At 32.0% G+C, this 68489-nt stretch overlaps 10 protein-coding genes across 17 annotated transcripts; 6 read left to right on the top strand and 4 right to left on the bottom strand.

Annotated features, from left to right (window-relative positions):
• Positions 1-1842: 1842 nt before the first annotated feature.
• Positions 1843-6552, top strand: LOC137821320 (ubiquitin-conjugating enzyme E2 7). Its single transcript, XM_068625887.1, has 6 exons — positions 1843-2261; positions 2377-2479; positions 2906-3003; positions 3083-3183; positions 4658-4735; positions 6189-6552. Exons 1-6 carry the CDS (start codon positions 2219-2221, stop codon positions 6264-6266), a joined length of 501 nt encoding a protein of 166 aa, XP_068481988.1. The 5' UTR covers positions 1843-2218; the 3' UTR covers positions 6267-6552.
• A 1107-nt stretch (positions 6553-7659) lies between these two features.
• DSI-1VOC (dessication-induced 1VOC superfamily protein) lies at positions 7660-8517 on the bottom strand. The gene is made up of 3 exons (XM_068627295.2): positions 8266-8517; positions 8022-8184; positions 7660-7931 (listed from the first exon to the last, which is right to left on the bottom strand). The coding sequence occupies exons 1-3, from the start codon at positions 8388-8390 to the stop codon at positions 7800-7802; spliced, it is 420 nt and encodes a 139-aa protein (XP_068483396.1). The 5' UTR covers positions 8391-8517; the 3' UTR covers positions 7660-7799.
• Positions 8518-9964: 1447 nt separating this feature from the next.
• LOC137821395 (SEC14 cytosolic factor family protein / phosphoglyceride transfer family protein) lies at positions 9965-16656 on the top strand. 2 transcript variants are annotated; one of them, XM_068626004.2, is made up of 7 exons: positions 9965-10290; positions 11532-11916; positions 12446-12594; positions 14486-14581; positions 15251-15507; positions 15611-15831; positions 16079-16656. In XM_068626004.2, exons 2-7 carry the CDS (start codon positions 11557-11559, stop codon positions 16445-16447), a joined length of 1452 nt encoding a protein of 483 aa, XP_068482105.1. In that variant the 5' UTR covers positions 9965-10290; positions 11532-11556; the 3' UTR covers positions 16448-16656. The 2 variants fall into 2 exon arrangements, 1 of the variants encoding a protein (XP_068482105.1); XR_016517148.1 differs by having other exon boundaries at positions 9977-10290; positions 15222-15507.
• Positions 16657-19891: 3235 nt separating this feature from the next.
• On the top strand, positions 19892-25296 carry LOC137821468 (UDP-glucuronic acid decarboxylase 6). Of its 4 annotated transcripts, none has more exons than XM_068626194.2 (13): positions 19892-20068; positions 20639-20730; positions 21457-21543; positions 21651-21738; positions 22512-22603; positions 22884-22948; positions 23034-23122; positions 23597-23674; positions 23764-23857; positions 24065-24131; positions 24225-24288; positions 24364-24404; positions 24690-25296. In XM_068626194.2, the coding sequence occupies exons 2-13, from the start codon at positions 20653-20655 to the stop codon at positions 24873-24875; spliced, it is 1029 nt and encodes a 342-aa protein (XP_068482295.1). In that variant the 5' UTR covers positions 19892-20068; positions 20639-20652; the 3' UTR covers positions 24876-25296. The 4 variants fall into 4 exon arrangements, with proteins under 4 accessions (XP_068482295.1, XP_068482368.1, XP_068482523.1 ...); XM_068626267.2 differs by having other exon boundaries at positions 19901-20064; XM_068626422.2 differs by having other exon boundaries at positions 20008-20243.
• A 1720-nt stretch (positions 25297-27016) lies between these two features.
• Positions 27017-31985, top strand: LOC137821756 (UDP-glucuronic acid decarboxylase 5). Of its 3 annotated transcripts, none has more exons than XM_068626540.2 (13): positions 27017-27329; positions 27745-27859; positions 28340-28426; positions 28508-28595; positions 28947-29038; positions 29291-29355; positions 29460-29548; positions 30427-30504; positions 30616-30709; positions 30976-31042; positions 31128-31191; positions 31266-31306; positions 31522-31985. In XM_068626540.2, the coding sequence occupies exons 2-13, from the start codon at positions 27770-27772 to the stop codon at positions 31705-31707; spliced, it is 1041 nt and encodes a 346-aa protein (XP_068482641.2). In that variant the 5' UTR covers positions 27017-27329; positions 27745-27769; the 3' UTR covers positions 31708-31985. The 3 variants fall into 3 exon arrangements, with proteins under 3 accessions (XP_068482641.2, XP_068482718.2, XP_090153090.1); XM_068626617.2 differs by having other exon boundaries at positions 27133-27322; XM_090296964.1 differs by lacking the exon at positions 27017-27329 and adding an exon at positions 27516-27618.
• A 1716-nt stretch (positions 31986-33701) lies between these two features.
• Positions 33702-38555, top strand: LOC137805897 (K-stimulated pyrophosphate-energized sodium pump protein). Of its 2 annotated transcripts, XM_068605810.2 has the most exons (11): positions 33702-34111; positions 34213-34297; positions 34631-34827; positions 36334-36416; positions 36821-36866; positions 36975-37031; positions 37144-37198; positions 37286-37386; positions 37505-37568; positions 37665-37798; positions 38114-38555. In XM_068605810.2, the coding sequence occupies exons 1-11, from the start codon at positions 34031-34033 to the stop codon at positions 38285-38287; spliced, it is 1077 nt and encodes a 358-aa protein (XP_068461911.2). In that variant the 5' UTR covers positions 33702-34030; the 3' UTR covers positions 38288-38555. The 2 variants fall into 2 exon arrangements, 1 of the variants encoding a protein (XP_068461911.2); XR_016517149.1 differs by lacking the exon at positions 37505-37568.
• Positions 38556-38766: 211 nt separating this feature from the next.
• LOC137806001 (THO complex subunit 4B) lies at positions 38767-42937 on the bottom strand. Its single transcript, XM_068605912.2, has 6 exons — positions 42604-42937; positions 42354-42506; positions 40476-40544; positions 40214-40392; positions 39376-39938; positions 38767-39186 (listed from the first exon to the last, which is right to left on the bottom strand). The coding sequence occupies exons 1-5, from the start codon at positions 42769-42771 to the stop codon at positions 39764-39766; spliced, it is 744 nt and encodes a 247-aa protein (XP_068462013.2). The 5' UTR covers positions 42772-42937; the 3' UTR covers positions 38767-39186; positions 39376-39763.
• A 3639-nt stretch (positions 42938-46576) lies between these two features.
• LOC137822392 (putative histone H2B.1) lies at positions 46577-47304 on the bottom strand. The gene has a single exon (XM_068627304.2). The coding sequence runs from the start codon at positions 47209-47211 to the stop codon at positions 46768-46770; it is 444 nt and encodes a 147-aa protein (XP_068483405.1). The 5' UTR covers positions 47212-47304; the 3' UTR covers positions 46577-46767.
• A 2078-nt stretch (positions 47305-49382) lies between these two features.
• On the bottom strand, positions 49383-52804 carry LOC150023012 (uncharacterized). Its single transcript, XM_090297266.1, has 4 exons — positions 51850-52804; positions 50997-51182; positions 50392-50856; positions 49383-49537 (listed from the first exon to the last, which is right to left on the bottom strand). Exons 1-4 carry the CDS (start codon positions 52802-52804, stop codon positions 49383-49385), a joined length of 1761 nt encoding a protein of 586 aa, XP_090153392.1.
• Positions 52805-67289: 14485 nt separating this feature from the next.
• On the top strand, positions 67290-68010 carry LOC137822465 (putative histone H2B.1). The gene has a single exon (XM_068627378.2). It carries the CDS (start codon positions 67384-67386, stop codon positions 67825-67827), a length of 444 nt encoding a protein of 147 aa, XP_068483479.1. The 5' UTR covers positions 67290-67383; the 3' UTR covers positions 67828-68010.
• Positions 68011-68489: the final 479 nt, after the last annotated feature.

Genomic DNA, 68489 nt, shown 5'->3' on the forward strand with positions numbered 1-68489 from the left:
AAGGGTTCATGATTCTTATTGATTTTCTCTTTATGTGATAAAGAAGTTTAGGTTATTTTTACTATTTTTTTTTTTATCTTTTGTTATGAATGTTGGTTTCCCTTATTTAGCAATTTGCCTTCACTTCTTTACTGTAATACTTAAATCTTTACTTTCTTTAATAAATGTTTTTTATTTTTTTTTTAAAATACTTTCACTAATTTTTCTCTATTCTCTTATTATGAATTCATTATTCTTAAGAGTTTGTTTGTTAGTTTATGATTTTTAATATCACCAAACAAGTTCCTATTATAATTTAAAAGGTCTATACAAAGCATAGTGTTCATCTACATATTAGAAAATCATTTTATTAATGTTTTAAAACATAGATGAAGAATTTACCCATCTCTAATATTTATAATCGAGAAGTTTGTGATGCAAAGTTAATATAAAAATCTGTCTAAAAGGTTTTCTAAAAAAATTATTGTTCTACTAAACATGTTATTAATTAAATTTGTATCAATACAATTTAAATTTAAAAAAGGTATATATGTATGGAAAGAGTTAATTACCAGAAGGTGTGGCAGGGTTAATTATTTTAAGAACATATCAAAAGATTGATTTTGCCTTTCTGTTTGAATTTAATGTTCTTGTTTTTTTTTTATGTAACACATGACCTCAAAAATATCAAAATTGTTATAATTGCAGTAAGTCATTATTCACTTATTGTAACCAGTTTTGGAAAATCTAATTCTCACATTATAAAAAATGCAGAATTTAAATTGAAAAGTGATGAGATAGATAACTTTCTATAATTAAATAGTTAAGGTAGTGTATCCTGAAAAAATACTAGAAAAAGTGACATTTGACAAAACTTTTCTTTAAATGGGGATGAATTTGTACGTATTATAAACAAGACATGTATTATAGATTAGTGTGTGTCAAAAACATGATAGAAATTTAAATTAATCTTTGATAGACTTATTTTTAATTGTATACAAGTATTAAAAAATGTAAACATTTATTCCATAAAATAGATAGTAATTTCATTAAGGAATGACATGTTTTTATTACATTTAAGTGAGTAATATAATCCTAATGAATTAAAAAATATCAAATTGTTTACTTGTTTTATTTGATATTATATACAAAATATTTCTTTAATAATAACCTTAATAACTATCATTTCAAAATAATATATATATATATATATATATATATATATAATGTTTTTTTTATAGCTGAGTAACAATCCAACCGTAGCAAATTTAATTAAAACTTATAATTATGATAAAATTAAACCAGACTCAACCTAAAATAATCCGATCTAATAGGTGGTGAAGGGATTTATAAAATAAATCAAAATTCAATATAATTTAATGAAAATTATTAATTAATTAAATAGTAATAATATTTTATTAATTAAACGTGTATTTTTAAATATTTAAGTGTTCAATTATTAAAAAAAGAGTATATTATTTTAAAAATAATTCTAAAAATATAAAAAAAAGTTGTTTTTGAAATTATATAGTAGAGTTTTTTTTAAAAAACCTATCACTCCATTCCAATTCAATCCAACTAAAACTAAGTCAGATTAAGTTAAATCTAATAAAAAAAAAGCACAAACTCGATCCAATTGACTGTCTACTTTAACAATAGGTATTTTTGTTTAAATTATTTAAAATGTTATTTCACAAAAATAATAATATATTTTTCTAATATATAAAACAGAAAAAAAATCAGTTTTCTATTTTTTGTAACAAACATTTTCAGCCATCATTTCTTTTTTGGCACAAACATTTTGAGTTTTTTTTTATATTGTTTAGAAATGGTAGATTTTGCAACATAGCATTTTGCCTTGATGACACTCCAATCTTTTGTTGAATTAGAATAACTAAAGTAGAGAATTTCTGAGATCAATAAAATAAAATAGAATGTTTTGTTTCCCTCCCAGATTTGCTCCAAGGTAAAATGAGAAATGTGTCTTTCTCCATTTTTTTCTTTTGAACCAAAAAGATTGTAACAGTTGAAAGAGGCATTTGGGCCGGGTTGGGTTAAGCAAAGTATAGATGGGTGGTGGTGAGTTCTAATGATCGCAGGCAGTGTAATCCTGGAAAGACCTGAACCCCCATTCATTCATATTCATTCATAGTTATAAATAATTTCAAATCAATCAAGAGGTGTCGGTTTTGAAAAGATTACACAATCTTTTTCTCTTCTCTTCTTGCCTTCTCCTTCCATGGCATCTCAGGCCAGCCTTCTCCTTCAAAAGCAGCTCAAAGGTATATTTCTATCTCTCTCATGGTTTTCCATTTTTCTTTTGTGAATCCCCACGCAGTAATAGGGCCCTGTTTGGCGTGGATTCTCCGCGATGTTCTGATTGCCCTTTCCTCGCAGATCTTTGCAAAAACCCCGTCGACGGCTTCTCCGCCGGTTTGGTGGACGAAATCAACATTTTTGAATGGAGTGTCACCATAATTGGACCGCCAGATACTCTATAGTAAGCAATCTCCTTTTGATTTTTGTAGTATGCCTTTGCTCTTGAGACTCTCTCAAGCAATTGTTTATAGATTTTCTATTCCAAGTTTGGATATTTGGGTTCTGCTCTGTCTTTTCTTTGGGGTTTGGTTACTGGGCAGGTTTTTTTTTTTTTTCTCTGCCCGAAGATGGTTTTTTTAATTGTTTATTTGATTCGCACTTGGATTGTTTTGTTGATTTAATGACTTCGTTTCTTGTTCCTTGCCTACTCTAATTGCTGAAATTCATTGTGTTTTTTTTTAATTTTTAATTGCTATTTACTACTGGGATTTATCTTTTCATTGTACCTGCAAAATATTCTTTGATGTCATGGGTTTGCTTTCCCTTATTCAGTGTTGGAATTCTACTAACCTTTTTCCCTGTTGTCAATTGGTTGAATTTATTACAGCGAGGGGGGCTTTTTCAATGCTATTATGAGTTTTCCATCCAATTATCCAAATAGTCCACCTTCAGTGAAGTTCTCCTCAGAGATATGGCATCCCAATGGTGAGTTGAGTGCTTTAATTTTTTTTAAATATGTTATTTTACCTTGATACAAACTACATGAAAGCCTTTCAATTTGCAGTATATCCTGATGGTCGGGTTTGCATATCGATTCTTCATCCTCCTGGTGAGGATCCAAATGGTTATGAGCTTGCAAGTGAACGTTGGACACCTGTTCATACAGTATGTGAAAAATATAAATTACTTATCCTTTTTACATCAATGACTTGTTTTGGATATTGACGACTAAGAATCAACTCAGTGGTTAAATTAAAATTTGATACCCCTTATCTTGATTACATTCAAGTCCAGCATGCTCTTGTTTAATGATATAGTTAAAACTAAAACGTGTAAACACTTTCCAGATTGGAAAAACTGGTATGATGCAAATCAATTGTGTTGTTTTTCTCCTTGGGGTTTGCCGACGTTCATATTATTATGCTTATTGCTGGGGAGTTTGCATATCAATTTTGTATTGCGACATTGGCATTACGGGCTAAATCGCTGTTTAAGTAGTTGTCATAAAATGGAGCTCTCCATACGTCTTTCCTCCCCTCTCTTCACCTTCCTTCCCCATCGTGAAAAAAGAGAGGGAGATAATATTAATACCATCAATTGTCAAATAAAGTGCAACATGAAGATTCTGAAAGGATAATTTTTCTAAGCTTTCATTCCATAAATGGAGAATCTAGATGATAAAAGTTCCAATATAACATTCTTAATGTTGGGGATCAGTGTAGTATTAAGATTAATGGAGACACTAGGATTATTGTGTTAGTAGGAAGGAAGAGTGGTAATAGAACATTATAGTCATAAGGACTTATTAATAGAAGGTTCTTGACTTCTTCAATAATGCAAAATCCATTTGAAGCAACCTTTTTGGTTTGAAGCAAACAACTACCATGAAATATTTTAAGTAGAAGTTTGAGTTTTATGTGGGACCATTGAGAGGTATTGATCTAGTACAATAGCTCATGGGCATTTTCTTAATGTGCCGAGGGAGGAAGTGAAGGAAAAAATGGAGTTGCATTTGGCAAGGGATTTCGGAGAAATGATGAACTCCACCTGGATGATTGAGGGAGAAGAATCCAGAACTTACAAATGAAGGATCGAGTCCTACATTTGGAAGTGGAAATACTAGCATAAATTTCCATCTTCTAGACCAATCTCACCTTGGTGGAGGAGCTTATTGAGGCTTTTCAACTTTTCTCATCACTATTGCTATGGTGAGAACAATAGTTGGGTAAGCATTGGGTTGAAACGTATGGGTGGTGAAATCGTATTAACAGTTTGGAAACCACAGTGAAGCCATGCACAAACTCTTGTGTTTGGAGTTGCATCTTTCATGTTTATCATTAGTCTCTGCTGAATATTAGAGTATTCAAAGTTTGGGATTGCTTGAATAACTATGAAGTGAAAGACCAAGATTGAGTCAAGAGCTTTTCAGCTAAAAATGTATCAAACGAAATAACTAAATGTTTGTACATATGTCAAATATTAAATGTGTCAGAACTTATTCATAACTTTGTTGGATGTCCATTCAAAATGGTATTGCATTTTGTTGACCATTAGCAAATTTATGTACTTGTCACTCGTGAAGTTTTAAGTTTTTTTAAATCAAATGTATTAATATTTCAATATATTTGTTATCTTGCAGGTAGAGAGTATAGTGTTGAGTATCATATCAATGCTTTCCAGCCCTAATGATGAATCTCCTGCAAATGTTGAAGCTGCAGTAAGTTTGACCACCGTTTCTTATTTACTAGATTGTTTTACTGTAACCTACTCGTCTTTTCCCATCATATGGTACTTATTTGTATCCTAGTAAAGAAAATGTTAGTATGAATTTCATTAGATGCTGCCGAAGCACAGTTAACTGGTAAATTGCCTTTTATAGTTAGTTATTTCCATATTATTATGGACTGTAAACCAATTGCCTTAGTTTACTTCTGATCCTGTATATGCTATAATTATTTGAGTAGGTATTGATTGAAGCGTCTTTGATAAATGTTCTCCTAGATACTTGAGCTTGATTGCTAGTTGGTGTAAGTGATGAGATACCGAGTTAGAAATTGAATAGGATATAGTCCTCCAATTATTAAGCAGAAATGACCTAAAGAAAGAGTTTTCTTCTCTAAGTATGAACAACTTCCACAAGTTACTAAATAACAGCCACCAAGTCTTGTATTTGTCTACCTCAAGAAATAGGGTTAACAACCACAGGATCAACTCTCCTAATTGGGATTGCTATCTGTCTTCTAAGCACATTTTCAGATGGTCTAGGTGAGATTCTTCCATATTTTCTTCAATAGATGTGGTATTCTAACTACCCCCCAAGGCATTATAGTAATGTCTATCTGTCCAAAAGCAACATTCTCATCTTTGTTACATTGAGTTTATTCTCTTGTTGACTTTCACCCAACATTGTAAACGTTTAAGCTGAAGCAGCACTTTTTTAGTCACATAAAACACTTAGGTTTTTCATCCATCTTCATCTCCATTGTTTTGTATAATTGACCCGAGATATTTAAACTATGTACCTTGTGACAAGGGGGGATCTCCAATTTCCAGTAGTTAATAAGTACAGTGGCCACATGTTAAGATTGAATGTGTGGAAGTCATCCCTCTAATTGTTCTGATCTGAGAAAAATTCTGAACTGTTTTGTATTGTATGATTGATGGACTAAGATATTTAAACTATGTAACTCGTGACAAGGCATGGTCTCCATTTTCTTATTAAGTACAATGGCTAAATATGAAGGTTTAATAGGTTAGTTATCCCTCTGGTCCAAGCAAAATCCTTAATCTTGATGTTCAGACCTGTGAAGCTCAGAAGCCAATAAAATCTGAGTGTTTCTCATAGTTTAGTATGCAATTGTTATGTTTTCCACATTAATAATTGGGATATCAATTTCAATCATTTTCCATATTTGGTTTTGTATTTACCCTGTTATGATGGTTTTCGTGATATCTTTTTTTTACTATAAAAGCTAGCATGTATTTCTGCACTATTCTTAGTCGTTTTTGTTCTGGGAATTTCACATTACCATTGCCAATATGTTTTCTGGTAGAAATGCTTTGCGTGGGGCAACCAAATTCTTTATTTGTGGTGTTTTTTTCCTGTCATCTTGATATATAGTGTGGATTTCTGTTGAGTTTGTTCTGATCTGTATGATATGGTATTGCAGAAGGAGTGGAGAGATAGGAGAGATGATTTCAAGAAAAAGGTGAGCCGATGTGTAAGGAAGTCACAAGAAATGTTGTGATTTGTTGGCGACCCTTCATACTGGTTTTGTGAACTGGAGGACATATAATGTGTAATGGATTGGTTCACCTGTTACTGTTGCTGCGTATAAGAATGGCATTGGAACTTGTCCATATTCCTCCTTTCTTCAGTCCCATGTTCTGTGCATGGCCATTTGTCATAACTTGGAAAACAAACTGTATTCTAAGTGCTCTGGCCGGTCTTTTGACTTCTTTATTGAAAATTTACTTTGTTCATTTGCAGAAGTTTATATTTGGATTTCAAATCTAAAAGGGGTTTATATTTCAGTTTAGGTTCTGCTTCTCCCTATTGTGATTGTTGATTTTGCACTGGCCAGTACTTGGCTCTTAAGAAGTTCAGTTCTGATTGGTTGAATTTGGTTGATTGATAATACATGAATAGCGAAGAAAGTGCTCTTAATGGTGAACATTCTCCCGATTTGTTCTTGGGTAATCCTAAACTAGGAATACGTAATTTTATAACCTCACTATGATTTATCTAGATATTGACCAAAAGAAAAGGTATGGTTCATCAAGACAATTTATACCTACTTCCCGTCTATAGTTTAAGGGTCTAGTGAGTACAAAATGGTAACATTTCAGCGGGAGACGGGGATTTAGTGCTACATTTTGGAATCACTAATCACTGCTCAGTTAGCGAAACATCTGTGTTCGAACGTCGTGTACAGATGGAGTTGTATCTGAAGCATATTCTTGTTACAGGAACTATGGTTTTTATAAATCAATCTAATAACTCATGCAGGATATCTTTAGGTGCAATTGAAGTGAGTGTATAACATAGTTTATATCTGAAATTAGTATCATGGGCTGACTTCTTTAAATTACTCTTTAATGTTGACCATTACCTTTTATATACACCCCAAATTATGGACCCTAAATCATTAGCATTTTCTAGTAATTCAAGAATACTCCCAGTAGGTGTCAAATCACACAATAGCAACACAGAATACTCGAGACCTTCCCTTCGAGCGAGGGAGGTATTATTAGCTTTTTCAAATCAAGTTTTGGGCTTTAGGGGGTTTAGGTAGAGAACCAACCCAAACGGATGTTAAGAAAAACATTAATAAACATTTGTAGTACATTTAACAATGTTGCATATTAAATGTTATAAAATGTCTTACATATTGTCATATGATACGCTGGATCAAATTAATTGGTGTAAATTTGAAGGTTGAAATTGATGAAAATTCATGAACATATATGCAGATACGCTAAGAATAGAAAATGTCATTTGTACTTCCCTTCATTTTCTTTAATTTATTTCCATCGTTTCATCTCTTCTCCATCTTTTGTAAAAAAAATCTATTATCATGTTCAAAATCATATGAATAAAATTTCTGTGAGTTGAACCATTTACAAGGAAGAGTCTGCAAGTGAGAAAAAACCATTTATTGCATGGTTTAGTTGATAGCAATTTTATTCTTTAGTGACCGTAAATACACATATATATAACTAAATTAACGTAAAAGGCATAATATTTCGCAGTTTCTTCTACATAAACAAAGGGAGAAGACTTATTTGGGTGGTTTCACATGGCTTCCCATTCTAACGACGTTGCCGTCAATATCTCTGACGTACCCAACCTTCTGCCCCCACTCCTTTCCCTCAGGCTCCCTCACAGCCACCGCTCCATTCTCCACCGCACGCTGATCCATTCAATCCAAAAATCAATCAACACAAACACATATCATATTAATTTCATATAATGTGTATGGATTAACAAATAATTATGTTACCTTATAAGCAGCATCAACGTCGGAGTAAACAAAACAAACCTCCATGGGTGGCCTTTCTCCACCAGATCCAGAGTTGTGCACCGCACCGGTCAGATTATCGGTCTCGTGCTGGTGAATCGGAGTGAAAGCGATAGTTGTGTTCCCCGTTTCCAACTCTCCCCATCTAAATTCAAATTAATTAAATAAACTCTGCCTCAAATTCGTAATTTAACTCTGCATACGAAGACAATCACAAATATTTAACCTGTGAGACTCGTCTAAGCGACGAACGTCATAGCCGAAGGCTTTGCCATAGAAAGCCACCGAGGCGGCTACGTCTTTCACGTAAACCACCACGTACCCAAAAACCGGTTTCTGATTCGTCGCCATTGTTACTATTTGATGTGATCGAACTCTGTTCAATTTCCCACCCTCGCTCTCGTAGTTTTATTCTCCCAATCTCGTGACTCAATTTTCATGTACGTGGCAATTCATACGAGACCTGCACGTGGAGTTCATGCGCGTTGTCACGTTACACTGAAATTTATTGAAGAACATAAAATTTGTAGATCAGTAGGTAACTTAGCTGAGTTTTTAGTGGAATGGTGAGTCACTTAAACCAGTATAAATGGATTATGCTCCGCCAGAATTCTGAATCAACTGCTATTTTGGAATTGATTAATGATCTGTGGATAGCAAAAACTAGTTCACATATGACAAGAAAATTATAATTTTTTATGATTGATTTTGAGTGTGGTGTGTTTTTGTAACATAATTATTATAAAAATATTAAATTTAATATTGATTTAAAATTTTGTGAAATGCTTCGGTGCAATACTAAATTACATCTATATATGCTATTATAAATATATAATAAGTAATTTTACACAATACAAATATTTGCTTTTTTATCAATACTTTTTTAATTGAAATGGTGGTTGGAACCAAAAAATTATTTAGATTATTTTTCTCATTTCTTAGTCAGATAGTCAGATTATATTTAAGCTTCTCTCATTCTCACAAGTTTCTTACTTCTTCTTATTCGTTTCACTTCTTCTGAGAATTTCTTACTTCTCCTTATTCGTTTCACCTCTTGATCTTTTCGAAGTTTAAATTCAAATAGTACTTACGGAAGACACTTCGACGCTCAAGTCAATAAAGGTATTCAATGCTCGGTTGTCAGAACATTATGTATGATGACGTACTTGAATTTTGGGATGTGTGATATTTATATTATTTTAATGAATCTTTCTTATTGGGTCAAATTAAGGAACTTGACCATGTTTAGGGATACATTATCTAACTTTTGATCATTAATTAACTTCACTGACTCTACTTAAATGTAATTGGATTGATATAAACCATAATATCAGTCGGACTAATAATAGAAACCGAGACCAATGATAGGAACCGAAACATCTCATCAGTCCCTACAAAAATCCTACAAAAATACCTTGCTTAATTTAATGTATTTTTATATATATTTTAGATGTTTATATTAATGGCTAAGGGGATATTGCAAATTAATAAGAAATAAAAAACTATAAAATAATTAAAGTTGTTAGCCACATTTTTTTTATTGTTTTAACTACATTTACGATGCGTGCTGTAAAAAGACCTATATTTACATGCAATTTAAAGGCATTTTAGAGTTTCATTTAGTTTAACATCAAAATCAATTTTACACATTATAGTAACTGTTTTAACATTAATTTATGATTCAATTATTTAAATACATATTTAATCACTATAAAAATGATTTCATTAAATAAACATAAAATATTAAATCAAGTATACCTATTATAATTAATTTGATCTGATCATTTCTTAAAACAACTAATAAATATATTATAATTTAAATAATTTCACTCTAATATTTTTTATTGCACTTAAACAGTAATTATGCAAAATTAAACGATCATGTGATTCACGTCATCAATTATTGATTAATTTAAGTCAAACACAAAAGAGAATCTGCGTTTGGCTTGTCTGATGTCCAAAGATGAAGATCGTCGAGTAACAGATGGACAGACAGTGACGTCTAATTGAACTCATCTCCACCGTCCACGTAGCCACCCAACGTCTGAGAATCAGATTCAGTTGCGCTCCCTCTCCCAAACCAACGATCTTCCACTGCGATGAAAGCAACTCGGAAAGTTAATTAACGAAGAATCATTCGGTGGAAATCGGCGACGAAAGAAGATCAACAACCTTACACCTTCAAAACTCATCACATTACTTTCACTGTATTCCTAATCTCCCAACCTACACATTTACACGTTTCTTTCAGGTGAATCTTCATCACTTTCGGATCGAATTAGCAATTATTCCTGCTTCTATTGCTTCTGTCATATCCTTTGCCTCGATTATTTCTAGCGTCGTTATATATTCACGCATCGTGTTGTTTCTAATTTTAATTTCATACTGTAGTGTTTTTTAAGTTCGCTAATTACAACGCAAATCCGCATTATTTCAATTGAGGCTACTCGTTTTGTCTTTCATGTTTCACGTTTGATATTTTGATTTAAAAAGTTTTGAAGAGTTACTTTGGTGTATTGAATTTGTTAGGAAAATCAGAACTAATTCTCCTTTGTGTAGATACAAAATAGTTACTTGTGTAAGCAGATAATAGAAAATAGAGCAAAATAGAATAATGACATGTTTAAGGTGCGAAAATCTTCTCACTTAAGAAATAAAAACCCACGGGACTTAATCCAGAAAATGCCTACATCATGAAAGTATGATTACAATATTTGTTTCTCACACTCTATGAGTATAATACTCAATCTCACTCAACTAGGATGAAATACAATGCTTCTCTAGCATTTATCATCTTACTAGGATCAAGATATCTTGAAAACACTATCTTCAACTTTCTAGGTTGAATTTCAAAGTTTTCAAGAGAGATACAATTCCAAGACTTTGGAATGTCCATTACTGAATATATTCTGTCCATCATTGAATATATTCAATGGATCAATTACCAATATTCATTAGTCATAGTCTCCCACTAAATTAAGAAGGGATTCCCAACAGGATTTGGGGTAAGTTTCATTGCGGCTATGTAGATGTAGGCTTGCAGCTTGTAAAAAAAAATGTGCAATAATTTCGTGTTCTCTTTTACTATCTAGTGATGAGGATATTGGAACTGGAATGTTCTAGTGTGACAGGTAGATTTCACTCTGAAGATATTTTATCTGATATTAAGCAAAATGTCCTCAAAATGGAATCTATAGGCACTTGTACAATATATAAAGTTTTCTATAAATATTTATAAGTAAGGAAAGTGACAAGGAAAACAAGAATTAATCCTCTCTGTAGAATATAAACTGGTGCATTTAAATTCTATATAGGGTGCAGAGGATCATAGAGATAACTAAGATACGGAATTTGGTTTTATTTTGTAGAGAAATTTAATGTGTTTATCTTTTTATTTTCTTCTTTTACAAGTGTTTTAAAGGAGTTTATCCAAACAAAACGTAATTGTTGCATCTAAAACTGAAGATACTTTTATGTTCTGCTGTGTGCTAGGGAAACTGACATGCCTTAAGTTTACATGGGAGATAGAGTGGATAATTCTACCTCGAGCATGGGAACTAATTCTAAGGAAAGCAGTGTTATCACTGGGAAAAATACATACAAAAACCTTCTGGTTGCATCACGGCCTAAAGGCTTTGCACAGAGAAACTATGAACAACTTGTGTCATTAACCCATGGTGACTTTGGAAGCAGTGTTGTGGGTCGTGCCACTTTTTTTTTACTCAAAGTTGCTGCATTAGAGACCGTGAGGAGGTTCTCCAAGAGTAAATGCCCGTGTGTATGGCGAGGCCTGCAGGGTCTACAAATCCTTGTCTATCCACCTTTCAAATGGATTCAGAGGTGGGCACCCTTCAGGGGTTTGGTGAAGAGCATGCAGGTTTGTGATTACTAATTTCTGAAGGGTTCATAAAAGTTATATTTGAATGTAATTTTAAAGCATTGGAATATGATAGTTCAGAAAAATCATTACTGTAAATGTGAATTAGCTTGGATCATCGTTTTTAAGTTTTAGAAATTGGTTCATATGATCTGTATTTGTATGATTCTAGGAGATATTTTTTTGGGATTTGAGAATACATTTTATTAGTGGCTTCAATGTAACATGTTCATTAGGAAAGTTTCTCAAAGATAATTTTTTTCCTCCTATTTTTGTTTTATATAAAAAAAAAAGGATTGGTATTGCCGCTATAGAGACTATGCATATGGATTTTCTAAGAGCTTCATGCTTTTAGTATTGTGTCACCGTTAGCAATTATAAGATGTAATGTTTGATATTTCCCTAGGCCACCTTTACTATTAAGATAAAGGAGGACCAAATTAAGGAGTTTTCTCTTTCTGTTTTTTTTTTTTTACCAGGTTTAGCTATATTTAAGAAACAGATAGCTACTAAATTTCTCTATTACCAGGTACTTTCAAGACCACTTTTAGTGCTTTCGATTGCAACAGTCTTTACTGATCAACCACAATGTAGTGATGGAACATCCGACTGTGTTTCTGATCCTGATTCTGAAGTATCTGCCGAACAATCTCCTGCACAGCCTATCTTGAATACAAGGTATATGATTAGAAGCTTCATGATGCGAAGCTAGCATCTGAGTTATCACTGACCTTTCTGTTCATAATGCTATAGTAGAGGGTTATTTCTTGTAATGCAGAATTCTCTGACATTAATCTGCTTAAAAGATGATAAAGTTGCAGATATAAATTTAGCTTCACAAATAACTGATAAACAGCAACTAAAGAAAGCGTTGGAGCTATCCTACATTGACTAGATTTGTAATGCCATTCAGAATAGTTTTGTTAATGGTAATAGAATTAGTGACCAGTGGTCATCATTATATTTGCCAGGTTTCATTTAGGTTCCTGATTTTTTAGTTGATTCATTGTAATCCATGCTTCTGAAAGTTATTTGTGGTGATGCGGAAACATTATTCTACAGTTCATAAAATGATTGTTTTAGTGTGAGGTACTAGTGTAGTAGTATGTGAATACAATAACCCATCAGTAAAACTGTTTAAAATGGAAGTTTAATTACGATTCGACAACACTGTTACAACTTCTACAACTTAGAAAATTTTTTTAGCAGATTTTTGTTTCAAACTTGGTGCAGTTTGCAGGATTAATAGTCTAACAATACCTTCTTATTCTATGGGTCTTTTGAGTAAATTTCTTCGTAAGAACTTCTAAAATAGAAAAATATGAAGGAAAAATGAAATTAGTTTTTCCATGAACTAATATTAACATAGGCGCTAATGTGTAGAAGTTTTCTCATGTTAGTTTCTTTAAAAGATGATTTTTAACTCATACATAAGTTAATTTTAGCTTGTGGGGATATTTATTTCATTTTTTCTTGTTATCTTTTTCTAAAAGTGTTTATGGGAACATTTATCCAAGTAGACCCTGTATTTCATTTGGAAAACCAAAGACACGTTTACTTCGTATTAATTCGTGTTTTTATTTTCCATTCTCTTTTAATTTACAAATTTGCCACTTTGTTTTCAAGACATTTCCTGTTTGCAAAGATTTATACAGAAACACTGAAACCAGTTTTATTTATTTATTTTTCTGTTTCCTATACGAATCTTGCAAATTTTTTCCTACCCAGAATTTTCAAAGATAACTTGAACATAAAAACCATGCAGTCTGATTTAGTTGTCGCTTTGCTTTGGACAACTCTGGTTAGACAAAATTGTGTGCACACAACCACAAAGTCGTAGACCTTATAAAATAAGAAATTAGTTTTATCGTTGTTATTTACATATGATGTTTGGGGCTACTCCTTGAAAGTGTTTCCTAAAGTTTGTTGCATTAAAATTATGTGTGCGTATCTTGTATTACTCTTGTTTCAACATGAATGACTTGCTAAGTTCACTGCACTGTGGTTCTACTAATATACAGGGGATGTGACTAGTATGAGAACTGTTTTTATGAGAGTGAGGAGAAAAAATATTAACCTTACAACTATACATAGATGGTAACGGTTAAAGGTTACTTAAAGTCATATAGCTACTTAAAAAAATTTATGTGGCTTTTTAGCTTAATCTTTACTTTCCTTATACATCTAATGAACAATATTTTCCCCTCACTCATAAAATTATGCCTCTCATTTGTTATTTCTCTGTGGCTTTTTATGATCAAATAAAAAGTTTTGGCTGAGAGGCCTCTGATATATTTCTCAGAAAGTAATGTAGGATATTGATGTTATTGAGCCAAACATGTGAAGGACTGTCCCCAAATCAGCTCTTTCAATGTTTCACACGCCATACATATGAATCTCCTACACAATTACTATGTTCTGTTACTAAGTCTTGAGGTGAATAAAATGCTTCTTATGCCCTGCGTGTTTTTCATGATAAATATGAAATTATTATATGGAGCTTTCCATGTCTATAATTCTCCTGTGCAAGTTTCTTTAGTGTTACAAATATTTTTCTTTCCTTTTGCAGTCATTGTGAGATAGATCCTGAAGTTTTAGAATATGAAAACTGGTTGACTCTACTTAATCAAGAGCTGCAAAATCAAGGGATTAGTTTGCCGGAAAGGTATAGATGGTTTCTGTTATGTACTTAAATACACCATTCCAATAAAAAACACTTAAATATGATTCTCACAGAATTCTATTTCAAAACAAGGCTATTTGATGTTCCTACAATGACAGTTATTTTGAAATTTACCTTTTTTCAAAAAGAAAGTTGCACGAGATAAATAATTTATCAGCAATTCAACAATTGTGTTTTGTTTCTTTTCACTAAACTAAACATATATGAAATAATAGGAGTGCTACCTGTACACTCTACTATTGATTAATATTTTTTGAAAACTGAAAAAAAATGAGAGATTTATTAAGATGTGTAATCAACAAAAGATTGTGATTAAAAACAGTGTGTTAGAGAGCATGTTCCTATCATTCCTTTTTTAAATAATCATTAGTAATTGAATAACATTCAATATAATAGCTTTGGATATGCGTGTGCACCAACTTCTTAATTTTATAGTTATTCAATAATTAATAGATCCAGTCATTAACAATGATTGTTAAATTTAGGCCAATTGTTTATGTATTCTCATTCTGATCTTGTATTGTTGTATTTTTTGGGTCAAGTTCTGAAGTTGTGGCCAGCGCAGCCTTATTAGATAGCAATAGCACATTTACTTGCATATTCTTGGTTTCTCCTGTTGCAGCGGACCATGATTTAGTAGTGTTTATGCAGAATCAATGATGATGAGCTCCACAGATTTTACGCAGCTTCTAATAATGACTTTTCATGCTTCCTTACCTCAATCAAGAAGACAATACGGTGGCGGGAGAGTTACCGATTTCTTTCAGGAGAAGAGCTGGAAATGTGGTCAAATATGGTGTTCTGGCATGGATTTGATGTTTTGAACAGACCTTGCCTCATTGTAAGGCTTGGGATAGCTTGTCGCTCTTTGGCGTCTGAAGATAGACTTCAGTTTGCTCAGGCAGTTAGTATGTTTCTCTTTTTGAACATGTTGCATTTCTCTTGTTATATTTGCTCTATTGGTTTCATGCTTTAGGTTTATTTATCTTAAAATCAGTGGCTGTACTTCAGTATCACAGGTAGAATACGGAGTCTTGCACTTGGTAGATGCAGACAACCCTCAAATTGCAGTATTGGTGGACTGTGAAGGGTTATCTCCATTGAGAATTCCCATGAAAGTGATGAGATCTTGTTCCTCCCTTCTGCAAGATTACTTTCCTAATCGACTTGGTTGTTTGTTTGTCATCCGACTGCCAGCAATTGTTCGTGTTATTGCCCAGACTTTTATTCAGGTAAACTTTCCTTTCCATTTATTTTTTAGGCTAAAATAGCAAAGAAAGTAGCAATAGGGAAGGTAGTCATGAAGTTGATGCTCATGTAGTGTATGCAGGCATCGCTTGTTCGACTAAATGCAATTTCATTTATCCTTAGAGCCTCTCAAATCTAGATATAGATTCTCAATTTCTTGTTTCTTAGAAAAAATACCGTTGTAAATTTTTTGCTTTATTTAAATGAACTAATTTATGACTTCGAATCTAGGTTTTAAAGCCAGCTACTAAGAAGAAGTTGAAATTAGGGGGAGAGATGTTTCGGAAAGCACTTTTTGACAATTTTCCGACACCACCATCATATCTTGGAGGAAGATGCACTTGCATGAGATGTTCTAAAATTGGCAACTGGGGTATGCTGCAACCTCATTCAACTGGGACAAGCAGAATTGATAGGGAGCAGGAGATCAGTGACAATGGGGGTTTTCCATCACCGCCGTCTAATGAGTTAGATGACCGCCAAGTCAGCAATTCTGACCAGCTGTTGAAAAAGGCTGTCATAAGTTTTCTAGTATTTTGGGTTTTCATAGCTCTTGGTGCTGGAATTTACGATCCTAGTAGTCGTCATTTAGCCCCATAACCCAAGATTGGCCAAATTAGTTTTGTGTCTCTAGTTGAATAAAATTTTAGAGGACACCTCTAGTTTGAAATTTGGAGCTGGCATTTATCCAAAGCTCCGAACAGTAAAGGTGAACTGTTTCAGGTTCTTTAGACAATGCAGTTATGCCTTGAACAACTACATTGTAAAATCCTTTTTTTAGTTTTATAGACTTTGTTTGATCCTCTCAATGCAGTTAGTGATGAATGCAGGTGGGGGATCTTGACAGCAGCACTCACATCAAAATAAATTTAGACACAACTATAAAAGCTTCTGAGAGATTTTTATATTTTTAGGAGAAAAACTTTGAAAAACAATTGTAGCTTGGATATGAATTAGGACTGGCAAATTAGAGAGACATGAAGAAGAGAAGAGAAATTAATTATGCCTCTCAATGTTTAAAGCTTATCAAATGGTTGCAAAAGGTAAAAAAGACATACTTCGAAGAAAAGATTAAGAAGAGCAGCCATTTTTTTTGCAAGCGTTGAAACTGTTAAATTTTCTCTACGCCTTAAAGTTTTGTAAAAGCACTGATTGTGTTCATTCCAACAAATTATTAGAGAGTTTAAACATTGTATAAGTTGAAAGATGTTACTCTTTCTAATAAGCATAATTGTGATTTTTGATCACTTAAACCTTATATTTGTCTTAAGTCAATAGTGACTTAGTTCAGAGAATACTTAGTTAAGCCAAAATTGACTTGTGGTAAAAAATATTTGAATAGAATAAGTCAAAAGTGACTATAAATCGAAAGAATAGTTAACTAAGTTAAGTCATGAGTAACTTATGAAATAATACTCAGATTAAATCTTTTTGTGAAAAAATATCGATATATAATTTACGAGGATAGTCTTCCTAATATATTTTTTTTAAAAAGACCATTTTTTGTTTGGTCTTTTTGTTTATGTAAATATTAATAGAATATTACAGGATATGAACAATATTTAAATTATTTTAAACAAAACTATTTCTTATTAAAAATATTCATAAAAACGTAATGCTTTAAATGTTGGTATTCTTTTTATTAGAGTTAAAAAAAAATCGTATTAAAAATATTAATATAAAATATTTAGGCTTTAGATTGGTAGATAAAATAAAGAAAAATGAAACAGAAGAAAAAAACGTAATATTTAATTCATATAAATATAGAAAAATATAATGGATCCTTAATTTCTATACTATAAATTTCAACCTAGTTACTAGTTTCTTAAAAAAAAAATTAATATAAAAGTAAAATTATAACTAATACCACTCTATTATTTTTCCAAAAAAAAATTGTTTTCTAATTAATATTAGTATTAGCTGTTTATAATGGTGGTTACAATTAAAGATAAAATCTAATTTAAAGACTCATCTTCCACGTCAATATTACGTTGATATCTAGTACTGGTTTAAATGCATCTTCATTATACACGTCACTACGAAAGCGTCATTATTATCATTTTTTTCCCCAATAAATTCATTGACATTTTCTTTTTCAACACTAATCATTTATCACATTATTTACATAAATAGACTTATTTATTATAGTGGATTACACTTAAACTCTTGGACAATCACATTTTGAAAATGAGTTATGGTGATGGTAACAAAAATAGATTGAAATTCAACCCTCCCATTAATTATTAATTATTGAGAGAGAGAAATTTATCCGATTTCTCTTAAATATAAAGGTTGATTTAAATGATATGAAGAAATATATTTAAAATCTAATTTAATAATATAAAATCAATTTATAAGAAGAGATTTCTATCCATATATATTATAAAATATTTTTAATATAAAATCTCCAATAAATAAAGTACTATAACAATTATCAATTATTTAAAATTAATAATTATATAATCAAATTCATCGTAATTTAAAATTATTAATTCTATAACTAATTTATTATTTTATTTTATTTTTTAAAGTATATCCCTTATATTTCTCTCACTTGTTTATAGGAAGAAGGGTGTGAAAGTTAGATACAAATAAAGATGTCGTTGAAAATGATAGTTAATGTCTCTTTCAAACATGTATTTTTTATTAAGCTCGGTCACTTAAATATAAATAACATTAATTTTATTTGTTTTAATTAAAAATATTTTTTAAACTATTCTTAACTTAAACTTGATATAATGAAAAAAAGTCATTCAAATTATAACCATTGGAGGATATTCGGAAAATTATATTATTTAATAAGGTAAAATTAGTTTATATATATATGATAAGTATCATTTACGTTTTTGTTTAATTATAATTAGAAATTTGTCTCAATAATTTGTGTAATGAATTTTTTAAATATTAATCGTATTATTTAACTGAAATTACAATCGTAGTTGAATAATATCATATCTAAGCCTTGCTTTTATTAACATGTTCTTTAAACAAATTAAAATTTTATTAGAATATAATAATTCCAACGCAACCTACCCATTTTGATAATTAGCAGTCCTACTTTTAATGGCTTTTAAAGGTCAGATATATTAAATTTAAATTCCGTGATATTTAAAGATACTTAGTTGATTAAAATTAACATTTTACTAAATAATTGGAAGAAAAACAAATTACCAAAGTTAATAAGATATGTATGAAAATAGTTAGTCAATAAATAATTTAAAACTCTAAACCAACCTGTTGTCAACATATCTACTAAAATAAAATAGATTTTTTTTATATGAAAGTCAGAATTTGAGTTGAAGGTCTGAATTCTCAAAGTGATTTTTGGTAGCCGGAAAGTGTAGTTGAAAAAATAACTCATAAATTTTCTTTTTTCGGGTAGACTATTAGAGTTTCAACGTGTCATTCTCGTCTCGATACTACTTTTTTGAGTCTTGGTCGCTCAATCTCAGGTGAATGCCGAATAAGGATATTTGCAGAAGGCACTCCGATTCTCAAATCAGCAAAAATGGTATTCAGCACTCGGAGGTATATAGTGATGATGACGTACCTTATTATTTGAATATGCGATATTTATATTATTTTAATGAACTTACCTTATTGGGTCAGATTAGTGAAATGAATTTCACTTACGGCATATTACCTAGTTAATGATAGTTAGCTTTACTGACCTTAATTTAAACGTTAATGATTTAGGTGTGTCGATCGGCCTACACGTCCATACATGACTCAATCGACTCAGTCAAGAAGACCGAGTTATGGTAGTTGACCGCTCGGTCCATACCAATACAAAATAATATAAGTTATTTTTATTTGATAATTTATATTAATATTTTCAAAGGAATACTTTTACAAACATTCAATATTTCTGAAAACGTTTTTCTTAAAAAAAATCAGATCAGAATTCCACTTGAGACGTTAGTTTTGGGAATTTATTTTTTTGAATAGGTTTATTTGAAGAAGAAAAGAAAAGAAAAGAAAATCCAACAAAAAAAGGAAAAAAAATTAAAATAAATAAATACATTAATTGTGTTTGGCAATCTCATCTGCTACAGTGCTGAGAAAACAGATACTTATCCTATACGGTAAAATTTACCTGCGAAGTCCAAAACACTGTAACAAAACCTTATATATGCGTACACGCACTTCTGACAGACACCCACATCTCATTCAAGTTTCAAAAGCCAACTTCAACACAATTATCAAGCTCAACCGCTGCATGTACCCTTTACTTAATGTTTATGCTTTGCTTTCGTACTCTACTTATGCATTTTCAGTTTCACTTTCGCCATCTTTGTTTTTTTTTATGTCTTCAATGTTTGGTATGATGCCACCCTTTTGTTTTTGTGTCATCGACGTTGCATAGGACCTTTCATCATATGTTCTTTAACTTTCCGTGAGTTTGAAGGATCCCTAAATCATTTTTTTCTATTAAATTATTGTTGGGTGTGGAATTAACTAATTTAAAAATCTAATTTTTAATTTACCGTTTGGTGGGAAATTTCGAACTCCTGGATCTTCTTTCTTCTATAAATTGTTGGCTGATCATGGAGTGTTTGGATCAGATCTGTGATTTGGGGTTTTGAATTTGTATATTTTTTTGCTTGAGTCTCAATCAGGTTCATTGTTAGCTCTCAATCTCTTTTTTTCTTTCGGATGTAGTTGAAGTGTCTGTTGTTACTAATTACTAGATTTGGTTTTGAAAAACTTTGCAACTTAACGATTGTGTGTATAGAGTACTCACTTTGAAATTTTGACCGTTTGGAAATTGGTTCTGCATTTGAGTTGCAGAGGGTTTTTTGACCATGGCAACGAGTTCTTCCAATGGAGCAGCAAAGCAACCTCCCATGCCATCTCCCTTGCGTTTTTCCAAGTTTTTTCAGGTGAACTCTACTCTTCCATTGTGTTTATGATTGTTGTTTGGATCATGTTATGCAAATTTCTTGTCAATTCACTTTTGTTACAAATTGATCTCTATTGATAAGACCAATTGATCATGACATGTTCTACTATAAAACCATTTATTTCCAGATAAGTGGCTTAACTTACCTGTGCTTGTCAGATTTCCCTTTTTGCTTTTATGAATGAATCTTTATTCGTGGTGGTGCTGATTCCAATTGTAGTTTAGAATAAAGGAACATAAAATAATCATAATTTTTTAATTGGCTAGAATTTTATTTTAGAGTAATTCGGTAGATTTAATGTCTGTTGGGAACATGAGTTCCTCAATTCAGATCTCTCTGAATGTCAACTTGTGCGCTGGTTTGATCTTGTAGCTGTTGGCATTTTAGTTTAAATCTCAATGCTTACTCTTGTCTAAATTTATGTTATGATTGCATTCTTCTGCTTGTCAACTCCTGTTGCCAATCAATCAATTAAAATGTATGCCTTTTCCACTTATAAATTACACTTTATGCATTCTATTGCACACCACAGTTCAGCTCATTTGGTACATGTTCCTAAAACATCGTATTACATCTCAATATCTAGAGAACACTGACAACCTGAACACTTCTCTTGCCAGGATATCTTCTTTTACTTAATCATTTTTTCCCCTTTCCTTGTGTGAACTCTTGGTTTTACAATGTTACTTTCATCTCTGACAACAGTCCAATATGAGAATTCTGGTTACCGGAGGAGCTGGATTTATTGGCTCTCACTTAGTTGACAGACTGATGGAAAATGAAAAAAATGAGGTTAGGATGGTTGATATCTTTCTGTACACAGTTTTGAAGTTTATTAGTTATTCAATGAGTGCTATAAAACTTTGGAACAAGATGTGACAATATGTTTGTCTAATCAGGTTGTTGTTGCTGACAATTTCTTCACTGGATCTAAAGACAACCTTAAAAAATGGATTGGCCATCCAAGATTCGAGTTAATTCGCCATGGTATAGTTTTATTATTTTCTTCATTGCAATCCTCCAATTTCTGACTTTCCTTTCTTCCCACCTTGTAATGTGTGTTTGGCTTCTTAATTTTAGTCATCTAGATTGTGAAATATCTTCAAGACTGTGATAGATCATGCAACAGAAGCTTGTTGGTTATTAATGAAGATATTAAATTAAAAAATATATAAATTTTCAAGTAATACACCAAATCAGTACCTAAAATTATAAGCATCAGTCAGTTAATCCTTGATATTGTGAAAAAGAAACTTTAGCTACCAACTCTCACAATTGTCAACTATTTAGTCTCTAAAGTATGCATTATCAGTCAATTTGGTCCCTAACATAAATGAATCAATCAATTTAGTCCTTATCAGTGAACTTAGTCGGGTATGGGAACCAAATTAAATGATGATGCACAACAAGGCCAGGTACTAAGTTGACTTCTGTGCTTTAAAGTCAGGGAGACAAATGACTATAGTTGTTAAATTAAGAGATCAAATTGACAGATTCTTAACATTAGGAACTAGAGGGACTAATATTTGCTAATTTTGAGGACTAAAATTTAGTTTTCATAATGTTAGGAAATAAAATGACTTGTGCTTGTAATTTTAAGGATTATTCCGATGGTTTATTCTCAAATTTTCTAAATCAGACACCAGTAATGTTGTTCAACACAACATGAATGATAATGCTATCATATGCAGAGTTTCTTCTCTGTTTCTAGATGTGTTTTTATTTAATTAGAAGTATATACTTTTCTTTTCCCTGAACAGATGTCACAGAGCAATTGTTGATTGAGGTTGATCAAATCTATCATCTTGCTTGTCCTGCTTCTCCAATTTTCTACAAATACAATCCTGTAAAGGTGGGCTTCTTAGAATCTACTTTTGTATTTCTGTCATTTACCACGCTCCTTGTCAGTTCTCTACACGAGTTACTTCTTGCACAGAAGTAGTTTGAAGTCCTCCCAGTGCACCCCTGGCTCTATTGCAGATTTAACACGGGAATTTCATATATATTGTTATAATGTTTCAATTGTTAGTCTGCTTATTGATTCAACTGTGTTTATGACCTACGCATTGGTTGATTTCTCTCTTATAGCGAATTTTGAGAAATAATCTAACAGTTACAGTAAAACTTTACAGACAATAAAGACAAATGTGATTGGAACACTGAACATGCTTGGGCTCGCTAAGCGAGTGGGAGCAAGGTTATCTCTTTTTCTAAAAGATAAATTTGATAAGCTAAATCATTACCAATTGTTGATTTTACCAAGTTTTAATTTTGATTGACAGGATTTTGCTTACATCTACTTCAGAAGTATATGGAGATCCTCTTGTGCATCCACAACCAGAAAGCTACTGGGGCAATGTTAACCCAATTGGTACATACACATCTCATTCTCAATCCAAACTTGATGTGTCAATGGCTTCATAGTGGGGCCAATACTGATTTAGCTGAGTTCATCATAATGTATACCTCAATGTTTGGTTTTCACACTTCAAAATAGTTTTTCATTTTGAACATGCATTTGTTAATGAGCATGATCTGAAAGCTGCAAGTATATGATCTCTTTGAATTATACCTTGATAAGATCTACAGTATTCACATATTTTCAAAGCTGTAGGAACTTAGAATGTTCATTGATTATAATATATATGCCATATCTGTTGTTCTATGTGACTCGGTAAAATTTGATTAGGGGGTGGGTTAAGAAACATTTTTCCCTAAGTGTTGGGCTCACGATGTGAGATTCTCCTCAATTACTTGTTTAGTATATTGTAATAAGTGTTGTTAAAAATATGTTGTGCTGAAACTTGTGAGGATATAGCCTAAACATAAAAATGCGTGTGTACAGGAGTTCGGAGTTGTTATGATGAGGGCAAGCGTGTTGCTGAAACTTTGATGTTTGATTATCATAGGCAGCATGGAATAGGTAATTCCTTTTTCTCATAGACAATACAAGTGATGCATTGCCGTTAAATATTAACTTAATATGATTTTCCTTTCATATATTTTTCTCAGAAATACGGATTGCAAGAATCTTTAACACATATGGACCACGTATGAATATTGATGATGGTCGTGTGGTCAGCAACTTCATTGCTCAAGCAATTCGGTAAATCCTTTAACTTTATAATGTTATAGGCAAGATGGAGAAGCTGATAAATTAATTTTTATGACTAACATCTTCTGTAATCAAGTATAACGATTTATTCAAGTACACTAATAAAAAAACTCAACCCTTATTTATAACCGTATGAATTATATGCTTCTTGAGCCTGCTCTTTATTTGTTGCTTATCATGTGCATTTTTGTGTTATAGTGGTGAACCCTTAACTGTCCAAGTTCCAGGAACTCAAACTCGCAGTTTCTGCTATGTCTCTGACATGGTATATTTGCTACATGGTTCTCATTTGTATATTATGATCTTGAATCAAGAACTAGGTGTGATTGACTATGATTATACATTTGAAATCTATTAGGTTGATGGACTTATACGCCTGATGGAAGGGGAAAACACTGGTCCAATCAACATTGGGAACCCAGGTTGTATCACAACTGAGTCGTTTGAGCTCTGATTTTTCTGCCAAATGCTAATGTTTTGGTACTTTATTCCTCCAGGCGAATTTACAATGACTGAACTTGCCGAGAATGTGAAAGAGGTCAGTTGTAACTTGCATTACAAACCATTTAAATTCTTGGACAATCCCACACCCCTCTTATGTGTCAGTCTGGTCATATTATAACTGCAAGATTTAAACAACAGTTTGAACCAAGGAATTCTTTGATACCGAATTACGAACATGTTTTCGTGAGAGGGATAATACATGTGCTTTGCAATATGCAATCAACAAAGTAATGTGGGAGAAAGAAAGCACTTTATATTTACCCTGTGGATTAAAAATGGAATTTTGGTGAAAATTTTGATTTATGGCTTGGTTTTGCAGCTTATTAATCCAGCAGTGGAGATAAAGATGGTTGAGAACACTCCTGATGATCCTCGTCAGAGAAAACCAGACATAACAAAAGCAAAGGAATTGCTGGGATGGGAACCAAAGATCAAGTTGCGTGATGGCCTTCCTCTTATGGAAGAGGATTTCCGTTTGAGGCTTGGGGTTCCCAACAAAAACTAAGCTTGTTTTATTCCTACACTTCATGTCATAATGAATATTTTCATAGAATCTGGATGATTATGTTACTTTTAAGATATTTTATACTGAAAGTTATGGAGAGGAAGGTTAGAACTTGCAGCCATGAACACTAGAACTTGCACTTCAGTTGATCCAATATGATGATGATCGCTTCTCCACCCAACTTCTCTTAAAAATGCTGTTGTTGTGAGTTGAAATCTTTTTCAACTCAAAACTAGCTATTGCAAGTTTTCTTTCAACTTTCTTTTTCTATTGTATGCTACTGTAGGTGTCTTAATGTGTTCTTTGTAGCAAAATAAAATTCAGATTGCTGTTGGGTGGGTTGAGCTTTGGATTTGAGGAGCTTTTGTATCTCCTCTACGAATAAACTTAAGTTCTGTTCTATTGAATGTGTTTCTTGTGAGCTTAGATCCATTTTTTTAGCTTTTATGATTTTTTTTCTTGTTTTCCCTGTTAGTATCATCATTGATGAAAATATAAACTATTTTATTTATTATTTGTTTATAATATTATTTAAATTTTAAATAAACATAAAATGTACGAGATGTTTACTAGTGCATTTTTAAAATATATTTGATTTTGAACGTTTAAAAAAACACTTCTCTAAATTGGACTTTCCAATTTTATTTAACTAAATCCCTTTTATAATAACATTTTTTTATAAAAATAATCGTTTTATATTTTGGTAAAATTATTTTTGAAGTAATTACCTTTAAGGAATGGATTACGAATTACTTGTATTTAGATGATAAAGTATAATCATTTGAAATTAAAAATATAAATATGTTAATAAATAGACATAAATGTTTTTAGTTTACAGTTTCTGTAAAATTAAAAGAATATTTACTTTTTTAATAACTAAAAATATATTATGTCTAAAAAATTTTATTAAATATTAACTAATTTAAAAATAAATAAAAAATAACTAATAATTATATTTGTTAAGTTAAATATTATTTTATAAACTAAAAATTTATTGGTATTTAAAATAGTTTTTATTATTAATAAAAAATATAAAATAATTTCTAAATTTTTATTTAATATTAATCACCAATATGTTAACTACTAATTACTTTATATTTTAAATTATTATTTTAATTAAATAAGTAATTAATTAAAATTTAAAATAGTTAATAACTAATGTTAAATATTAATTTATAAATTATTTTATACATTTTTATTAATAATAAAAATTATTTTAGACATCAATAATTTTTTAGTTTATAAAATAATATTTAACTTAGTCAATTAAATGATTAATTATTTTTTATCTCTAATTAATTATATTTTGTATCCTTTTTCAGAATATGTACTAGTTGTATATTCAATGAATTAGTGATAAAATAAATGGAGAAATGAATTGTATAAGTTTAAGTTTTGGATTATTAATTATTAGGAGTGGAAGTTTGTAAGTGTTGGAGTTAATAAGTCACATTTGATGAATTATTTTGATTCAAATATGTTGAAATTATATTGAACATTCAGGGTAATTCTACTAATTAGTTTTCCTCTATTTAACATTCTAAGGAACGATCATAATTAGATTACGCATAATATGAAATTTTAAAAAATGTAGTAATTCTTTAATATTTAGTGGTTGATTTCATTATGTGATTGTAGACTCTTTGTTAACTTTCTTGGAAGAAAAAATCACATTAAAACGAAGTGTAGATATCAAGTTATAACCTAAATAATATTAAAATATATGTTAATTCCAATATAATTAAATTAAGGACCAAACTCAAATAGTAAAAATGGTCAAAATCAATTCAATTATGCACAAGTTAATATATTAAATATAAAATAAAATATAGACAAAATTATTAATTTATTGTTTTTCCATTATTACGTATTTTTGTATTTTATTTTTTAATAATATTTTGTTATGTGAATACGTGAGCGTGATCCTAATTGATATCTTAAATAATAATGATGCTAACATAAAAAAATTTAAAATAATATGGATGATATACGTGTGTTGTGTGTGTAAACTTGTTTCCTTAAAACTATAATAAAAGGGATAAGAAAAAACAAATAATTTAAAAGATTAAATTAAAGTAATTGAGATCCCAATGTGTTTCAACTGAAGAAAATATTTATGGATAGAATCAGTTAGTTTGTAATTATTTTAATCTAAACCCAGCCACAAACAAACAAATCTGGTGCTTTTGTCTTGTCCCGATCCACGTGAGCCCATGCAACTCTCCTGAAGAGACGTGGCACCCAGCAATATTCGCTCAGTCTCTCAAACAAGCTCAAGAACCCCAAGCTCTTTCATGCGTGCCTCACTCTAAGTCTGTGATTCACATCACAATCACAATTTTATTTAACAAATTGCATTCACACAATTTCCAATTTCCAATTTCCTTCCCCTTGCTTACTCAAATTCTTCACTCTCTTCCATTTGCTTAACCTTCAATTCCGATCAGGTATTAGGTAATTTTCTTTGCATGTGATTTTTATTTCCCTCACTCCTTTCGTTGCCTTGGACCTATCATTTTACGTCCTTCAACATTCCCTCAGTTTTGAGGTTTCCTCCTTTTATTTATCGAATTGAATTTGTAAATGTTTTCGTTTTGCTTAGTTTTGCATTTGGTGCAAGAATCTCCCGTATTTGGATCTATATATAGTCTCGTTCATGATCACCGTGTGTTTGGATCAGAAGAGTGGGTAGGGTTTTGGATTGGGTTAGGTTGTTTGGTTTTTCTATGAAGCAAGCGATCAGGTTCATTGCCTGTTCTCTTTCCCCAATAGGTTATTTTATTTGATGGCACGAATATTTTGATAACTCGCTACAATTATTCGATCCGTGCTGAGAGGAAAACGGTTAACCTCTTTGAAATTGGTGCAGGAGTTGAACTTCAAAGGTTTTTGCAATGGCAGCGAATTCTTCTCATGGAGATTCCTCTATGTCACCGAAGCAGCCTCCCCTGCCATCTCCCTTGCGTTTCTCCAAATTCTATCAGGTGCACCGTTGTTTTTTCTATTTTACGATTTTCTTGCCAGTTGTTCTTATTGTTATTGTTACTTGATCGTACAATTAAGATTTGTTGTTAATTAGCTCGGTAGATTTATTTTTCATATTCAATGGTATATTTTTTTCAAAACAAATATAATGGATGAACTTTATTAATTTAAGTTTGTTTTTTTGGCACTTCAAAGCAGTACGGTCTGCTGTTTTCATAGAATGCAGTCACTGAACCTTTAGAAAATCGAAGCATAGGAGCTTACCCTGCAAAATGGCTACAACTCAGTTATTCTGAGGAGGATATACTAATCCATGAAACTGAGTTGTTGTTTTTTTCATTTATCTATTATCTCGTATACCTTTGGTTCAGAAGTATGTGTGTATGCCAGCAGGCATGCATCTTACAACTGTTGATTGAAATTTGTCGTGTGATTATAAAGAAGGATTTCACTAACATTTCTTTCATTCTTGACAATAGTCTAACATGAGAATCTTGATCACCGGAGGAGCTGGATTCATTGGTTCTCACCTAGTTGATAGATTGATGGAATGTGAAAAAAATGAGGTTAGATAATTGGTTTATTCTGATTTTTAACAGCTTTTTTTCCTTCAACTATTATATTTTGTTGACATAACTTCTAATCAGGTCATTGTTGTCGATAACTACTTCACTGGATCAAAGGATAATCTAAAAAAATGGATGGGCCATCCCAGATTTGAGCTGATCCGTCATGGTATAATCTGCTTTTGTTCACTATTTAACTATCTTATACATTAAATTGTTGTGTTTGTGATAGATTGAAGGATGGGAAGTGATTTATATTAAAAGTTAGAAGGCTTCAGATGATCATTCTATCAAGAAAAGCTCTACTGTTGTTACACAACAAATTTCAGTAGTTATGTTTTAGATTTCAGCTCTTTCATTAGTCAACTTCAGTGTTGCTCAGTTTCCTTGCTGTATGCTATTCTTGAGCAACATTATCAGTGATACTTTAGTTTACTTTGTATATTATGTTTAGAATGTCTTAAAATCTGTCTGAAAATCAATAATGCTGATGCACATTATCGTTATGATTCCTGTGTAGATATCACTGAACCTTTGGTGATTGAAGTTGATCAGATCTACCATCTTGCATGCCCTGCATCTCCTATATTCTACAAATATAATCCTGTGAAGGTATAGTTTTGATTATTATTTTTTCTGCATTTCATTATCTTTTGGTTAGCATGCTAACATATTTTTCGCAACTGCTGATGGTTTTGCTTTTAACTTTCGTTTCATAGTCATTGGCCCATTATGTTGCTTTCTGCAATCTACAGTATATTTATTCTACAGCCATTTATCTATTATTATTCATTTCCTGAAAGTTCTGTTTTTCTGCTGATCCTTGAGAAATTATCTAATGTCAGGAGATAATAATTTTTGCAGACAATAAAGACAAATGTGATTGGCACACTGAACATGCTTGGGCTTGCCAAGCGAGTTGGAGCAAGGTTGGCAAATTTCTTTGGAATTCAATAATTTCAACTTCTATCACCTTTTTAATTTTATTTAATTTGTTGTTTTGGTGAAGTCTTACTACTTATTTCATTGTCAGGATTCTACTTACATCAACATCGGAGGTATATGGGGATCCTCTTGAGCATCCCCAAAAAGAAAGCTATTGGGGAAACGTGAATCCTATTGGTACATGCTTTTATCTCTGTCTCCATCTCTATCTTTTTGCTTCTTAAGTGAGATTGTATTTCTGCTAGTGATTGTGGAAGATATCTACACTGTATAAACCATGGAAACCTAATCTCTTATTTAGTAGTGGCTTATGGCTTGAATTTATTTTTCATGACAAACAATAATTAGTCATGGACTTAAGAAGCTAAAAGCATTGAAATTTTTAAGTGTGTGTGGACCGTTGCTTTTCCACATAATCATTAACTATTTGATGCAAAGTTGATCCTTTTGAGTCGATGAAATTCTTTTAATACAATATTTTGGTAAATGTGATCTAAGCACTGGATTCTCATTGTTAGATACTAAGCTAATGCACACAGAATTGAAAAAAAATATATGACTTATTTAGTAACATTGGGACTAATAAAAGCCTTTTACAACGAACTGGAGAAAATTCAGCATTCACGTTCAACAACCCTTACAATGTGGAAAACTAAGTAGAATGGATCCAACCTACAAATAAGTCCAATTATTCAGGACTTTATTAGTAATAAATAATAAACTGAGTTTACTAAGAAACCTTATCCTAACATATCCTTCCCTAAACTTGATTATGGTTGAAGTTAGGAACCTTGCAAGCTCCCAGTATCTTGCTCAATTTCATGAATAGCTTGAGTGGTTAAGTCATTATGTCTTCCACTTCATTAAATGAACCACAATGTACCAGCTTCACCTTTCCATCATTGCTGAGGTTACTTGAGAAATGGAATCGATATGCTTACACCGCCCCTGGAAAACAACAATTTTTGAAAGCTCGATGGTAGAGCTCTTGTCACAAAATAATAAACTGATTTGACTAACAAAAACATCATCCTAAATTCCTAATATGTCTACAGGAGTTCGTAGTTGCTATGATGAAGGAAAACGTGTGGCTGAGACCTTGATGTTTGACTATCATAGGCAGCATGGCTTAGGTAATTTATGGTCTTCTTTCCTTCATAATTGCCTATTCTTCTTTGTAAGGTATAGTTGGTACAAAGTTTTTCTTTGTAATTTAACCGACTTTTTGTATTCTTTCAACATAGAAATACGTGTTGCAAGAATCTTTAACACGTATGGGCCGCGCATGAATATTGACGATGGGCGTGTTGTCAGCAACTTCATTGCTCAAGCACTTCGGTAATTAAGACTTCTTTTATTGTTTGTGGTTTATATGCTGCAGTATTATTTCTACATGGGTTGTTTGATCTGTTAATCATGGCCCGCGTTGAGGTCTTTAATAGAATGTGTGATGCGAGCAACCGGGGGGGGTGCAGTCACTTCACTAGCATCAATTATTGATTTCATTATTTTAATACCTTGATTTTGTAGACTAACCGTGTCTTCTTTTTCCGTCTTCCCATTTCTAATTTGATGCTTATCTCAATATCTTTGGTGTGTTTTAGTGGTGAACCCTTGACGGTCCAGTCTCCAGGAACACAAACTCGCAGTTTCTGCTATGTCTCTGATCTGGTATATATCCCATAACGTATGCACATATCTCTTGCATTGAGTTGCTATTAGTATTTAATAAGCTAATTACGTTTTATTGTGATAGGTCGATGGCCTTATCCGTCTCATGGAAGGATCCGACACCGGGCCAATCAACCTTGGAAATCCAGGTTACATTTATATTGCAAAACATCTTTAATTTATTTTCCCTTATTTATTTGCCTAACTCTCTCTGCCTTTTCAGGTGAATTTACAGTGCTTGAACTTGCTGAGAAAGTGAAGGAGGTTAGTTCAAAGCTTATTAGCGTTCACTTCTCAAGTTTCGTTCATACTTACGTTTTATGAGTGTTAATGTGATTCAAAACTTGGTAACCACGGGAGGGAACTGTTTTAAGGGGAAGGCTGCATGTTTTCACAATACAAGATTAGTGCATGCCATCTACACTAACGGAATTATCGTAAAATAGTTTTTAATTTATGCTTTTGTGATTGATATGCAGCTAGTTAATCCAGATGTGGAGATAAAGATAGTGGACAACACTCCTGATGATCCCCGACAGAGAAAACCAGACATAACAAAAGCAAAGGAGTTACTTAACTGGGAACCAAAGTTTAAGCTGCAAGATGGTCTTCCTCTTATGGAAGAGGATTTCCGTTTGAGGCTTGGAGTTGTCAAAAACAATTAACATATTTTTGCTCCTTTTAAATAAAAGTCAGAATGGGTAGATAATAAGTGGGATGGATTACTAAGATTTCACAATTTTCCTTTCATAATTATGACAAGTGTCAAAGACCCTACTCTTGGTTTTATTTGACAGAAAACACTGCAGCTATAGTCTCTGCAAATTTTGCCGGTAGAATTATATTACTGAGATAAAATTTCTATTGAAAAAAAAATCCCTCTCTTTGTAGTTCTCTTGTTAGATGTATTCGTGATATGATATTTAAGTACTCTTTCTTGCACAAGCATTACTTTTTATTTCTTTTTGTGTGTACTAATAAGGATTTTTTATCAAATAGGTATAATTTCATAGATTAATTATGATAAAATATTAAAAGATTAATGAAATGGGTTAGTCCTATTTGGAAGAAGTTGTGTCAAGAATTGAAGTGATGTTAAGGTGTTCTCTTATTATATTTTAACTAAAATCGTATTACCTTATCATAATTTAATATTTTTTAGATTTTTTTTTAATTATACTATTTTGTCAATTGTCGTGTAAAATTGCACCTGTTAAAAAATCCTAGTAATAAAGTTGTGATTGACTACAAAGAAACTTAGTTTTTATATGTCAGTAAATCCTAATTCTGACTTTTGGTGTCATTTAATATTCATGCTTTTTTTGGTCAAAGCTTACTTTGGTATTGCTATTGAACATTTTATCTGGGTTCGGTGATTATTGAAAGTTTGACCTGCATTTAATGGACCACAAATGAAAAGAGAAAGTTAGGTTATTAGTGTTTAGTTAGTATATAAACACGCCTGAAATACAGCCTAACATAGGGGGAAAAACCTTTAGTTTGTTAAAACAAAATTTCAATATAGCATGACTATACATTTCATGTATTTATTTTCCTTTTTCACTAATTTCCAACCAGTTCCTTACATTAAAAAAAAGATAAATACTAAGAATATTATTTCATGAATAAGTTACGATATTTTAATTTCTAATTTGAAATTTCATCAATGAATAACAACATGAATCAAGAATTTGAAAGTGCATAACCTCGTAATGAATGCCGACACTCATTCAGAATTTAAAAGTAAAAATCCTTGTTACAAATGTTTTCTTATTTGCAAAAATAATTAGCTTAGTATTGGCATTGGATGGTAGTTTTATTAATTCTCTCTATATTATTAGAATATGGTGTAAAACTTTTTTATTGTTTTAATTAATTTCATAAAAAATAATTTTTTTTGTCACCCTGATTACTCTAAAATACTTACCAATTTTATTAATAACTAATTCATACAGAAAATAACTCATTTAATTGGATCTCACATTTCAATCACATCTATTTCATCAACAAAGCTAACCTTGAAATCTTCAAGGAATGAGAATTAAATACCACTTCAACCTAAGCATATTTTAAAGTGGAACTGTCTCTATTTTTTAACTTGTTAGAAAAAAGTTCATCAACAAATAAAATCATATTTCTTTTATCTTAATTTTTTATACCTTATATTTTTAATTGACTATCTCTTTTTATTTAAATTTTTTATTTTATTTATGAATTAAAATATAAATTAGTAAAAAATTTAAAAAAATGAGAAATTAGTAAATTTATAAAAAATGAATTTTCGTATTTAGTGAATTTTAATTAACTTCAAATTAACTATTAATATTTTTTTACATTCTCACTCTTCAGACCAATTGAATCGTGACCTATTTCAATCCAACAATTAAATTAAGGAAAGAAAGTGTTGTTTTCGAGTCGTCCCATTCACCATGTCACCGTTGAGTTGACAATACAATAAAAGACACATCCATTTGAGTAAAAAATTAACATCGAAAAACAGAATATGATATACTAATCTCCATTCCACGCCACCTCAGCCTCAGATTCTTTCGTTATCCAAAACACCGCGCCATGCCACCGCATCAATTCATTTATAATAATAATAAAAAAACAAAAAAAAAAACCCTTTCACTTGTGCCTTCGTGTTACTCCATCTAACGGCCACGCTTCAATCATGTCGTTTCTCTTTTCAACCTTCGTTTCCCATTCCTTCATTCACCTTCTTTTGCACGTTACTTTCTACGCTCTTCGTTTCCAAAACAACCAACAAAGAGAGCTAAGCCAAGCGGTTGCGTTCGTTTCTTGGGATAAATAACTCTCCCAAACCAATCTCTCTCTCCGCTAGATTTAAATCTTAATTTAATTTCTTTTTTCATTTCTCTTCCGTTTCGAACAATCTAGAGAAATGGCGAAGCCGCGTCTGGATCGGGATTAGGGCGCTAGGGTTTTGGTCGCTGCCTCCGATCCTGATTCGGATTCCGATCGGAAATGTCCGAACCTCATTCAACGCCCCGAACCTCCGCCTACCTCGAAGCGCTCTCTCAGGCGATCCACAAGAAGCTTCAGAAGGTTCGTTTTATTATAGTTTCTCCCTCCTTTTACTGTAGCGAAGTGGAACGAACGAGTAATTTAATATTAGCTTTGTGTGTGTGATGATGAATGTGGTGCAGGCGTTGGCTAATTCGTCGCAGAGGCGCAATTTGTTGCAGGAGCTGTTTGCGGACATAGCTTTAGAAGTCGATGACCGAGCCAAAGGTATTATAACAATGCGTTATTTTAATCTGTTGATTTTCGTTGAAGGTTAGCTAGCGTATATGTGGCTAGGAAAGTAGGATTCTGTTAACATAATTAGGTATTCTGTTATTTTATGGTGCTCTTTGGTTGCAATTTATGCTTGATCACCTGTGATTGGGAATTCTTGGAACTCGTGAGAATGGAATTCACAACTACAATGCGGATATTTGAGTTCAGATAATGTGTTGGGAACTTCTTCTTTTTCCTTCTTAGAAGGGGGGGGGGATGTATGTGATCTTTTATTTGTCAAACAAGAGTTACAGAGTGCATGTTTTCCAATTTTCAAATTAACAGATGTAATTCTCAACAAGGAAGAAGATGACATTTCTCCCGCAGAGGATATTAATGATGGTCCTTTATGCTTCTACGATGTGCTTGCTGATTATTTTGTGAGTGTGTCTGAGAGCGGAAAACCTATCCTTGACTTAATTGTTCAACTTTGGAGCCAATCGTTTGCTTCACATATCTTTGCCCTCCTGTTTCACAAATGGGTATGTAAGTTTGTGTCTGCATTTGTCTTATTTCGTTCTTGATGACGCTTTTTCCTACATGTGTTGTATGATCTCTCATCACTGGTTTTAAGTTACAGTATTCACATTAAAATAAAGAAATGAACGAGTTACTTCCTTACTCAAGTAGTTTTCCCAGTCTGGATTCTATTACTCTAGTTCTCACTTGCTCACTCTATTATTTTGTTCTTTCTTTGTTGTTTTTCATATAATTCCTAATAGTTGCATTCTCGTTGACTAGTCAAGACCATTTTGCTGAAATTCGATCATGATAACAGTTTTATGCTAAAGGAAAATGTTTAAAAATTCAAAAAGTCATAGAATAACATAACATATAAAAGTCAAATTAAATAAATTATATGTTCATTTATTGAACAATCATATACCATAATAATAATAATAACAATAACCTAGAACAATAGCAAAAAGCTACTTGGATGTTGAAAAAGGTTTGGAATTGGAATTGAGAACTTTACCACTGTAAAGATTTGAGAAAAATCTGAATGGTAAACATTAATGATAATAATAGATATTTGAGCTGGCAATGATGTTTAAATATCTTAAAAATAGAAATCAGCAGCTGCTTGAGACTTGTGCGAAATAATTGTCTAAGCTGAACGGTCATTAACAGGAAAAAAATAGTATCTGTTCTTGGGAGTCCATACTTTAGGCAATTTAGTTAGCATTCATAATTCATTGTTTGCAAGGCAAAAATGTCGGACCACTTTTTAATAAGAAAAAAGATTCTATATTCCATGGTTAGTCATATTTTGAACTTGTATTTTCCTGTTCGAAATCATATAAGCCTCTCTTTTGTAATCTCTAAAATGAAAATTATTCTTTTTTATTTCGTGATCAAATATAGGACCTTCTTGTATATAGTTGAAAACTCTTATTAGTCCATGCTATTGTTCTGTATTTCATTGATACTACCAACCAGTTCTATCAGGTGCCTTTCTGACAAATTTGAACATTTATAATTTATGTATGTGAGATTCTGAAGCGTGCTCATTTTCTGTGCAACTGTTCAGAGTGACTGCTATTTCTGTTTTCAGTTGGTCAAAGGAATATATAAACATTTGGTGTATATCCCATTTTTCATTAATGTACTATGATTTCTTCTTGTTTACTTAATACATGTCCCTGATTTCTAAAACTAATACTTTCCCTGATGTCAGACTCACATTTCTTTTGTACAGTGAGCTATTTGATAAAATCTGTTTGTCAAACCTTAATGGATTCTGCAGCAGGTCTTAGATTTAATCTTTTAGAATGCAATACAATATGTAGCATAAATATTTAATTATTTATCCAATACAAGTGAAATTATGTGGCTTTATTTGTGTGTGTCTGTGTAGAATATAAATATAATTTGTTAATTATTTAATAATTATGAAGGATAAAATTACAGTTATTCACAAACTAATTTATCATATTATATTATTTCGATCTTTGTACAAACATATTTAACTTCGTAACTTTTTGCAGTTATTTGAATTTCATCTTGATAATCCAGAAGTGCTCCTCCGGTATTCATCTGCTCTGGTTCAAGGTGCCACAAATGTTTTCTGGTATGAATATAGGCTGTTATAAAAGAAAACTTTACTTAATTGGTTTTTGCCAAAACCAAGCTTGGATTTGGATTGACTGGTTGTTTGTAGTAGTTACAATTGTATTGACTCTCATTACTATTCCTGGGCAAAATATATGAACTAACTTTCATGTTCTGTTCCCCCTCTAATTGGGAAGAAGAATATTTCTGAGTCCTCTTCATGATTTTTTCATTTAAATTTTTTTTTTTTCACCTGATGTTTCCATGCCATTTCCATAGCAATCCATTCAAGCATATCCCCTCCATAAAAAACAGAAAGTAGTATAAAATATTATTAATTATTAAGATTGTGTCCATCGGCATGCCATGCTCAAATTTAATCTGGGATCATACTGCAATAATATTTTTCAAAACCATGTGCAGGATTGACATTCAAACAAATACAAGGCGTTTCCAGTCTTTATTCTGTGTAAGAGTCCAATCTAATGTTTGTTTTCACTGATATGGATCATCTGACTAATGTTTTGTTCCTTTTCCCAATTCTTTTGCATATTCCTTGTGTTTCCCTCAAGTTCAGTACCTTCTGCAAGATGTTGCATTAAACCACACTCGATTGAATAAAATTCCTTTCCAGGTCAGATTAACCCCATAAGTTATAGTTTTGTTTGTTGGAACCTTGAATTACTAAATTAATGTTTCTAGCAATTGACATTTTGAAAATTCTGTATTTTTCACCATATTATCAGGCTCAGCGTGATGTGTATCTCTTGCTCTCAAGGTTCATTCTATTTTACAATAAAGGTAAACATACGTTTGGGGCAGTGGATTACTGGCTATGATTGACTATGTACTAGCCTGTTAAAATACAATTTTTATTTTTTTTTGCAGCTGACAAAATAGATAGCTTCTTGAAACAATGTCCTGCTTTCCCCACTGCTTTCCTAATTGGTGGTCCAGCAGATATATTTGTTACTGAACTCACTGATCAGGTACGTTTGAATTACAATTTACCATTTCATGATTAAGAGCCTTATCCTCTATTTCACATGAAGAGATGAAGATGTTACCCTTAATGTTGGTTTGATTATTTTTCTCGTCACTTATCAGCTTCAAAAGCTAAAGGTGGAACCAGTGCTGCTTCATTACTTTTCAGAAATTAGGGTCCTTCAGGGTACTATATCAACTATACAGATGCAATATTTGGACAGGGACCATTAGTATATCGTCCTGATTTAGCTATGCCGTTTTTTTTATGCTAATGACACAGGTATGGAATTGAGAATGACTACTAGTACAAGATTAAAAACTTGTTTGTATAGCTTTACTTCTCCTGGTGGTCCAATGTATCCCACGAGAGCCGTTCGTCATGCAGCTTGGGAATCATTAGACTTACTTTTTCCGGTTAGTACTCGTACTTGAACCATTGCAAGGGTTTCGTTCTTTATTTCCCCTAAATAATGCATGCGGATTATTAATTTTAGTTGTCGGAACGAGTTCACGGTAGCCAAAAGAAAGATACTCTAGTTAACTAAAGGATTTGACTTTTGATTATAAGTTTATAAGTCTTGTTGAACAGGTACATAATATGATTAATAAGTGGTTCAAAATTGTTTAAGCTGCCAATACATTAATAATACAGTTCTTTTATTAAATTTTTTTCCTCTTTGGTTATTTAACTGAGTTCCTAAACATGGCAAATTACCGTGTTACATACAGGTGGGACGTTATCCGCGGCATCTTATTAGTTTGTTCTTCAGGCTGCTTTATCCTTGGTATTGGCCCTCTTCCTGTTGGAATTTCGTCATTTCTTGTGTTAAGACCATTTTCTACTCCTTGCTCGGGTTTATATTTTCAATGTGGGATAGGATTGCCAAGCCAAAATCGCAATAAATTCCTGTCTGTACAGATTGTCAAGCCATCGTTTGCGTAGCTCCTTTGACTTTTCTTCCTTCTTTCGTCATTAGTGAAGTTGTGTGCAATCAAACTTGCTAATGTTTTGTATATTTTGTTATTGTCCAAGTTAAGAATTTTTAGTTATATAGCGTTAAGTTGAAGGAGAAAAAGACTGCAATCATTTATTCTCCTCTATGGAGCGAACAGCAAAAATATATCAAAATTAGTAAAATTATTAAGTGAGACTGAAAATTTATCAATTTTAGTGTATTATTAACCCGAAAATCATCCTTAATTAAAGTAGATTGAAGCACGAATTTTTGAAAAAGGACGAACAATTTTAACTAAATAAAACCGGCACGTTTTCCATACAATGACATTAATATTATAAAGTATTATGACTGATCTAGAGCGCAGAATTTGTTCATTTACTTGCATACACAACGTTGTTTCCAAAAGTATAAAAGCACTGCAAAGACACCAAAATAGAGATTAATTCATTCGCCAGTTACAGGTCAACCATAAAAAACAACGTTAAAGCAGCGCACAAGCTGGTCTCCCAATGAAAAACTGTTCTTAAACGTATTAGTGGATAATCGTCACACTATGTTAAATGAATTAACACCACCCTTTCCCACGGATACCAATGCCTATCATGTTAAAAAGAATTTCTAACTACCAGGAAAATGGCCGAGCACGTCATTGTAACCAGCACTGACATTTCTCGCAGATTCAGTACTGGTAAAGAACGGTCACAGCCGATGTAAATTTTACAACAGACAAGAGATGAGATTACCAACTCCTACAGCAAATCCTAGCATGGAGTGCTATCTTCATCTGTAGACTTGTACCGCCAAGTGCAACCAGCCGATGAAGTCAAATGGGATTCCATCTCACTATATAATCAAGCCAAATTTACCAGACAGTCAGAAAAGATGTTCTCAACTATAATAAGTAGAACATATAAAGATGACAAACCTCAACGGCTACACTAAACAAATATAGCAAAGGGCAAGGTTATATAACAATAGAGATCACATGACTCTTTCCTAGGGAGAGAGGGTAAGAAAAGGCAAGGAATCTACCTTATTTGAAGATTCCACTGTATTGGTATGGTTTAACCAAAACAACAAAGCAACTGTGGGTCAAATCTGCAGCCTCCCATATTTTGTAGCGGCCAAATATTTCTGTGTATTGATAGACGAGATCATGGTTCCCACTTTCCATAATACACTAGTTAAAATAAATTAATGCCAAGGAGAGGGGATGCTGACTCCTGTTTCGTGATCCATATTTCATACCCAAGGAAAAGGAATAATAGGCAACAGAAGCCCAAACTCAACGGATCAAGTCTAAAAGTTTTAACTAAAGAAGTCCATTCCCTTTCCCCTAATAATTAGGGCATAGCAAAATAAATAGTGTTCCATCAACAAGCCCCTAATAACCATAGAAAATTAAAACATGGCAATTCCTTCAGTTCAATTGCATTGCCTCGGCGTGATACTTCTCCAGATCAGCATCCAGATCATCTGCAGATAATTTATCGTCACGTCTTCCTCCACCGTGACCTCTTCCTTGACCTCGATCCCTTTGCATGCCTTGCCCCCTTCCTCCTGGCTTTCTTAATGCCCCATTTCTTCCTTGTCCACTGAGTCAGTTCAATAGCACATATGATCATCTTAACAATAAAAAAAAGACAACCTCTTAACATAAACTAATTGGAAACATCAGAAAACATAAATCAGTTTTCTAGGGAGTTAAAATGAAATAAATTTGAAATCCTTGATATATACACATTGAAACCCAGTAAAATTTAGAAAAAAATGCCAAATCAAAAAACAGAGGATACAAAAAGGTTCACAACTCCAAAAATGAAATCAAATAACAGATTATTAAGGAACAAAATCATAAGAAAGAGTATACCTTCGAGGAACACCATTCAAATTTCCAATAGCTCTCTTTGCAGCAGGAACACCAGGGGTAGAAATGTTTGCTCCCGCAATCTCTATCTTCATTGGTTTGCCATCTAATTGAACATTGTTGTATCTCTTCACAGCAGCTACAGCATCAGCTCGTCGTGAAAATACTACTTCTGCTGTACCCTATGAAAAAAAGTTTTTCTAAACTACTGCAATACAGAACAAATTGATGAGAAGGACCACATTATGCCAACAGAATAAGATACCTTCGATCTTCCACTCCTGTCGTAATGAACCCCGTGCCGTTTCATGTCACCAACTTCAGAAAACAATTCCTGGAGAGTACAAAATTGAATTTCAATCTTTGACTGTAAAACAGTAAAAGTGCAAACATCTTTGTTTGTAAGAATATAAGATTGCAATTAAATATTTGCATTTTTTTCATGATAAAGCAGTCAGCTAGGCATATTTAGGTTTCTGGGCAGTATATAGGCAGATCATACCAAGGGCTGTTTCAAAGAGTAGGGGTATTGCAAGGAGGGGTAAGAAAGTTTATTACTTTTATGAGTTGTGTAAGGTTTATAACAACACTAAATAAAAGATTAAGACATTAAAATTATATTAATCTATTATTTCAAAGAAATGTCAAAGAAGAAGAAAAAATATATATATTTAGTCCTTCCTTCCCTTTTTCTCCAAAATCCATTACACTTAGACTAGGTGCTAGAACGTATAAGCACCTCTTGGTGCATTAAGAATTCCTATATAATTAAAGTAAAACATGTAATTAGCACCTTAAAGTAAAACAATAAAAAAATTGAAAACCAAGACATTTAACTTGATAAGTGATAATTAACTACCAAGGAGTGAAATAGAATGAAATGGAATTAACTTTTAGACCTAGTAGTTATTAACTTATTACATATACGCCACCAGAAAGTTCCAGCAAAACTCTTCCAAACACTCCTTATAGTCCTGACTACAGGCGCCTATGCAATGTTGGGGACAATATCAGGCGAACTTAAATTTAAATCAATAATGATAGTCTGTAACTCTATCTCTCTCTTCTTTCCTTTTTGCCCCTTCAAAGCCATAGTTCAATTAAAATCCCTTTTCTCTATTCTATACTGCAATTTAATTGACTCCTTAATAAAGGTAAGGTTTCATGCCTATAAGGTTGTAAAGGCCAAAAAGTGCTCTTGGGCATTAAGGGTTTTTAATTGTTCAAGTGGTTTTGAAGGAAATAAAAAGGAAGAATTTGGTGTCTGCTTTTTAAGGTATTCCAAGGCGAAAAGTTGTCTTAAACATTGGTTTATTTTAAAGAACGTCATTAACAATAGAATCTGAAAAATGTAAAATATTTTATTTTTTGCACTGCTTTTCCTGTTCCATATAAATTAATTGCTCCAGGATAACATTTTCATTGTAAATAAACTATTAATAAGTTTAATTTCCTAGATACTCCCGGAGAGTGACAACTAGTTATTAAACATTCTATTTCAATCCTTGGTATTTAATTATCACTTATCAAGTTAAATGTCTTGGTTTTCAAATTTTTTTATTGTTACTGATAAGGTGCTAATGTCATGTTTTACTTTAATTATATAGGAATTCTTAATGCACCAAGAGGTGCTTTAAGTTTACAAGTTAATCAACTAACAGACGTAAAAATTTACAAGTTGTCCCCGAAAAAAGAGCCTGAAAAGACACTGATTAGAAAAAAATGATTTAGGAAAAACTAGAACCAAAGCCTCTCTAGGGAAATTGGCAAAATTAAGTGACTATTTTTCTAAAATAAGTTGAACAGTGCTAAGCAGTTAATTTATCCTTTTAGTCAAACACATCACAAAAACACAATTATCAAAATAAATTCCAAAATGAGTAGCTACGGTATGAAAACCCAAGAGAGCAAAAGAAATAGGAAGCAAAAAAGAGTAGGTACTTCTGACTTTTTTACATACAGCTAGAGTCCTAATAACAAAGCTACTTGCGCAAACATACACTTCATAGTTTACATCCACCACCCGGTCCATCCCTACTTTCTTAATCCGTAAAAAAAAAAGGAGTCGTCTAAACTATGCAAACACTACGAACAATAGAGACCAAGGATTTCTAACAAACTGCCAGAGGAACGAAATTTTTACCTTAATATCGTCATTGGAAACACCATAATCCAAGTTAGAAATGAAAAGTTTGGTCCCAGTTTCAATAGAAGACGCAAAACCACCTCGAGCAGAGTACCCCGCCGCAGCCACGTACTGATCTGCGTATAAATTGTGCTTCCAAGTCGCGTCGGCCTAAAACCAACGATCAATTAAATCCAACGTATAATTAGGGTTTGAACCATGAAATCGAAATTAAAAACAAAAGATAGAGAAAGTAAGAGGTACATACGTTGGCGGCGGCATAAGGAGCGGCGCGGTTGGCAACACGGCTGGGGAAGCGGCGTGAAGGTCCGGGTCCGGATCCGGATGATCGGTTCTGACCACGGAAGTTTCCGGATCCAGATTTCTTGTTGTTCTTGATTATGTCATCGAGAGTCAAATCCAGGGCTGCAGACATGTTTATAGAGCCAGGTTTAGGTTTTGGAACAGATCCCGTGAGAATGAGAGAAGCTTAGGGTTTAGTCGAGTGAGAGAGAAAGAGAGAGGAGATAAAGGTTGTTGATCCCGGGGTATTCAGAGCCACTGCCTCTGATTGGGTCTTGCAGTTTTTCTTTATGGATCATGAATAATAATGGATATAATAATATTTTAAATTAAAAAATAAAACAAATATAATTAAAATAATAATTTATTAGATTATTAAGTGAATATTTTTTACTCTTTACCATATCTCAGAATAATTCCAAAATCTATATCTTAAATTGTTGATTATTTATGAATCAGTATTCGTAATTTAGATTAGGAACTGGGAATCAGTATTTGTAGGTTATGTTCTAGAATTAAAGATTTATGCATATATGATACATGAGTACGAAATCTTTACTTATAAAGGATATATAAAGGGATTTTTTATTATAATATTTTTTTTATATAAATTTTTTTCAATTTTACTTTTATTTAATATATTTTATTTTATTATTATAATATAATATTTTATTATTTCATATGAATTACTTAAAAAATAAAATTATTTTTTAATTTAATACTAATGTACAGACGATTTTACACTAAATCTCACATATCAAATAAAATAACTTTCATTCTCAATCACTTTTTTCACCTCATTTCAAGCAACTATATTTTTTGGTAAAACCATTATACTTTTGTATATACCATCAAGTCAATCTTAACTTTAACGTGATCAACATCTCACTTTCCCATCACAAAAATGTCAATGGAAGAAACGAAACAACTTGAAGAAGAAGAAATACTCAAATCGGAAAAGGAAAAAAAAAATATTGTTTAATCAATTTATCAATGTTATGGGTGACAATGCAAGCAGGCGCGAGCAGGCCCATTCCGCATAAGCTTGCCCCACATTTGACCCGTAAAATGCATATCGGGTTGGTCCGTCCCGTGCAAGGAGTGCATACTCATTTCATTGACACGCACCGTATAAGAGCTAAATCGCAGGTCAGCCTGCATAAGAAATTTTTATTTTTTTTTAATTAAAGTTTCATTAATTATAAAAAAAACTTATTCGTACTACTGAAAATTAAAATTTTACTCATATTTCAATTAATTCAATTAAGATAAAAAATATAAATTAAGTATGAGGGTTGTTAAAAGGTTTGATTAAAAATAATTAAAGTTAGATGCAAATCAAAAGAATATCTTATCAAAGTTTTTTCATTTTCTGTTTGGTGTTTGAATCTCCTGATTTGAATGTACTTATTTATTTAGGTTGGTGCGACTCTATTCGAATCATGATCGTTAGTTTTGAAAGATAACAAACAGCATAAAGTCTATTATGAGATATTTTTTTTAGATTAATAATAATAATTTACATAATAAACATAGCCATTAATTTTCATATAATATTTTTTAAATGATTTTGTATTTATAAATTTTGAATTACAGTATTTAATAATTATTCAAACTAATTATTTTTTTTATTACATGAGTTAGATTATCTGATTCTTATTTTTTTATTTATTTTTTAATAAAAAAAATTAACTTCATGAAATGATTAATTCGATTTTTTATTGAAAAATTTAATAAAAATCAAATTAAACCTATTCGTGAATATTTATATAAGAATATTTTTTTATACAGAGATTTGTGAATAAGCAATTACAAAAAATATTAATAAATTATCATACTACAAAATCTCATCCAAATCTTATTAAAAAAAATTAATTGATTACGAATTGGAATCACGATCATATCATCTTGAAAGATAACAAACACAGTCTTTTATGAGATACTATTTTTAGATTAATAATAATAATAATTTCCATAATAAGCATAGTCATTAATTTTTATATAATATTTTTTAAAATGATTTGTATTTATAAATTTTAAAATTAAGTATTTAATAATTATTTAGACTATTTGTTTCGGTAAGATTTTGTACAAAAATTTCATTAAAATAATTCTTATTTATTTATTTTTTATTACTGGTAAAAAAAATTAACTCATTTAAATGATTAAATTTTTTATTTATTTTTTATTACTGGTAACATTTTTTTTAGTACATTAAATTTATTTATTTTTTTAAAAATTAAAAAATGTCGCACTACAATAATAAATGAATGGAGTATTTTTTTTTTTTACAAACACAATAAAATAATTATTTTTTTTATTTATGCAGGTTAAGGGGCAATTTGTCCCACCCTATTGTTGGCCCGTGCAGATTGTGAATTATACGGGACGGACATAAACGAGTCAACAGAATAGATTAGTAAGTTTGTTCTGCATTTTTTGGTAGCGGACTAAGAACCAGTCCACATGGTCCGTCTCGCATTTTCATCCGTAAATATAACAATTGGGATGTCCTAGCTTCTAAATATTTTAGAATTCCCTATATAATAATAAAAATTTAAATTATAAGAATTTTCAATTTAGTTTTACGACACATTTCATTTTATTTTTGTAAATATTAACACATAATTATTAATAATAAAAAGTAAAAAAAAAACTGATGAAATGTATATGAGTATATTTTGTGTTCTTATATTTACTGTGAGTTCATTATCTCCTTTAGAGTGAAACATCATCAAACTCATATATTTCTCCCCATTTATCAATTTTTCTGTTATATTAATAGTAAAATACAAACTCATTTTCTACCCACTTTTTACTTGTGGTACTCCATTTCAAAATAAATAAATAATTCTCTAAAGTTAAAACTCGCTTATAAATGAGTTAATTTGTAAAAGTTAGAATATTAACTTTTCAAAATATAATTAAGTCGTATACAAGCGAACTTTAGTTCATGAAATATTTTATTTTATTATAAATGCTTATGGAAAAAAATTCCAAATGTTCAGTTACTAATTTAGATTATTACATGTCTTAAATGATCGGGTGAACGTGAACTATTAATCCAATACGCATAAAAATCATTTTTATAAAAACTAAAATCACAATATTACTAAAAAAAATAGCTAAACAAGTGCCTAAATTATAATATACTTGTACATAAAAAAAAACATTTTATAGTGGCTGAATAACTAATATAAAATGTTATTTTTAATTAATTTAAAATGTATATTATGTTTCAATATACAATTAAATTTAAAAAATCCAAAATTACATTTAAAATATGTAATAGTAACATTCTTATATTAATATACTTTTGGGTAAAATATTAATATAAGAACATTGCTATAACATATATAATTTAATATAAAAGTTAATGAGTATTATTATGAATAAACACAGTTTTTAAAGATTTCTGCTTTAATAACTACAACAAATTATAATGAATTATAATATATGAAATATAATATAATTCTTTTCTTGAATTATACTAGGTATATTTTTCATGACCTAAACATCATTTCTCATTAATTAAAATAACTATAAATTAAAAAGCAAAATGTTGGTGTCAAAAAAATCAAGATAAAACATGAACAATGCTCACTTAGATATTTTTTTTACTATAATGACTATAAATCTGTATTACTTTCTGGCTTAGATTGTACCTTACGAAAAAAAATAATGCGTATCTATAAGATTTAAGCATTTTTTTCTATTTTCTAAGTATTGTGGATGCAAATTTTTAGGTTGAATATTCTTTAAAATTTCCAAAAATATACACTAATTTCATTTAGACTTTAAATATATTAAAAATTAAATTAGATTGAATAGATAAAATCAATTTACAAAAATAAAATAAGGTCCAAATACTCACAAATATTTCGTTGTAAAACTTCTCAGAACCAAGTTAAAACAAAATTGCAGATCATGTACGAAGATGATTTCAAACACTGGTATTGGATTAATTTAATCATTTCAATACACAAAGGATGTGCCCAATCTCATCTTCAATTTGAACTTAAATCTAAAAACCTAAGAATTGAAATCTAGCAACAGAACAATTGATCCACCAGATACAGTTAACAAACATAGGGGATCAAGAGCACAGATAAGGACTAAGATAATTTGTTCAAGAACTAGTGAACTTTGTAACGGCCTTGGTACCCTCTGAGACAGCATGTTTGGCTAATTCTCCGGGCAGCACAAGTCTGACCGCAGTCTGGATTTCCCTTGAGGTGATGGTGGGTTTCTTGTTGTAGCGGGCAAGTCTAGAAGATTCCTGGGCAAGCTTCTCGAAGATGTCGTTGATGAAACTGTTCATGATGCCCATGGCCTTGCTGGAGATACCAATGTCAGGGTGAACCTGCTTCAGAACCTTGAAGATGTAGATCTTGTATGTCTCCACATTCTTCTTGTTTCTCTTCTTTTTCTTATCACCACCAGCTCCTCCCTCCTTCGGAAGCTTCTTTCCTGCCTTTGGCTTCTTCTCCGCCGGAGCCTTGTCCCCAACCGTGGACTTCTTCTCCTCCGCCGGCTTCTTCTCCGCTGGCTTCTTCTCTGCCTTTGGTGCCATATCTAGTGCAGAACTTGTGCTCTGTAGAAATTTAGGGTTCAGAATTGGGATTTCAAAAGCTTAGTGGAAAAGCAATTGAAGGTGTGAATGAATTGAGTTTGCAGGGATTGTTAATATAGGGGAAGGTTTTGAGGTTCTGATTGGCTACTGCGCTTTGGCTCGGATCGATGACCTGGCGTTTTGATGAGTCTATTGTTCAACGGCTGAGATGTTCTTTTGGCTTTTCAGTTTTCCTTGGGCGCCTAAATTTATTTTTGTCCCGCTATTACCTTTTGTGATTAAAAAATGAAACTTCCTTATCACAAAACAAGCATTGAGTATATTTTGTTTTACGAGATTTCGTTCCTACGTAATAAAAATATATAACAAAGTTAATAACTATTCTTCTATCAATATTACATATTATTGAATTTTTTCCATTATAACAAAATTGCTTTAAATAAATATTATCTAATTTTATTATCCTCCCAAATATTATATTTTTATGATAAATTATTTTCCTTTTAAATGTACATATTAAGAAGCAAAATATTTTCCTTTTAAATGTAGTAAATTAGGCTTTAAAATGAACAAAAATAATAGTTTTCCGAGACGTGAGTAATCACTGTCTGTAAGAACTTATCCGCAGTGTATTGCGTAAGTCTCCAATGATACAATAGGAACTTTCTAGAAATTTTTGAAGATCAGAACTAGCAAGTTTCTCGAGTAATACCCAAATAGAACCCATAAATATTATAATAATAAAGTAATGAGGAGAGAGAAATTGAAAAGGAAAAATGGAGAAGGAAGAAGATGGTGAACGGAGAGTTTGAAGAAGATGAAGAAGTGAGTGTGTGAGATGCGTTTTCTGAAGCAAATGGGATGCAGTATTTATAGATGGAGAAAACACACTGCCACATCTTCAAACCCTAAAGGAGCGGTCATGGCCACCGGAGGTGGAGGAAGACCCGCGGGAATGGAGGAGCTAACCACCCATGAATCTCGCAACGTTCTCCAACGTTCTTAAGATTCCACATGACCTGCAGAGTGAAGGCGTGAGCGTTCCCAGAGGTGCGGCTACAATTCAGGGTGGAAGGGGCAACGTCGCATGATCACCTTGGAGTAGATCCAGTCTTCCCCAAACCTCCGCGATCTCCTCCAACGTCACTGAAGAATTTTAGGGTTTGACTACTTACTCTGTTTTCCGTTTCGCAAAAACGCACTCTATTTTTTGTTTTGCAGTATATACAGTTTTACAAAAATCCCCCACATATTGCAAAAGATAAAACATATAGATAAAGAAAGAAAACTTTTGGGTTCATCTAAGATGTAATGCATCAGAGCTGGTATAACAAACTATATGAACGAGTCTTAGATTGATGAATTTAACACATAGTGTAGTTGGTATAGCAAACTATATGAACCAAGACACTTCGTATGTGTTAGAGGTTTTTCAATCACAATACACCCCCACATTACTTGTTATCGTTGTGTTGCGTCACTAGGCCATGCGCGTGCCCGGTATTCATGAGTGCTATAGATATCTTGCCAAGATCTCATGCAAGCGGCCCCACTTGACACTCATATAGGTGATTTCATCAAGTGTATGCTGCAAATTATACACCACCCATAAGGGATATGAAAATCAGTAAAACTTTGTAAATCATTAAAACTCTTTTACCTCTGAATTTTAACCACAAAGTTTATCCTCTCGATAATGCAGTATCTAGCACTTTCACACACACCATAGGAATGGACAAAAATGATTTTAAACCAATATCAATGCTAGCAGAAGTAACAAGTGACTTGTTTTTACCCATATGAACCTTATTCATGGGATCTCCAATCACAAAGGTTGGGTTTCCATCACTTGTTTGTTTGCAAGTTGCTTAAGTCCCATTCCCCTCGATGTTTCTAAAATCATTTTTCTCCCTAGGGGTTTAGTCAGAGGATCTGCTAGATTCCGATCTGACTTGACATAGTCAATAGAAATTGTTCCACTCTTTAAACAGCTGTTTCACCAAATTATGTCTCAATTGTATATGTCTATTCTTTCCATTGTAGCTTTTATTTTTAGCTATAGTTGTTGTCGATTGGCAATCACAATGCATTGATACAGATGGGGTTGGTTTCATTCCTAAAGGAATGTTTGCTAAGAAGTTTTTCAACCACTCAGCTTCATTACCTGCCATTTATAGAGCAACAAACTCAGATTCCATTGTTGCTCTTGCAATAATAGTTTGTCTAGCTGATCTCCATGTAACTGCACCACGCCCAAGTGTAAATACATAACCACTAGTGGATTTTGTCTCATCTGAATCAGAGATCCAGTTAGCATCATTGTACCCTTTTAGCACAACGGGAAATCCACATATTCAATGGCATAATCCATTGAACCTCTCAAATATTTCATGAGTCTCGCAAGTGCATCCCAATGATCCTGACTAAGACATTGAGTGTATCTACTCAATCTACCTACTGCATAAGCAATATTTGGTCTAGAAAAGCTCATTAAATGCAATAAGCTCTCAATTATCTGGGCATACTAAGTTTGAGAAATAAATTATTCTTTGTTCTTCTTTAATTTATAATTAGCATCATAAGGGGTACTCACTCACTTAAAGTCATAGTAACCAAACTTCTTAAGAAGTTTCTCAGTGTATTTTTCTTGGGATGGTAATATACTATATCCCTTCCTTATGATTTTAACTCCTATAATCACACTTGCTTCCCCCATGTCTTTCATCTCAAACTTAGATCCAAGAAACAATTTTGTTTTAAAAACTATATCATTGCATGTACCAAAAATTAGCATGTCATCTACATACAAACATATAATGACATATTCACCATTTTCAGATCTATAATACACACATTTATCAACATCATTGGTAGAAAAATCTTCACAAAGTAAAACATTATTAAGTTTTTCATGCCATTGTTTTGGTGCTTGTTTCAAACCATACAAAGATTTTAAAAGTTTGCATACTTTTTTCTTTTGACCTGGAACTACACATCCTTCAGGTTGAGTCATATAAATTTCCTCTTTTAATTCTCCATTTAGAAAAGTTGTTTTAACATCCATTTGGTGAATCACTACCTTATGGATAGATGTTAAGGCTAGCAATACACGGATAGAGGAAATCCTAGTAACAGGTGCAAAAGTATCAAAGTAATCTATGTTATGTTTTTTAGTAAAACCTTTAGCAACTAATCTTGCCTGATATTTCTCTATGGATCCATCAGGATGGTACTTCTTTTTAAAGATCCACTTACAACCAATGGGTTTTGCTCCTCTAGGCAAATCTACTAAGGTCCACATATTATTTTTCTTAATTGAATCAAGCTCAGTTTTAATGGCCTTATCCCAATGTTTAGCATCAGAAGCACTAGTAGCTTCTACAAAACTTATTGGATCATTCTCAACTAGATAAGTATAAAAGTCATCTCTAAAAGATGTTTCCTTTCTTTGTCTTTTACTTCTCCTAACATCCTCACTCAAGGTATCACTAGCACTATCTATAGGTTGTTCATATGTACCACTACTCTTTAGAGGAAAGATGTGTTCAAAAAACTCAGCGTTTTTCGTCTCTACTATAGTGTTACATTCAATTATATCACTATTAAGAACTAGAAACCTATAGGTAGCACTATGTTTTGCATATCCTAAGAACATACAATTAGATGTTTTAGAGCCTATTTTCCTTTTCTTAGGATCAAGTAACATCACTTTAGCTAAACACCCCTCACTCTTAGGTATTTCATATTAGGTTGATAACATTTCCACAACTCATAGGGTGTTTTACCAGTTTTCCTATGTGGTATCCTATTTTGTAAAAAACACGCAGTAAGCAGATATTCACCCCATAAAATATCAGGAGCATTAGAACTAATAAGAATGACATTCATCATTTCTTTAAGAGTCATATTTTTCCTTTTAGCTACTCCATTAGACTTAGGTGAATACGGTGGAGTTACTTCATGAATAATACCTTCTTTCACACAATAATCATTAAATAAAACATATTCACCACCTCTATCTGATCTAATTTTCTTATTCAGTTGATTTTTTACTTTTGCTTTATAAGTTAAAAACATGTCAAAAGCTTCATCCTTATGTTTAATTAAATACATTTTGGTGTATCTAGAAAAATCATCTATAAAAGTTACAAAATAATTTTTACCACCTCTAGATATGGTTTGTTTTAAATCAGCAAGGTCAGTATGAATTAAACCAAGAATTTCAGTTTGACGTTCTACAAAGTGACATGTTTTCTTCGTTATTTTAGATTCTACGCATACATCACATTTACTACTTTGTTTGTCATGCACTTTGTTTGTCATGCATGTTGATTAATCATAGTCGTTGCAATTTTATAACATACGAAGAATTCACATGTCCTAATCTAGCATGCCATATATCATACGAGTCAACAATATAAGCATAAGATTTAGATTCATTCATAATTTCATAAATGTTTAATACAAACAGGCCTTGATCACAATATCTCTTTCCCACAAAAACATTGTTTTTTGTCATAACAATCTTATCAAATTCAAATTACACTTTAACCCCAACTTTGCTTAGCAATGCCACAAAGACCAAATTAACTTTAATTGATGGCACATGTAGCACATCATTCTAAGCCAGAGTTTTACCAGATGTGAGCTTCAGAAGAACTTTTCCTTTTCCTATGACAGGAGTTGTCCTGAAGTCACCGAGATATACTTGTTCTTCTCCATCCCCCACACTTGTGTAGGAGGTAAACACATTTATGTTTGCACATATGTGTCTGATAGCCTCATAGTCTACCACCCATTTGCTCACATTTGTCACAAGGTTTACTTGTGAAACGACTAACATAATAGTATCTTCCCCTTCGGGTAGATTTGCCTTAGGAGGATAGTCGTTTTTGGCCCTATGTTTGCACTGAGGTGCATGATGACCTGGTTTTCCACAGACAAAACAATTACCCTTTTTCTTGTAAGCAGGGTTAGTTTCAGTGAGACGAGAGAATTTGTTATTAAGTTTCTTTTTGTGATCAATTTTTTTCTCGTACCTTTTTGGAGTTGGTTTGTCTTCTATCACGTCTGCTTTGACAGACAAAGCTTTGGCCTTTGCAGCAGCGCACTCCTTTCTGTTTGTGTCTTCGATGATGATGTGTGTGATCATATCTGATAGAGACATCTGTTTTTGTCTGTGCTTCAGTTGTTGTTTGTAATTCGTCCAAGATTGCGAGAGCTTTTCGATCAAGAGTTCGGACTTCAATTCATCCGGCAAGGTTATGCTTTCAGTTTTGATATCTTCAATCAGCTTGTGATATTCATTTATCTGGATTTTGATGTATTTGCCTTCGATCATCTCCCAGCGGTAGTAGTTTGCAATCACGAACCTTTGTCTGACGATGTCTTCGACAGTATATTTAAGGATAAGAGAATCCCAAATATCTTTTGCATTCTTATAAGAAGCATAAACATCGAACAGATCGTTAGATAACACACTTAGTAAAGTGTGACGACATACCTTATTTGCATGGATCCAATCGTCAACTTGTTTTGCAGTTGTGGTTGAGTCGGGTTTGGAAGTTGTAAGTGCAAGAGCAACTCCGTACATGTCCAATAGGGTGGACACGCGTTCTTGCCAACGTCAGAAGTTCTGAACGGTGAAGACTTCAATTTCAGAGACATTCGGAAATGGTTTCGCAAAAATGGTTTGCGTTGTGGAAACAACATTTGACGATCCCATACCAGTGTTGTTGTTGTTGTTCGTATTTTCAGCCATAAGTCCTTACAATTGTAGTAAATTAGGCTTTAAAACGAAAAAAAAAATAGTTTTCCAAGGTGTGAGTAATCACTGTTCGTAAGGACTTATCTACGGTGTATTGCGCAAGTCCTCCAGGATACAACAGGAACTTCCCGGAAATTTTCGAGGATCAGAACTAGCAAGTTTCTCTTTAAAAGAGTAATACCCAAATACCATTCCTTTAGGGTTTGAAGAAGTGAGTGTGAGATGTGTTTTCTGAAGCAAATGGGATGCAATATTTATAGATGGAGAAAACACACTGCTACATCTTCAAACCCTAAAGGAGCGGTCATGGCCGCCAGAGTGGAGGAAGACCCGCGGGAATGGAGGAGCTAACCACCCACAAATCTCGCAACGTTCTCAAGATTCCACACGACCTGCAGAGCGAAGGTGTGAGCATTCCCAGAGGTGCGGCTACGATTCAGGGTGGAAGGGGCAACGTCGCGCGATCACCTCGGAGCAGATCCAGTCTTCGCCGAACCTCCGCGATCTCCTCCAATGTCATTGAAGAATTTTTGGGTTTGACTACTTACTATGTTTTCTGTTTCGTAAAAACGCACTCTGTTTTTCGTTTTGCAATATATATACAGTTTTACAACATTGTACATATTAAATTATTTTATTTTTGGGAAAATTATTAATTTTTAATTTCATAGTCAACATTTTTCAAATTAAAGAAGGAATATGAGTATGTTTTCTTTGAGGAGGAGTTTCTTAGTTTAACCAAAACTTGATTTAGTGATTAGAATATAAAGTTCTTCTATACACCAATCATAAAATAAAGAAAGGAAAAATAAAATTCGTGCTTTATTTCTCACTAATGAATTGTGATATACTATTTCTCACTAATATGTTGATTTTACAAGAGGAATACGAGGTATTATAAGAATTTTTTTAATTTTGATATATGATGCAAATAAACCACCATTCAATTTTGTATCCTTCTCAGAAATTGAGACTTCTCTGTCTTAATAGACTTACACAACTTATTAAGACTAATTGATGGATGATTGAAACTGTTTTCATAATTTATTGTCCACTCTCCCTCTTTTCTAATTTAGTAACCACGGTTCATGATTTATTTGCATCTTACTTTGAAAAGTTAGAATGAAAGTAAGATATAATGATGAATGGGTAAACAAAAGAAAAAATTATATAAATGATGTAATTTATATCATTATTACAAAAATATGCAAGTTTAGAAAATATTATAGAAATAGAAAATTCGTGTTATAAGGGTATGCTTTCATTCTTCCGAAGTCGTTTTAGGTTTGTTGGTATTTCTTCTAATTAAATAAATGTACTTAAATTGTTATTATTTTTTATGATTTTGGTGAAAATAAATATATAAAAATCGTATTATGTGAAAACGACTTTTTTTAAGGTTTAAAACATGATTAACTTTTTGGAAAAAAGGTATGTGAAATTGTTATACCTGCACATTTTAGTTCAATTTCTTTTTTAATTTGCATAAAATAAAATAAAAAAAATTGGGTTAAAAACTTGTTGTGGGTAAATTAAAAATATTTTATTATTTTATAAAATATTTTGAAAAGACATGTATGTTTAGAATTTAGGTTGAGATGTTATGGTTCCTTTTAAGCAATCATCTCTTCACAAACTTACAAAACAAATAGAAATAGATTGTCACGTGGTCCGAGAAAAATTAAAAAAGGTTCTCATCCATTTGCTTCCAATTTCTACCACAGAACAACTAGCTGATATTTATACCAAAACTTTAATTTTTTAAGAATATTTGTTCAAAGCTGAGTCTCATCAATATTTGCTCTCCTAAAGTAGTTATAGAAGGATCCTAATATTAATTGAGTGTATTTTCTAATTATCCGTGGTTTATCTTTATAAAAGAGAATAATTTGGTGTCTTTTCTAATTATTAGTTATTTCTTTATTTCGTCATTGTGTGTTATGATTCTAGTATTTAATTATTGATTATTTTCCTCTTTAGTTAAATCTGGAATGAGTGTACTACTTATATATATTCAGACCATTTGATTTGATTTAAATAACAAGAAAAAAAAAAATATTCATTGTCATATCTTTGACATCCCTTTTACTCTTTTGTTCTCTTTTATTCATCTATGTTCTATTTCGTAATAAAAATGGCTCTAATACAATATTACAAAGTGGACTTTAAATCTAACTCAACACCATAAAACCGACTCATGTGTGTGAGGTTTGCACCCACTTATATACCGGGGTTGATTTAGGCTTAAAGTCCACTTTATAATAATATTTGAAAAAAATACATATCTCAAAACTATGCATGTGTTTATAGTTAATTTTGTTTAGTTAGAATTAATTGTATTAAACAACATAGAGCAAGATTATTTGTGTTTTTTTTTATTAATTGAAATTTGTGTTAATGTATAAATTGTTAAATTCTCTAATATAAGTATTAATGAAGGTATAAATTATACAATGTATACAAAAATAATAGTAGCTGTATTTATGTTAAAATATTTTTAATTTTTTAAAATACTTTATAAAACAATAAAATATTTTTTAATTTATCCCACAATAAATTTTTAACTCAATTTGTTTAAAAAAATTATCATTTTATGCAAACCGAAGAAAATTGAACTAAAGCCATCACAGGATATGATGACTTCAATGTAGAAAAAATTCAAAAGTTAAAAAAGATTGAACTTTAATCAAAGTCATTTTCACATACTACAACTTCTATATATAAAACCCACCAAATTTGTGAGGGATGATGATAACTTTAGTGCATTTTTTAATCAAAAAGAAAGTTGTCTAAGCCTAACAGAGGAATGAAGTTGTAACCTTTGAGCATCATTTTTTCATTTTTGCAATATTTGTTTAACTTGCCTATTCTAGTAATAATGTAGTAAAATTATAAAAAAAAGGATTTTTTTCGAAACAAAACGTACCAATTGGATATTTTTAATGATGATTTTATTTATTGATAAAAAAATTTATCAGTAAATTCAATTAAAATATCAAAATGTAAATAAAAGTCTTAAAATAAATCAAATATTTAAAAAATTAGGAATTCAATACGAGAATATTGCATAATTTTTATTATTTCTAATACAAAAGAGTTAAACCTGCCAATAATCCGATTTAAATGTTAAGTAATTTCAGTTTTTTTTTTTATATAATTAAGAGAACATTAATTTTATTTTTCACCTTAGTATAGGTCACACCTGTAATGGTCCATATTAACTCCGGAATTTCAACCCATTCTAACACTTTTATACACACTTGCATTCTACCTTCTCTTTATTTTGCTATTTTCAAGCTATCAAAACTACTTACTTTTCAGTTGTTTTTATTACAAAGTTGTTATGCATTTAACAATCTTTTTTCAAAATAAAAAAAAATCAAATGTCATCCTTCTCTCATCTTTGAAATATTATATTTTGGTGATCATAAATATTAAATCATTCTAATTGATTGTTTATAATTAAATTTATAGTCAACATCTTTTCAGATTAGGAATAAAATATAGTGATATTATGATTAAAGAAGCTTTTATTTGGTTCTAAAAGTCTAGAAAATTATTGGTTTAGAGAGAAAAATACATTATTCTTCGATAGAAAACCACAATCTAACAAATGAAAAAGAACATTATCTATTTATATAGATGGTTGTACCATCATATTAAATTATTAATCTGACTTGTGTTGGAGTTATTCATCATATTCAAACATCACCAAATCGCTAAGAATATAAGTTGATATTCTCTTTAATGGGTCCAACATTGTCTGACCTCAAAAAGTCTTACAGCGATGATAATTAATTCATAGCCCCTCAAATGATGTAATTAGGTTTAAAAAGGATAAATTTTAGCTAAAAATTATGGAGTGTTGATCAATTATTTAGATTTAAGGGTGCAGTGAACTAAAGTTTAAAATAAGAAAAACTCTTAATCATGCGGTCAAGTATGACCTCTAAAAAAACAGTTTTCAGTAGATTAAAAGATAAAAATAATTGTTACAGAAAATTAAAAAATAAAACTTTTATGGATCAAAACCTCAAAACTTAAACCGGGGAATTACAAAGGAAACAACAAAAAAAGTTTAGTCTTACATGCGAAGGTGAAACAAAATAATTACAAAAAAAAACTAAGAAAAAAATCATATGAAGCTTTTCCTTTCAACTTTGAAGTTTGTGTTTTTTTTATAGGTTTTTATGCTCAAAGGATCTTGGGAAACTGTTATGGTTTATATTTTGTTAACCGTTTTTCAATTTCCAACTTTCTAGACTTTTTTCTGGTGCAAAATATTTGCTTCCAATTCTGTTTTTAAGTTATTGTAGATTTTATTTTTTCCTTATTTTTTCATTATTTTCCTCATATTTTGTTTTCTCTCTTGATTTAAAGAATCAACTTGACTTTTATATATTTGGTCCATAATCTAAAAAACACAAAAAAAATAGTTAAGGTCCAAATAAACCCAATTATATGACTTCAAATTAAAACAATGGATTTATTTATTATTATAGTCCAATAATTTATGATTAAAGTTATTGAGTGTGAATAAATATGTTCTCTTAAAGGAGATAAACATTTTCATGGAATATACGCAGGGAATAAAGTTGATTAAACCAATAAACGTATGTTTTATTGATGAACTTCAATTGAATTAAATTGATGCATGTTCAATCTGGTTCAGTTTTGTTTGAGGATTGAGAAATGACTCATCTTTGAGATAACTTGTGAAGAATTCCACGGTGGAAGAACTTGGGATCAACCACTATTTATTTATTATTTTAATCTCTTATATATTTTATATTAAACAATCTTAACCCTTATTTTATTTTTACTATTATTGCTAACTTTTCTCACCTTTAGATAGATTATGAACACTGATTTTACTATTGAATTTGTTAAAAAATTACTTAGAATTATCTGACCATAATTATACTTGTTCATATCATAATAATGATTTGGTAGTAATCATGTAACAAATAATTTGACAATGTTACAAATAAATATTAAAACTATTAATTAACATGACTTATTATCAATTTAAATTATATCTCGCTATACTTATGCATAATCTTCTGTCCAATAAAATATTTGATTTTAAAAATTGGTCTTTTATTATGATTCTATTGTGATTCTCCATCATTTAACAAGAGAAGACAAAGTGAGATTATTAGCAAAGCTACTCGAATTTTGATAATTTCATTTTTTGGTCAAATCAATGTTGATAAATGGTTTCGCAGATACTACTAGAAAAAATAATTTTAACCTTAATTATTTTCAACTTTCTATATACTGTTTATAAACCTAATGTATATGGTATCAATGAAAAAAGTGGAACGTATAACATTGGTTAACGTGACAACAAAGATTCTATGTACCTTATAATATGTCAAAATAGCACGAAATTGTTTATTTTTGCATTCGGAAACCCTTATGCACTGATTATGAAGTGAATTGATATAGAGTGATCTTTTATACTACATTAGTTTATGTTATAGCTAACTTAGCATGTGAGGTTATTTAATGATGCTTATATTTTTTATGTTTTCCAACTTGTAATAGAAAATATATATAATCAACCTGATCATACCTACATTTGCCTACCAAATAAATTCCAATATTAATTTAAAATAATAGATACCCAAATTTATTCCACTAAAGTACATAATTATTTAATCAAAACTAAACACTAAATAACACACCAATTCTAAGACTAAAATATAAAATATTAATTTATATGTAAAAAAATCCTTTTCCATTTAAGAATATTTTTTTGAACTGTGTTTCTGTTCAATGAATAACCACCAATAAAAGTTGCAACATATATAATATATATTAATTTTCTTTTATAATAACATATTTGAAATCATAAATATGTTTCTTTTAGAAAATTTAAAGTGTTCCATTACTTATTAATGAGAATATGCATTACCAACACAATTTATAATCCACACCCACTATAATAGTCACCCTTTTCTTATAGTCTACTATACTAATAAATCAACTTTAATTAAGTTAATTCACTGAAAACTAAAAAACATGACCTATTAAAAAAAAAAATATTTTCCTATATTAATTATAAAAACCACATAATCGATTCTGCATCTTTAGGAAAAATTTAAAATCGATTTACCGTATGAAAAAAACGATTTTACATCATATACAAAGATAGGAAAATCGATTCTAAATCATCTACAATGATAGAAAAATCGATTTTGGAAAAAAATGGAGACAAACCAGTGCACAAAACAGTGAGTTTTACCTTGCTCAAACTAATTCTCTCTCGTTTTCTTGTTCTGGGCACAACACAACAATCAAACCTAATCTCATTTATAGCAAACACAACTTTAGTTTCGCATTCATGAGTCTACCATTTTGGTAAAGATTCTTATGCAAGGTAGCATTAGAGAGTCTAATGAAAAGAAAAGTCATTGACTTATAACTGCACCACAATAAACTCATTCACATGTGCATAAAGGATAGGAAAGTAAAATGTTAAGTCAATGGTCTTTGTCACGTGTAATCCTCTCAAATCTTCTCACTTTTGTGAAGAGGAAAAAAACTTCACATTATGCTCTCCCATCTGCGCTCACACCTTTAAATAAACCAATTCAAACATGAATTCCACCGTCCGCCCCTCCCTCATCCTTAGTCACACCCGGAAACAAAGAGTGGCTAAAAGACTCTAACAAAGAGTGCTAAAGGACTCTAAGAGATAGGACAATTCATCCATTTACACGATGTTTTGATAAGGTGGTGTATTGTTGATGCGTGAAAGTGGAGGGATGAGGTAAAGTGGTTCTTATTACCAGACAAAATCATTATTAGACTTAATTACAGGAATATAATCACTATTAATGAGTTTATAATTAAACTTAATTATAGGAATATAATCACTATTAATTGGTCTATAATTAGTCTTAATTACAGATGTTATGTTAGAAAAAGAATCTGTACGGTTCTGTACGGTTCTAATGCTATGGTTATATATATATATGTATCATTGCTATAGATGAAAGACAGATTGAATAAAACATAAAATATTCTTTCATGGTATCAGAGCACAAAACAACTCTGATACCCGACAAACACAAAGCAAAGGCAACGGTGCACAACCATGGCAGCTGCACCAGAAAAGAATAATGCCAACAAAGCAGAGCACGAAGGAGGAAGTGCTAAGAAGACCTACTCGCCATATGATCTCAACGCGAGTGACAATCCCGGAAACATAATCACGCAAGTCCAATTGCGCGGAGAAAATTACGACGAATGGGCAAGAGCAGTAAAGATCTCGCTTCGTGCCCGGAGAAAATGGGGCTTCATTGATGGAACACATATCCAACCAGAGGATGAGGCACCCGACCTTGAAGATTGGTGGACCGTGCAGTCCATGATTGTCTCTTGGATTCTAAACATTGAACAAAGCTTACGATCCACAGTAGCATATGCTGAGACTGCACATAACTTGTGGGAAGACATTAAAGAAAGATTCTCGGTCGTGAATGGACCTAGAATTCAACAACTAAGGTCGGACTTGTCAAGATGCAAACAGGAGGGAATGGTGGTGGCAACTTACTTTGGAAAATTGAAGGTCCTTTGGGATGAGCTTGCTAACAGTGACAAAATTCCATCTTGTACGTGTGGTGAATGCAAGTGTGGGATTGGTGCTCAGTTGGAAAAATGAAGGGAGGAGGAGAAGGTTCATCAACTCCTTATGGGGTTGGATGACGCAAGCTACGGGACAGTAAGATCAAACATTTTGGCCTCAGACCCATTGCCGTCTCTGAACCGCGTATATGCTATGTTGGTACAAGAAGAAAGAGTGAGAATGATGGCCAAATCAACGGAAGAAAGGGGGTTGGTCGTGGGTCTCGCGATGCAGGCCAACTACAAAGAAAAAGGGCGTGGAGATATGGTAGAAAAATTAATGACGTGCAGTCATTGCGGTAAAAATGGTCACGACATGAAGGGATGCTTCCAATTGATCGGATATCCCGAATGGTGGGGGGACAGACCAAAAAGTGAAGGCAAATGGAACGGCAGGGGACGCCAAGGGATGCGAAACAAAGGTAACCCGACACGTGCAAATGTGGCACATGCTAGTGGAAGTAACAGTCAAGCCAACAATGACGACAAGAAACTTGAGATGGCAGGTCTGACCAATGAACAATGGAAGGTACTGGTTGATATGATCAGCAAACAAAAATCAAATGAATCAGAGAAAATGACTGGTAAGAGCATTTGGGATTTGTGGATTATTGACAGTGGGGCATCAAACCATATGACCGGGTCACTGGAAAATTTGAGTGAAAATGAAACTATACAAGGGTGCCCCGTGGGGTTACCCGATGGTGAACGTGTTTTAGCTTGCGAACAGGGAACAGTGACTCTTGAAGAAGGACTTGAATTGAAAAATGTCCTTTATGTTCCCAAATTAAAATGCAATTTACTTTCAGTACCTCAATTGACGGATGAAGAAAATTGTGTTGTAACATTCACTGATAAATTGTGTATTATACAGGACCGCACTTCGAGGACGCTGATTGGAGCAGGTGAACGGAAAGATGGGCTTTATTGGTATCGTGGGGTACGGAAGACTCAAGCATGTCATGTCAAGATGGAAAATCAACTAGCACTTTGGCACCAAAGATTAGGACATCCGTCATTTAAGATTGTGCAAATGCTTCCTGATATAAGTGGGAAATGTACTCGTGATGAGTTGAATAAAGTTTGTGAAGTTTGTGAAAAATCGAAACAAACGAGAGATAAGTTTTTCTTAAGTGCGCATCAAGCTTTGAATATTTTTGATTTAATTCATTGTGACTTATGGGGTCCTTATAAAACTCCTTCATCCTGTGGTGCTTCATATTTTTTGACAATTGTGGATGATTGTTCACGGGCAGTTTGGATCTATTTGTTAAAAGAAAAAACAGAGGTATCAGTGACTTTGAAAAAAAATTTCACACTCGTTGAGAGACAATACAACAAATGTGTTAAAATGGTTCGCTCTGACAATGGAACCGAATTCATGTGTCTAAAACAATATTTCATTCAACAAGGTATCCTTCACCAAACTTCCTGTGTCGGGACCCCGCAACAAAATGGACGCGTCGAACGCAAGCATCGGCATATTCTGAATGTTGCTCGGTCATTACGGTTTCAAGGCAATCTTCCCATTAAATTTTGGGGGGAATGCGTTTTGACTGCAGGCTACTTAATCAATCTCACACCATCCTCCATTCTAAAAGGAAAAACCCCTTATGAAGTGATCCATGAATGTGTACCCAGTTACGCGTACTTACGAGTATTTGGTTCATTATGTCATGCTCATAATCAAAATAGACAACGGGATAAATTTGATAGTCGTAGCCGAAAATGTGTGTTTGTCGGGTATCCATATGGCCAAAAAGGATGGAAATTATTTGATTTGGAAACAGAAACTTTCTTTGTCTCTCGTGATGTACATTTTTTCGAAAATAAATTTCCATATTTTGAAGCCAAAAAGATGGACACTGCACCACCATTGAAAAACCCAATTATTGCCAACTCTTTAGAAACTGGAACGGACCCACATTTTCTTCATGAAGTTGCCTCCTTAAACCTAGATGAATGCATCGTCAACCAACCCATTGCATCTCCCATCCCAGCCAAGGAGGATGCTACCCTCACAGATGACTTCGACCACACTATCAACGACTCTGATCCGTGCATAGAAGCCTTGACGCTACCCGGGGATCCACCGCCGCGTCCGACGGAGACGGCGCCGTCGGTTTCTTCACCACCGCTGACGGCCGCGGTTCCCCTTGGGCGAGGGCATCGCGCGAAGCTGCCTTCCGTACGGTTACACGATTTTGTCGCAGCCACCACGATACCGTCAAGCCCCTCTGTTCCGTCACCTCCTTCAACAAAATCCTCAGTTATTTCGTATCCTATACATGATTTTGTGAATTGTGATTCCTTTTCTAAACATCATCAAAGTTTTCTTGCCTCTTTACACACCGAGCAGGAACCCCTGTTCTTTTCTCAAGCGGTCCGAGAACCCCGGTGGCGTGATGCTATGGCACATGAGATTCATGCTCTCGAACTCAATGACACCTGGAAACTCACCGCTCTCCCTCCTGGAAAGAAGGCACTTGGGTGTAAATGGATCTACAAAATCAAATACAACTCGGATGGAACAATTGAAAGATTCAAGGCTCGATTGGTAATTCTTGGCAATCATCAAGTGGAGGGTTTGGATTACAACGAGACGTTTTCTCCTGTCGTAAAGACGGTAACCATTCGCACAACTCTAGCAGTAGCAGCCGCAAAAGATTGGGAGCTTCATCAGATGGACGTTCACAATGCCTTTCTCCATGGTGATCTTGATGATGAGGTTTATATGAAACTCTCTCCTGGCTTCCGAGAATCTCAACCAGGGGCAGTGTGCAAGCTTCAAAAGTCTCTATATGGCCTCCGACAGGCCCCCAGGTGTTGGTTTGCTAAACTATCTTCTTCTCTCACTCGTTACGGCTTCCAACAATCCCCGAAGGATCATTCCCTATTTACTCTCAATAATAATGACATACAGTTGGTTGTGCTAGTCTACGTTGATGATCTTTGATTGCAGAGAATAATGGTACTGCCATCCAATGTTTTAAAGGCTACTTAAATCAATGCTTTCATATGAAAGATTTAGGCCGCCTCAAGTACTTCCAGGGGGTTGAAGTTGCTCGCTCCCCCAACGGAATCTTCCTTTGTCAGAGGAAATATGCCTTAGATATCATTACTGAAGTCGGATTGTTGGGTGCGAAGCCTGCCACTACACCATGTGAAGAAAATCACAAATTGAGCTCCGCTACTGGTTCTTTTCTTTCTGACCCGACTACTTATCGTAGACTTGTTGGGAGGTTAATTTATCTGTGTTTCACTCGACCTGACCTTACCTACAGTGTCCAAGTTTTATCTCAATTTATGCAAAATCTACGCTCCGAGCATTGGCAAGCTGCTCTTCGTGTTGTTCGATATTTAAAGGGGCATCCTGGACAAGGAATACTCCTACCTCGAGAGAACAACTTACAACTCTTTGGGTGGTGTGATTCTGATTGGGCAAGTTGTCCACTGACACGGAAATTTCTCACCGGATGGTTTATTCAACTCGGCACTTCCCCAATCTCTTGGAAAACCCAGAAACAACAAACGGTTTCTGCCTCCTCTGCTGAGGCTGAATATCGATTAATGGCTTAGACCACCCGAGAATTAAAGTGGATTAAAGACATTCTCGCTTCTCTACATGTTCCTCATCCTGACCCAATTCGTCTTTATTGTGATAGTCAAGCAGCACTTCACATTGCTAAAAACCCGGTCTTCCACGAACGCACCAAACACATTGAAGTTGACTGCCACCTTGTTCGAGATGAAATCATTCACAAGCGCCTTCTTCCATCATATGTGCCCACACATACACAACTAGCTGACCTTTTCACCAAAGCTCTCGGTGCTAAAAAGTTTGGAGCCATCTTGGTCAAGTTGGGCATTCAAGACTTACATGCTCCAACTTGAGGGGAGGTATTACCGGACAAAATCATTATTAGACTTAATTAGACTTAATTACAGGAATATAATCACTATTAATGAGTCTATAATTAGACTTAATTATAGGAATATAATCACTATTAATGGGTCTATAATTAGTCTTAATTACAGATGTTATGTTAGAAAAAGAATCTGTACGGTTATGTACGGTTCTAATACTATGGTTATATATATGTATCATTGCTATAGATGAAAGACAGATTGAATAAAACATAAAATATTCTTTCAGTTCTTCTCCCCTTTGCAAAAGATTTATAAAGGATAAAAGAATTAAGACAAAGCCACGTGGCATGATTATATTACATCTGTGCCTTTTAATTATTTGTCCCAAAAATTTACGAGTTCATTTTCTAATTTTTAAAACATAATCAAATTTAAAAAATAAAAAGATAAATAAATTTACATAATTTTCAATTCTAAAAAATAAAATAAAATATAAATATTTTAGTGTTATGTTTTATATTTGATTAACAATCATATATAATAAAAAATAATTTAAATAATTTAAAATTACTTTCTAAAATATATTAATTATATTACAAAATAAAAATATAAAATATATTTATTTCATTATAAATATATTATATAAATTAATAAAAAAATAATTATATTATGAAATTCAAATATTTTTTTAAAAATTCCAATATTCAAATTTAATTTTTTTTATCAGTATGTTATAAACGAGGCATAATTGACCATTCATTAGTTTTGAAGACATAATCAATTATGTAGTATGTTATAAATTAGACATAATCTATTATTCTCATGATATATGTTACATGTTGTTGGATTTGTGTTTATGTTTTTTTCATGAAAATGGTTATTTTTTTCCAGTGGCATGTGTAAGTATTGAGTTCATTACTATTATAAAAAAATAAATTATTTAAACTCAATACAACTTTTTTTAATTATATTTATAAAATTGCGAGTATTTAAATTATTTATTCTTATATAATAATTTAAAATTTTCACATATATATTGATAATTTTCCATCTTTACAATCTATATTATCATACAATTATGAATATCAAAATATTATTTTTAATGCAAACACAATTATTTTATAATAATTTTGTATTTTTTTTGACAGATTTACATAATTTGTATTTTTTTTTTCAAAAGTCAGTTCTCATATAGTTCCAAAAAATAATGTTTTAATTACAATCACCTAAAATGCATAAATAAATTATTTTTTTAAATTATTTTAAATATAACAGTAAATTTGTGTATATTTAGATAATATTATTTTTATCACAACTTTTCATGTTTCAACAATGTTAAGTAACTTATTTTTTTTAAATAATTATTTAATGGTACAAAAATTAATTTACAAAATATTAATTTATTCAAATTTGCACAAAAATACTTCATATTTTATTATTCAAATATTTTTAAAGACAAATGTAAATTTATAATCTTACATTTTACATCTTTAAAAAAATTCAAAATACAATCACAATCATCACATTACTTAGAAATTTCAATAATTTTTTTCTTAAAAAGTCACTTTAAATCCAAAAACAATATATATATATTTTTTATTTTTTTTACATTTTTCACTCACATCCTCACACTACCACTCTCAAATACAAACACTACCACTCTCAAATACAAATACACTAATACACTATTAGTATTTCTATTTAGTATGCTTATTAACATAATATTTGAAATAATCATGATACCTATTAGAATTTGGTTATAGTTTTCATATTAGAGGAAGGTCAAAGAAAAATAATAAAAAATTACAAATTTAAAAATTTAACGCATTTAATCTACTCGTGGTAATTTAGACCAAACTTATTGAGTTGGGTTGACCCACCAAATACTTTGGAGTTAGGTATCCCATTTTGACATCATAGAATGATTTATTGAAAATTAAACTCAAATTCTATAAAACTTAATTTAAGTATTATAAACACTTGTACACATTTATAAAGAACTTTATCACATTAAATTAATAGTGAAACATTTTTTTTAAATTTTTTTTTACCAAAATGAATATTTAAATAAATGAATAAATTTAGCAAAACTTTTAAATACGTGAAACAATAAAAGAAACTATAACAAGTATAATCAGAGTTATATTTTTTTATGGTTGACTTATACAACGAAATAAACCCCTTCCCTCACCAATCTACATGCTGACAATTAAATTAGAAATCAATCCTCATCCCAAAATATAAATAATTTCATATTATCTTTTAAAATCACAATGAGGATTTCTTAATATTTAAGTTAAAAAATAAAATAAACTACTTTTATCATTGTTAATATAAAATATTTTAAAGAGGGGATAAAATAGCAATTTGATAATATATTTTTGATTTTGAAATAAAAATTGTTAAACGCGTAACAATTGTATAGTGGAAATAATTCAATAGGGAATATTGAATGAAAAATAGTTATTTGATTTGTTATATTGTTTTATTATAGAGTAATGAATTTTCTTAAAACAAATAATATTTACATAGATACATTAAAAGAATAACTTTGATATGCACTCGTTTGTTTTGTGATATATGGAAGTGTTTCCTTTCCTTTGTAAAATTGTCTTGTTTTTTTTAATACTGAAAGGTAGTAGCCGCCAGCAAGAATAAATTTAGGCGCCAAAGGAAAACTGAGAAGCGAATCTCAGCCGTTCATCAACAGGCTCATCAAAGCGCCAGCTCATCGATCCGCACTAAAGCCCAGTAGCCAATAAGAAGGTCAAAACTTTTTCCTATATTAACAATCCTTGCACGCTCTCATCATTCACTTCTTCAATTGCTTTTCCATTTAGCTTTTGGAATCCCAATTCGAAACCCTATTTTTCTTCAGAGAACCAAATTCTGCACTAGATATGGCACCAAAGGCAGAGAAGAAGCCAGCGGAGAAGAAGCCCGCGGAGGAGAAGAAGTCAACCGTCGCAGACAAGGCTCCGGCGGAGAAGAAGCCGAAGGCAGGAAAGAAGCTTCCGAAGGAAGGAGGAGCTGGTGGTGATAAGAAGAAGAAGAGAAACAAGAAGAGCGTGGAGACATACAAGATCTACATCTTCAAGGTTCTGAAGCAGGTTCACCCTGATATTGGAATCTCCAGCAAGGCCATGGGCATCATGAACAGTTTCATCAACGACATTTTCGAGAAGCTTGCCCAGGAATCTTCTAGGCTTGCCCGCTACAACAAGAAACCAACCATCACTTCACGAGAAATTCAGACTGCGGTCAGACTTGTGCTGCCCGGAGAATTGGCCAAACATGCTGTGTCTGAGGGTACCAAGGCTGTTACAAAGTTCACTAGTTCTTGAACAAATTGTCTGTTTTCCTGACCTGTGCTCTTGGTCCCCTATGTTTGTTGACTGTATCTGGTGGATCTAATGTTCTGTTCCTAGATTTTATTAGTTAGGTTTTAGTTCAAATTGAAGAAATGGGATTGTGACATCCTTTGTGTATTGAAATGATTTTATTAATCCTATAGCCTTTGAAATCAACTCCTGTCTACATGTTCTACAATTTATTAGGTTTATGGGATGATGTTTCCAAAGAGAATGATTCTTATATCAATTCACACTGTTAAAAAAGTTTCGATTAATTCTTAATTTTACAAAACGAGTTCCGCCTATTTTATCTTAAGATATTGGATGCAGAACCATCGGGGATTAAGTTTGTTAGCATCTTAATTATTTGTTTGTATAATTTCATAAACTAGTCTAGGAATTCAATTATTGTACATGTTTAGTTTGGTTTGAAGGTGAAGTGCTATTTATTTGCATTAGAATTTGTAATTAAAAGAAATTTAGTCTTCTTGCTTGTCACTCAGTGACAACAGAAAATAATCATTCCATTTTCTAACATCGGCCAATTCATGTAATGATCAAAATATATTAAGAAACAAAGTTACCTATTATAATGATTATTAGCTGAATAGCTTAATCGATTTTAAGTGCATATGAAAATAGAATGGGAAACT

This window comes from Phaseolus vulgaris, chromosome 11, assembly GCF_051622355.1.
Source record: "Phaseolus vulgaris cultivar YP4 chromosome 11, ASM5162235v1, whole genome shotgun sequence".
Lineage (NCBI taxonomy): Eukaryota > Viridiplantae > Streptophyta > Magnoliopsida > Fabales > Fabaceae > Phaseolus > Phaseolus vulgaris.

What these genes read in the sequence shown, in the direction of transcription:
- LOC137821756 (XM_068626540.2), top strand. Translation starts at nt 27,770, where the DNA reads ATGGCAGCGAATTCTTCTCATGGAGATTCCTCTATGTCACCGAAGCAG. An exon ending in GGGAAACGTGAATCCTATTG is followed by an intron (nt 29,549 to 30,426) that starts GTACATGCTTTT and finishes ATATGTCTACAG; the next exon opens with GAGTTCGTAGTTGCTATGAT. An exon ending in TTCATTGCTCAAGCACTTCG is followed by an intron (nt 30,710 to 30,975) that starts GTAATTAAGACT and finishes GGTGTGTTTTAG; the next exon opens with TGGTGAACCCTTGACGGTCC.
- LOC150023012 (XM_090297266.1), bottom strand. Translation starts at nt 52,804, where the DNA reads ATGTACGGAGTTGCTCTTGCACTTACAACTTCCAAACCCGACTCAACC. An exon ending in GATACCACATAGGAAAACTG is followed by an intron (nt 50,857 to 50,996) that starts GTAAAACACCCT and finishes GTATGTTCTTAG; the next exon opens with GATATGCAAAACATAGTGCT. An exon ending in GGCAAGATTAGTTGCTAAAG is followed by an intron (nt 49,538 to 50,391) that starts GTTTTACTAAAA and finishes TTGTGCTAAAAG; the next exon opens with GGTACAATGATGCTAACTGG.
- LOC137821395 (XM_068626004.2), top strand. Translation starts at nt 11,557, where the DNA reads ATGGGAGATAGAGTGGATAATTCTACCTCGAGCATGGGAACTAATTCT. An exon ending in GTTTGGTGAAGAGCATGCAG is followed by an intron (nt 11,917 to 12,445) that starts GTTTGTGATTAC and finishes CTCTATTACCAG; the next exon opens with GTACTTTCAAGACCACTTTT. An exon ending in TTGCCCAGACTTTTATTCAG is followed by an intron (nt 15,832 to 16,078) that starts GTAAACTTTCCT and finishes CTTCGAATCTAG; the next exon opens with GTTTTAAAGCCAGCTACTAA.
- LOC137806001 (XM_068605912.2), bottom strand. Translation starts at nt 42,771, where the DNA reads ATGTCTGCAGCCCTGGATTTGACTCTCGATGACATAATCAAGAACAAC. An exon ending in CTCCTTATGCCGCCGCCAAC is followed by an intron (nt 42,507 to 42,603) that starts GTATGTACCTCT and finishes CGTTGGTTTTAG; the next exon opens with GCCGACGCGACTTGGAAGCA. An exon ending in TTTCCAATGACGATATTAAG is followed by an intron (nt 40,545 to 42,353) that starts GTAAAAATTTCG and finishes TGTACTCTCCAG; the next exon opens with GAATTGTTTTCTGAAGTTGG.
- DSI-1VOC (XM_068627295.2), bottom strand. Translation starts at nt 8,390, where the DNA reads ATGGCGACGAATCAGAAACCGGTTTTTGGGTACGTGGTGGTTTACGTG. An exon ending in CGCTTAGACGAGTCTCACAG is followed by an intron (nt 8,185 to 8,265) that starts GTTAAATATTTG and finishes ATTTGAATTTAG; the next exon opens with ATGGGGAGAGTTGGAAACGG. An exon ending in ACGTTGATGCTGCTTATAAG is followed by an intron (nt 7,932 to 8,021) that starts GTAACATAATTA and finishes TGAATGGATCAG; the next exon opens with CGTGCGGTGGAGAATGGAGC.
- LOC137822392 (XM_068627304.2), bottom strand. Translation starts at nt 47,211, where the DNA reads ATGGCACCAAAGGCAGAGAAGAAGCCAGCGGAGAAGAAGCCGGCGGAG.
- LOC137821320 (XM_068625887.1), top strand. Translation starts at nt 2,219, where the DNA reads ATGGCATCTCAGGCCAGCCTTCTCCTTCAAAAGCAGCTCAAAG. An exon ending in GGACCGCCAGATACTCTATA is followed by an intron (nt 2,480 to 2,905) that starts GTAAGCAATCTC and finishes AATTTATTACAG; the next exon opens with CGAGGGGGGCTTTTTCAATG. An exon ending in AGAGATATGGCATCCCAATG is followed by an intron (nt 3,004 to 3,082) that starts GTGAGTTGAGTG and finishes TTCAATTTGCAG; the next exon opens with TATATCCTGATGGTCGGGTT.
- LOC137822465 (XM_068627378.2), top strand. Translation starts at nt 67,384, where the DNA reads ATGGCACCAAAGGCAGAGAAGAAGCCAGCGGAGAAGAAGCCCGCGGAG.
- LOC137805897 (XM_068605810.2), top strand. Translation starts at nt 34,031, where the DNA reads ATGTCCGAACCTCATTCAACGCCCCGAACCTCCGCCTACCTCGAAGCG. An exon ending in CCCTCCTGTTTCACAAATGG is followed by an intron (nt 34,828 to 36,333) that starts GTATGTAAGTTT and finishes AACTTTTTGCAG; the next exon opens with TTATTTGAATTTCATCTTGA. An exon ending in TTACTGAACTCACTGATCAG is followed by an intron (nt 37,387 to 37,504) that starts GTACGTTTGAAT and finishes GTCACTTATCAG; the next exon opens with CTTCAAAAGCTAAAGGTGGA.
- LOC137821468 (XM_068626194.2), top strand. Translation starts at nt 20,653, where the DNA reads ATGGCAACGAGTTCTTCCAATGGAGCAGCAAAGCAACCTCCCATGCCA. An exon ending in TGGAAAATGAAAAAAATGAG is followed by an intron (nt 21,544 to 21,650) that starts GTTAGGATGGTT and finishes TTGTCTAATCAG; the next exon opens with GTTGTTGTTGCTGACAATTT. An exon ending in TTGCCGAGAATGTGAAAGAG is followed by an intron (nt 24,405 to 24,689) that starts GTCAGTTGTAAC and finishes TTGGTTTTGCAG; the next exon opens with CTTATTAATCCAGCAGTGGA.